The sequence below is a fragment of the Lucilia sericata genome, unplaced genomic scaffold, assembly GCF_015586225.1.
Source record: "Lucilia sericata isolate MDLA Ls3-8-SP2 unplaced genomic scaffold, ASM1558622v1 Contig000010F_arrow, whole genome shotgun sequence".
Classification (NCBI taxonomy): Eukaryota; Metazoa; Arthropoda; class Insecta; order Diptera; family Calliphoridae; genus Lucilia; species Lucilia sericata.
The window spans coordinates 1,533,865-1,605,953 of record NW_023994050.1 but is presented as its reverse complement, the minus strand read 5'-3'; the positions used below and the strand labels follow the sequence as shown (position 1 = coordinate 1,605,953).

The 72,089-nt window shown below is 29.1% G+C and overlaps 2 protein-coding genes and 1 long non-coding RNA gene across 6 annotated transcripts in view; 2 read left to right on the top strand and 1 right to left on the bottom strand.

Moving 5' to 3' along the window:
• Nucleotides 1-3,334, bottom strand: part of LOC119603532 (RNA-binding protein 39) — a 15,697-nt gene extending 12,363 nt beyond the window's left edge. The window contains exons 1-2 of the mRNA XM_037955577.1: nucleotides 3,146-3,334; nucleotides 3,023-3,085 (exon numbers count right to left, since the gene is read on the bottom strand). Of these exons, the coding sequence (XP_037811505.1) occupies nucleotides 3,023-3,076 (54 nt within the window). The 5' untranslated portion in view covers nucleotides 3,077-3,085; nucleotides 3,146-3,334. The remainder of the gene's footprint in view (nucleotides 1-3,022; nucleotides 3,086-3,145) is intronic.
• A 44,963-nt stretch (nucleotides 3,335-48,297) lies between these two features.
• LOC119603833 (guanine nucleotide-binding protein subunit alpha homolog) lies at nucleotides 48,298-71,614 on the top strand. 3 transcript variants are annotated; one of them, XM_037956061.1, is made up of 7 exons: nucleotides 48,298-48,369; nucleotides 48,490-49,000; nucleotides 49,087-49,225; nucleotides 57,390-57,595; nucleotides 57,654-57,785; nucleotides 68,186-68,325; nucleotides 70,537-71,614. In XM_037956061.1, the coding sequence occupies exons 2-7, from the start codon at nucleotides 48,698-48,700 to the stop codon at nucleotides 70,892-70,894; spliced, it is 1,278 nt and encodes a 425-aa protein (XP_037811989.1). In that variant the 5' UTR covers nucleotides 48,298-48,369; nucleotides 48,490-48,697; the 3' UTR covers nucleotides 70,895-71,614. The 3 variants fall into 3 exon arrangements, with proteins under 3 accessions (XP_037811989.1, XP_037811979.1, XP_037811997.1); XM_037956069.1 differs by having other exon boundaries at nucleotides 48,332-48,346; XM_037956051.1 differs by having other exon boundaries at nucleotides 48,312-49,000.
• On the top strand, nucleotides 52,341-53,378 carry LOC119603850. Of its 2 annotated transcripts, XR_005231439.1 has the most exons (3): nucleotides 52,341-52,723; nucleotides 52,913-53,107; nucleotides 53,244-53,378. It is a non-coding gene; the product is annotated as an uncharacterized LOC119603850 (long non-coding RNA). The 2 variants fall into 2 exon arrangements; XR_005231440.1 differs by lacking the exon at nucleotides 52,913-53,107 and having other exon boundaries at nucleotides 53,244-53,287.
• Nucleotides 71,615-72,089: the final 475 nt, after the last annotated feature.

The following is a 72,089-nucleotide window of genomic DNA, read 5'->3' as shown; positions in this document are numbered from 1 at the left end:
AGAAAATTTGGTACAGATATTTTGGCTCATATAAAACTTACTTCTGTGAAATTTCATCGCTATATTCGTATTTGGTCGCTATACTCGTATTTTTACGCCAATAATGACGTTAGTCATTTTCTGAAGGGGACCTTATATGGGGGGTAGGGTCAATTATGGACCAATGCACATATAGTTTGGTGGAGAGATATTGGCTAGCATGAAACCTATTTGTGTCAAATTTCATCGCTATATTCGTATGTTTAAGCCACTGATCAGAATTATAGTAATTTTCAAAAGGGGACCTTATATGAGGGGTAGGGCCAATTGTGGTCCTATGTCCGACATAATTCAGAATTTTATTTCGGAGGTCAAAAACTGACCTATGCGAAATTTTGTGCGATTTGCTTCGTAAACAACGAATTTGTAAATGTTTGAAGCTTTTTACACAATATTCCGGGGGGTACATTTGTATGGGGGCTATGTGAAATCGTTGACCGATTTTGCCCATTTTCAATACCAAACATTTTCAATACCAAAACATATCGTGCCAACAACAGACAGACGGACAGACATAGCTAGATCGTCTTAGAATCTTATGAGGTCCCAGAATATATATACTTTATGGGGTCTGTGAACAATATTTCGATGTGTTACACACGGAATGACAAAATCAATAAAAAAGAGAAAAAAATCGTTGGACACCAACCAAAACTATAAATTTAATGGAGAAATACTTCGTTTTTGGTTTTTCATTTCGTGATCCTGTGTCCCTTTTAAAGGACTTCAAAATTTTAAAAAGTAATACATATTTTCAAAAAATATTTTAAAATACTTCTACTCACTAAACAATTTCAAATTTGGTGTCAAGCGAACAAGAAGATTTGGGAAATATTCTGTATTATTTTTATTTTATATAATTTCATTGCAATTAAATTGAAATCACATTGAACATCCCTGTCTCAGTGTAAAAATACCTATTTTAAAAAATAATCAAAAATAATAAAAATTTCAAAACAATATAAAAACAATCTAATTTAGTTTAAATTGTTTAAGAACACAATAAAATTGGTCATTAAAATATGTAATAATTAAAAAAGTTCAATTTTACGCGGAGCAATGGTTTTTGCTTGCAAGCGAAATCGGTTCAAGTGTCAATTACACCGGTCTGAACAGGTAAGATTTCATTTATAATTTAAAGCTCAAATTACTTGATTTCGACTCGGCCTGAATGGGCTATTACAGAATAAAATAAAAATAACACAAAATATTTTTCAACTCTTGTTCGTTTGACATTAAATTTGTCGTTGTTTGATTAGAAGTATTTTAAAATATTTTTTTTAAAAATTTACTTTTTAAAACCTTGAAGCCCTTTAAATAGGACACAGGATCACGAAATGAAAAACTAAAGACGTACATCATCCGGTTCGTGTCTAATTTTGATTGTCGTACGGTGTTATTATCAATGGGAGCTTGAATATAATCATATTTTCGACTTGAATTCTAATATTTGTAATTCAATCCTTGAATTAAACTGTAATAACATTGTAATGTTCGACTTTAATTCAAGTTTTCTTTTTACAGAAGAATGCTATTGAATTTAAGTGTATTTAAAATTTGAATGTTTGACTGGAAACAATTTGTTTTACACTTGAATTCCATCAAAAATGAGTTTTAAATATTTTATTGCCATTTTTGAATTTACTAATTCAGTAAAAACACTATGGTGGACATACATTAATATTGGAAACAAATTATAGCCGGTTGTCTAGATTAGAGTTAGTTGATGACGTAGTCTGATTTTAATAAACTTTAGTGGAAATAGTCACCTGGCTTTGACCAACAATTTTTTTCAAAATACATTCATATTTATGACCTGTGACTCAATTGAAAATCGGATAGAAGGTCTATGGGACAGAGAGTGATGATATGGTATGTAAGATTAAAATGAAAAATTGTTATATAATCTGTATCGGCGTTAAAAATATTAATATTTGCAAATATTATTGCAATAAAAAACTAATGCACAATAGCGCGAAAACAAAAAATTTTATGCAAAAATTCTTCAGGCTAAATATGTGGGAAATTAAATTTTCTATAGAATTGGTAATATAATCAGAATGCGTACTAGGCAATATATTCGTATAAAACTGATTTTTGGGACCTTTAAGGCCAATAATCAGCTTAGCTCATACATTATTTTTGGTGACCCTTAACCCCGTATTAACACTGTGTAAAAATTCTCATTTAGCTATCTAAAATTCCGCAGAAAAAGGTGTTATTCTAATTAAATAAAGTAAAATAATTAAAACATAACTTTTGCCCAAGATATAAAAAGCTGTTCAGCTCATGAATATTAATGCTCAATTCAGACACTTCTTTCGCATAAAGTGCTCACTAATTTGAGGGTTTTAGATATGGACAAAAGGATTCACAATTACCAAACAGCAAAAATCCAGTTTAAATTTTTTTAATTTTTCTTCATTCAAAAATTTTAATTTAGTCTTTCACTAAAAGATAATTAGAATCTTGTAATAAGTCTAATGTTAGCCGTATCGAATACGTAACTTTTACGAACACAAATACATACATATACCGATGTTTTAAAGGCATAATAGGGCCAACTTTAATTTCTTTAAATCGATGCACAACTATATACATATGTTGTATGTAAATTACTTTAACTAGTAAGGATGGAACATACAGAGATTAAATTATTCAAAAAATAAATGATGTTAGCAAAACGAATAACATTGGTTATAAAGGGTTTAAAGTTGTCGTCTTATAAATTTAGTTAAATGCATGCGTAAAATCTTCATAAATGCTTCGTAAAATTTTCGAACAGAAAGAATGAATTTTTTGCAAGGCAAGTCCGGTTTACCACAAAAATTATTTGAAACATATTAATACATATTGATAAAATTATTACATACATACGTATACGTTTGTTTTTCAATAATTCATACATACGAGCCTATGTATGTGATAATATGTATCTACATACATACATATAGGATTGCATCGTTTTCTAATATGTACTTACACTTTTAATGTATGGTGCTTCCAGCATGGCTTCCACATCAAAGTCCTCAGCCATTTTGTTCCTCTATAATTTGAAAAATTTATACCAGGCAACAATATGAAAATATCTTCAACAAATATTTACCTATATATGTAGTATATCAAGTTTATTTAAATTGAATTATTTTTACTATGATAAAGAATATTTTCAGCGTGACTCCGATTTTTTTGGGATAGAAAAAATTATAAATCTTACGGCGTTGCCAACTTACTTGTAATGAAAATCATATACAAATCTATAATGAATGGCAAACAAACAACATTTAACACAGAGTTGCAAATAAAAGTAATACATCATTATATGTAAAAATGTATTTTTTAAGTCCCATAACACGAAAATATAGGAGAGCTGAAAGATTTTTTCACACATTCATACTCAGAATAGAAAAATCTTCCCGACTGTTATCAATGGATTAAGTGATATTGCTTTATTTCAAAAAATTTTCTACGGTTCATAGATTCGGAGTTCTGGAATTCCAAATATTGGAAAAGTGCATAAAAAATGATAACCCCAAATCTTTTCTACAAAAACTATTTTAACGAAGTCGGTGTTGAATAAACAACAGAGAATATAATATGATGATATTAACCAGGACCAAAGCTTTAAAAGAATTCATTCCTTAATTCTTTTTTTGAAATTGAGTTATATTTTAAAGAATTAACAATTCTTCAAACTCATTCCATTTGATTTAATTCCTAGAATTAATTCATAAGGCTTTCGATGTAGTTGAATTAATTCTCTAATGAATTAATTCCTATAGAATGTTAAATTCCTTCTGAATGAATTAATTTTGTTTGCATTCAATCTGTTACAAATTGAATTAAAATAAATTTCAACAATTCCTATTGATTTTTAAATTCCCTCTGAATGATATAAATTTTGTTTGAATTCAATCTATTACAAATTGAATTTAAAAATTTTTAAACCATTCAATTTGAAATAGATTGAATGAAAGTTTTGTTTTACAATTCAAAAGAATTCTGTATATTAAAAATTGAATAAAATTTTTTTCTTTCATTCAATTTGTAATAGACGGAATTAAACAAATATGAATGATCATTCAATTGAATTCATTCCTATAAAGAATGAATACTCTTAGGAATTAATTCAATGGAATATAAAGCCAATAAATTCAGCTTTAGAATTTAAATTCAAAGAATGATTTTAAAGAATGGCACATTCAAAAATTTAAAGCCGAATTAAAAATATGAGGGAATTAATTCCAAATAGAATTCATTCTTTCCAAGCTTTGACCAGGACGTTATACTATGTTTCAAATGGCTTGAAATCTACTAGATTTGCTTAAACAACTTCAAGGTGTTTCCACTGAGCTTACTCGTTTTTGATATTCGAATGTTCAAACAAATCCCGTCATTTTATTTTGATATAACGACAGTAATGTTAATTTCTTTCAAATTTAAACATTAAAAACACAAAATTACAGTTGTAAAAGTTTAAATTTGTTTATTAAATGCCACTAATTTTAAAATTATAACTTGTTTTCTTTTTATTTCGAAATGAAAAGTCACTTTATCGATGAAAACATTCAACTTGAATTGATAGCATATAGTTATATTTGCATATCCTAGACACAACGCAGTGTTGTATAAGCAAAGCTTGTTCGAAAAAATACATTTTCGACATGTTTTAATACCCCATTTACACATACACGAAATCTAGTAGATTTCATTTAAAATCTTTTTCCAAATCTATTCCGTTTACACTTACTATTCTTGACATTTAGGAAGATTTCATTTTTTCTAATATTTCTTGAAAAAGTGTGTGATATGAAAAATAAGAAGGAAAAATGGGATATTTATCAAAATTCCATTTAAAATAAAAAATAGATATTTAAATATAACATTACCTTTTATTTTAGATTAACTTTTCATTCATGTTTTCCAATTTAGAGAAATTTTGTCGACATATTAATTTTTTTGTTTGTTTTGTTTTCCTCTTTTTTTCTTGTGTAGTGTCGTATTTTTTAGTATTATTTAGGAAAAAACAGAGTTGCATCACCAAAAACTATTAGATTTTGAGTAGATTTTAACGAAATCTAGTTACGAAGTAGATTTAGTTTTGTATGGGAAATCTAGTTAAAATCAAGTAGATTTGGCTCGAAATCTCATAAGTACTAGATTTCGTGTATGTGTAAATGGGGTAAAAATCAAATCTATAAGATTAAGTAGATTTGGATTTTTCAAAACTGTATGGCAAATCTACATGATTTCAACTAGTTTTGGCCAAATCCACTAGATTTGCTAAAAACGCCTCAGTGGAAACATGGTATTACACGAAATCCATCAATGTACTACATTGGAGTAATCCCAAAACTAGTCCCTTGCTGAAATTATGGGAGTACATGATCCGCAACATGGTCCTATGTAATGCTAGCTAAGGACCATGTTGCTTTCAAAAATTAGAAACATGATCCATGCCTGCATTACATAGGACTATTAAACGGATCATGCACTCCAATAATGTTCACAGGCGAGTAGTTTTTGGATTACCTAAATGGATTATGCACTCCATTAAGTCCTCTTTTACATGGAGCCTTTTTCACCCTGGGCTTTTCTCAATTATCTTTTAAATGTCCTTCGTAAAATCTTGAATGTTTACATTGAGACTTTTAAGGCATACCTGCTATTTGAAATTATGAGTGTAAGAGTTGCCATTTTTATAATTCTTAATTTATTGTTTTAAATATTTTATAAATGAATAAATATTTTTTTATATTTGTTAAATTAAATATTGTTTTAATTATTTAAGTAAATATTTATATAAAAAATTTATGAAAAAACTAAAATACTTTAAAATACATAATTTTGCTACTATTACTGCCGTTCCACACTAGGAAACTTTTTTTGGGAAACTTTTGATTTTGCGTGAGAGAGAAAGAGAAAGAATATAATTCATCTCCCTCGCGGTACGGAGTTTCTCGTACTCGGAAACTTGTTTTGTTATTCTTCTCATTCGTACAACAACAAATCAATGCAATTAATACGCAGTATCTGAAACAAAAGTTTCTATGTGTGGACATTAAGGAAACTTCAAAAGAGAATTAAGAAAAAGTTTCTCAACAAAAGTTTGCTAGTGTGGACCAGGTCTTAGCTGTATGTTTTACTTCTACTTATAGTTATTTATTTTTTTATTAAAGATATAATAACATTTTAATGCTCATAACATTTGAAAAAAAATTATTTTTAAATTAATTGAAATATGTAAAAAATTAAATTATTGCAAATGGCAACACTAATTCAAGTGTGAGACTAGTCGCACACGATCTTTACGCTGTGAGAGCAGAATAGAAATTAAGCAACTTGCTGCCGGTCCACACTAGAAAACTTTTTTTGGGAAACTTTTGATTTTGCGTGAGAGAGAAAGAATATCATTCATCTCTCTCGGGGAACGGAGTTTTTTCGTACTCGGAAACTTGTTTTGTTATTCTTCTCATTCGTACAACAACAAATCAATGCAATTAATACGTAGTTTCTGAAACAAAAGTTTCTATCTGTGGACATTAAGGAAACTTCAAAAGAGTATTAAGAAAAAGTTTCTCAACAAAAGTTTCCTAGTGTGAACCGGCACTAGCAAAATCACGAACATGAAGGAAAAGCAATGTAGAAAAAACCCCTCAAATTAGACCTGGTCCACACTAGAAAACTTTTGTTGAGAAACTGTTTCTTAATTCTCTTTTGAAGTTTCCTTAATGTCCACACATAGAAACTTTTGTTTCAGAAACTACGTATTAATTGCATTGATTTGTTGTTGTACGAATGAGAAGAATAACAAAACAAAACAAGTTTCCGAGTACGGGAAACTCCGTACCGCGAGAGAGATGAATGATATTCTTTCTCTTTCTCTCTCAAGCAAAATCAAAAGTTTCCAAAAAAAAGTTTCCTAGTGTGGACTGGCAGTTACGATTCGTGCCTTGTTACTTCCTTTTCTTCTTTCCCTCCTTTGCCAACAAACTCGACACGCTTGCGTGCTCACCCTTAAGAAAGTCTCCATCTAAACCGGCACTAATTTTTGCAGGGTACTTTCTTATTAAGGTGGTATTAGACGACATGTATTTTACATATGTACTGTCAAAATTTCCATCTGTAAAAGTTGTACATATCGTCTGATACATATGAAACATTGCATATGTAAAATACATGTGGAAATACATATGTAATTTTTTCGGCTAGAGCGTGCTCTATTTTCGTATGGCATACATAAACAAATCAGCTGTTTTGCTTTGAAATACAATTTTTTGAAAAAAGTAAATTAAAGAAAATGAATAAAGAACATGAAAAAGTGAGTACTAATTTATAATTTTAACAATTTTTACACATTAAAAAGACAGCTTTGATTACATTATAGGTTATGTCATACGGAAAAACACAGGCAGGTGTGATAGCAAAAATTGTGAATCGTATGTAAAATAACAATTTTGACACACTTCTCGATGTGAGAACTTCTCACTAAAAGTTACAGAAACGGGGTACTGTATTACCTACATTTGTGTCAGAATTCTTTAATATTTATGTATTTCTTATGCGTTTTTCATGTATTTTTATGTAAATCTGAAATAACGAAATACTGAACAAATACAGAACACTAAATAAAATACAGAACATTTTCAAGTTTTTTAGTAAAGAATAATTTATACAGAACAGTACCCCGTTTTTGTAACTTTTAGTGAGAAGTTCTCACATCGAGAAGTGTGAAACAAAAAATTCCATCGTTTCTCGATTTGTGAGTAAAAAGTGTTTATGTAACTTAAAGTGAGAAGAGGCTACACGAATTACGTTTTTATTGGAAATTTCCAATAAAACAGCTGTCAAAAACATAAAAATTAAAAGAAGAAAACCAAAAATTGACGAACAAATTTATAAACGAAGAATAAATAAAGAAAAAATATAGAAATTAAATGAAAATTGTTCGAAAAATTATCCCACTAAATTTGCCTTTGCCAAATTCTAAGTTTACGCCCACGTACTTTTTTAGCATTTGCTTCTGTATATCCGAAATTCCTCCTATTTTCTAAAAATTAGTGAACAATATTTATTTTAATCTTAATTAATGATAAATATAATATTACTTTTTCATTATTTCATAGAAATCATGTTTAAATTAAATTTTTTTTACTTAAAATTTTACTTTCCGCACCGTTTTAAAATGTGAGTTTTTTTGAAAGTTCATGTGAGAAACTTCTCACAAATTTTTCTTAGAGAAACACTTTTAGTCACAAATTTCCAATAACTTACGTCAAAAAACATAAATGACATATAGTTCTCACAAAATTTTCTTAGATCTGGTCCACACTAGAAAACTATTGTTGAGAAACATTTTCATAATTCTCTTTTGAAGTTTCCTTAATGTCCACACATAGAAACTTTTGTTTCAGATACTACGTATTTATTGCATTGATTTGTTAATTGCATTGATTTGTTGTTGTATACGTGTAGTACAAGAAACTCCGTACCGCGAGAGAGATGAATGATATTCTTTCTCTTTCTCTCTCACGCAAAATCAAAAGTTTCCCAAAAAAAGTTTCCTAGTGTGGACCGGCAGTAACAAAACAAAACAAGTTTCCGAGTACGAGAAACTCCGTACCGCGAGAGAGATGAATGATATTCTTTCTCTTTCTCTCTCACGCAAAATCAAAAGTTTCCCAAAAAAAGTTTCCTAGTGTGGACCGGCAGTTACAGAAACTCATGCATGTGAGACCTGGTCCACACGAGGAAACTTTTGTTGAGAAACTTTTTCTTAATTCTCTTTCGAAGTTTCCTTAATGTCCACACATAGAAACTTTTGTTTCAGAAACTACGTATTAATTGCATTGATTTGTTGTTGTACGAATGAGACGAATAAGACCTGGTCCACACTAGGAAACTTTTGTTAAGAAACTTTTTCTTAATTCTCTTTTGAAGTTTTCTTAATGTCCACACATGAAAACTTTTGTTTCAGAAACTACGTATTAATTGCATTGATTTGTTGTTGTACGAATGAGAAGAATAACAAAACAAAACAAGTTTCCGAGTACGGGAAACTCCGTACCGCGAGAGAGATGAATGATATTCTTTCTCTTTCTCTCTCAAGCAAAATCAAAAGTTTCCCAAAAAAAGTTTCCTAGTGTGGACCGGCAGTGAGAAATGAAATTTTGTTTCAATTCACATTGTTTTTTCTTCAATTTCACTGTTTCATGCGAGAAACTTCTCGATGCGAGAGTTACAGAAACGAGGCACAGGGCTCTAAAATACAGTACTGTTCTGTATAAACAAAACCTCTGTACCTCGTTTCTGTAATTTTCTCGAATCGAGAAAAACTTAAAATATAATAGTCTTCCAGTTTTTAACAGTGTGACTCAGATTTTTTTATACCCTCCACCACCATCAGTGGTGATAGAGGGTATATATAACTTTGTCATTCCGTGTGTAACACCAAGAAATATTCATCTGAGACCCAACAAAGTATATATATTCTGGGTCCTTATCAAATTCTGAATCGGTTTAGCTATGTCTGTCTGCCTAAAACACGCTCACGTTAAAACTAAGCAAAGGAAGTACACCAAATTCACCGAAAATATTCATTGTTATCCTAAGCAGTTTGGTATTGAAAATGAGCAAAATCGGTTCATACCGGCAAAAGTTATGAATCAAAATTTAAAACAACCTCGAAAAAAATAAGCATTTTTTACACATTCGGATGTAATTTTCTCGAAAACTATGCAAGATAAATTCATGAAAATTACCATACATAAGTTTCTTGTTTCTTTCACGAGAACTTGATCCCTGCTGAAAATTGTTAGAATCGGTCTACAATTTCATATACCTCCGTCGCAATGTCGATATCTTCACAAAATTTTACAAATTAAAATTTTAGGTCCATAGAATTCATTCAGAGAAAAAAATTTCAGAGAAAAATATTTGGCATAAATATTATTTTTGTACACTTAAATGTTATTTAAAAATTTTTTCATGATCGGTCCATCCTTGGTCATAGCTCTCATACAAGGTTCCCTCCCGAAAATCACTTAAACGCACATAACTCATTACCAAATATACATTTAGCAAAAATATACATAAATTAAACTATAAAATGGTTTTACGATCGGTCCATATTTGGTCATAGCTCTCATACTAGGTCCCCTCCAGAAAATCACTTAAATGCACAATATTCATTACCAAATAATGATATAGATACAGAATTTTGAAATTTTGTCTTTATATACATAATTGGTCATAGCTCCCATACAAGGTCCTTTTACGAAAATCTCTTAAACGCACATTACTCATTACCAAATAAAGCTATTGATACAAAATTTGGCACAAATATTAGTTTTGTATACAAAAATTCTATTTCAAAATTTTTTCACGATCGGTTCATAACATGGGTGCTGTCGGTCCTATAAAAGTTTCCCTTCAGAAAATCAAATAAACACTCATAACTTATTACAAAATTTCGATATAGATACAAAATTTGACTGAAATATAGCTTTTATGTACAGAAATTTAGCTTAAAGAATCTTTTACGATCGGTCTATTATTGATCATATCTCCAATACTAGGTCCTGCTCTTAAAAGCGCTTTAACCGTATTTAACTAGTTGCATTATCAATTTGTGTAGAACAAAATTATATGTATGTATTTTGAAAATCCTTAAATCTTTCACACACATGCATACATGCAAATTACTAAATATCACTAAGCGCTATTAAAATATAAAGAAAATGGCGTTTGTAATGTTCAATAAATCTTGGAATTGTAATAGATTTAAGTTGTTTAAATCTTGGGATTTTTTCTATTTAAGACATGAGAAAACTTATTTCTACAAATATTTGATCAATTAGAGAAGTATTAACATACAAGTAGCAAGTGGAGGGTATTTAAGATTCGGCTCAGCCGAATATAGCACTCTAACTTGTTTAAACTGTACTCATTAAAATTTAATAAGAAATTTTTAAATTTCTTGTATTCACCCTGTTTTACACAAGATGATCATGAATTTTTCGACAGATTTTCTCGATGCGAGAATTACAGAAACGGGGCACTGGTCACCGTATTTATACCCCATTTACACTACAGAAAAATCTAGTACTTACGAGATTTCGAGCAAATCTAGTTGATTTTAACTACATTTCTCATACAAAACAAAATCTGCTTCATTAGTAGATTTAGGCAAAATCTACTCAAAATCTAGTAAAAATAGAAATACAACTATATTTTTTCCTAAATAATACTAAAAAATACGACGCTGCATAAGAAAAAAACAAAACGAACAAAGAAAAATCAAAATGTCGATAAAATTTTAATAAATTGGAAAACAAGAATGAAACGTTAATTTAAAATAGAAGGTAATGTAATATTTAAATATCTATTTTTTTATTCTAAATGTAATTCTAGTAAATTTTCCATATTTCCTTCTAATTTTTCATATCAAACACAATTTGGAGAAATATTAGAAAAAATTAAATCTACCTAAATGTCAAAAATACGAAGTGTAAACGGTCTGGATTTGAAGAAAGATTTCGGTGCGGTGTAAATGGGGTATTAGTCTATGAGACTTTATGTACAACTTTACCTATGGAAAATCAAATGAAAATTCATCCGTATTTTTAAAAAGAGAATAAAAGTCGTATGATTTGTACTTTTGCCGTTTACATTATTGGTACAAAACAATAAAAAAGTAGAATAGAAACGGCTGTTTCTTTTTTGTATGTTTATTTTCACATAAAAATACATACCCGATCTAATGCGGCAAGCTTTTTTTTTTGAATCATTTCAAAATATGAAGAGAATCAATCATACGACTGTCAAAATTTTCACTCGTATTCTCTCTCATGTGTAATGGCTTCCATGGTATATTAATTATAAGATAGTGTTAACAGAGCAGCTGATTGTTTTTTGTCAATACTCTTTTGATTTTTTTACATGTATTTTGACAGTGTGCTGGTACTTTTAAGTGTATGCCTACTGTCAACTCTATATATAAAAAATAAAATGAATTAGCTCTGTATTTTTGAATTCGCCGGCGACACTACCTTATAATTAATATATCTTGATGGCTTCATTGCATATCCTCTGCTTTCTATCTGGGTTTTCTTGTAGTGTTTTTGTTTCTTTATTTTTGAATCTTCACTCTTTGAAAGGAATCACAATGGACCTTATATCTATTGATGCATAACCTTTCGTTCTCTTCTACACAAAATTTTGACAGATGGTATTAAGGTGCTATTAGATGATACGTATTTTACATATGTACTGTCAAAATTTCCATCTATAAAAGTTGAACATATCGTCTGATACATATGAAACATTGCATGTGTAAAATACATGTGGAAATACATATGTAATGTTTTCGATTAGAGCGTGCTCTATTTTCGCGTGACAAACATAAAGAAAATAAAATAGTTTGAAAAAAATAAATTAATGAAAATGAATAAAGAACATAAAAAAGTATTTTTTAATTTTTAATAAACTAATTTATAATTTAAAAATTTTTTACACAGCTTTGATTACATTTATAGGTTATATCATACGGAAAAATACAGGTGTGATAGCAAAAATTATGAATCGTATGAAAAATAACAATTTTGACATACATTCAGAATTACATATGGATAAAAAAGTGACAGTACATATGTAAAATACATGTCGTCTAATACCACCTTTACTTGTGATATAATGTTAAAGGGGCTTTACCCTATGTCTATATTAGACAAATATTTATCATAACATTTAAAAAACGTCCGCAGAACAATTGTAAATTTTTTGTTTATGTTAATGCATAATGATAACGAAATGATGAGTTTTTCACGACAACACACTGATAATTTTACTGAAATAATGCTATATTTTATAAAAACAATTGAAATTAAATGCAAATTCAAAAATAAACAATAATTTCACTAGAACTTACGTTAAAATCAATTTTAATTAAACAAGAACAAAATTCTATACAAATTTTACAATACAATGACGCTTGTTATCAAGACAACATTTTCTAAACAATTGTTTAGACAACATTAAATATATCGATGCTATAACGCTAATAAATGCCGCTTGTGCCTGCTAATTTTTTTAATGTTAATAATTTGACGATTAGCATAATAAAAATTTATCGTATCTAGACATGGTTTATAAGATGGTGTCGTCCAAGGCGAATTTACATAAGGTGGTGTTATTTTTTTCTTAATTCGCCTGGTTTACGTAGTTGTTAAAGTTTGTTATTGTTTACATTTTTATATTTAAAAATTTCCATTAAAACAGAGAAAAACTTCCTTAGTATTTTCAATTATTGATGTAGAAAATCTGAAAATACCAAGCATTTCGTAAACAAATATTTTTTTAATAAATGCCTAATTAGTATGTATACAAAAAAGTTATTTAAGGACAATATTTTTTTCTATTAAATGTTAACATATTAAACAATATTGTTTTATATTAATACTGTGTAGTTAACGTAATTAACTAACAAAAATCTGTTCCGGAATACTTTATATAAAGAAACACGTATGTAGACGGGTCTGGCGGCAGCTTACTTTTGTTATGGCTTAATTTTTAAATATATTAAATATTAACAGGCATTCTACGCTTTTTTACTTGTAACTTCATCCAACTTTATGTTATTTAAGCTACTTTTACATTATACCACAAGTAATATGATTTGTCAAAATATTGTGTAGAAGAGAACGGATGTGATAGTCTAAACGCAAAATGTAATGAAACCATCACACATTGAGAGAAAATACGGATGGAAAATTTTACAGTCGTATTGCTCTCTTCATTTTTTGAAGTGATTAAAAAAACAAGCTTGTCCCATCAGATCAGGGATGTATTTTTATGTAACAGATGCAAAAAAAAAAGAAACAGCTGTTTTCATTCTACTTTGTTATTGTCTTATACCAATAGTGTAAAAGCAAAAAATATAAATCACACGACTTTTATTCTCCTTACTAAAATACGGATGGAATTTCATTTGATTTTTCATATGTAAAGTAGTACGCAAAGTCTAATAAAAAATTAAAATGAAATTCCATCCGTATGACAAAAAAGAGAATAAAAGTCGTGTGATGGTTTCATTGCATATTGCGTTTAGACGATCCCATCCGTTCTCTTTACACAAAATTTTGACAGATCATATTACTTGTGTGCTCGTGTGAAGGCGGCTTTACCAATCTTTGGGGGTATAGTGATGGTTTTTTGTTATTACACACATGCATTGCATCCGTTACAAAAACACACTACACACCATCATTTGACTACATATTAGTTTAAAACAACGATGTCCAAACATACCCCTGTGGGCTTTGTGTTCTCATTTATACACACGCAATATGAATTTCTCAGCAACAAAACAAACTAAACACAAAACAAAAACAATTTAGTTTAGTTTCTCTATCTATGAAATTAGACACAGAGAACATTTTCAAAAGCAGTTAAAAATAAATGTTTATATGTATGTATGTATATTTTTGATAGATTTATTAGACAAATAGTCCTATATATATATATATATATATGTATATATATATATATATATATATATATATATATATATATATATATATATATATATATATATATATATATATATATATATATATATATATATATATATATATATATATATATATATATATATATATAAAACAGACTGTTTGTTTGTGTGTTTGTTTGTTACGCTTTCACGGCAAAAGTACTGAACCGATTTACATGAAATTTGGACCGCTAATAGATCTAACCCTTGATCGGATGCCACGCCATTTTTTACGCCCACTTTTTGTAAAACTATTATTACACCAATTTTGCAATCAAAATATGCAAAAACTACTAAACCGATTAACCTGAAAATTTGGAAAGAACTATAGGCTATATATAAGAACTTGATCCGATGCCACGCCTCTTTCTATGCCCCTTTTCATAAAACTATCCTTACCTATATCCTATCCTATAATTATATAAAAAAAGTCTGTTTGTTACGCTTTCACGGACAAACTACTGAACCGATTTACATGAAATTTAGAACACTAATAGTTCTATTCTAAAGTAGAACAATAGGCTATATAAAATCATAATTTGACGTCACGATTCTTCTCATGCTCACTTTTTTCTATATAATTGCTATACAAAATTTTCATTCGAGACTTACAGAAAACTACTGAACCGATAGGTCTGATCTCAAGATTATTAAACTAAATTTACGTTCAGGAATACAAAAAACTACTGATTCGATTTTCATCTGTTATAATGAATGTTGTGGAATGAACAGTACGACACATTATAGCTTCAAAACCTATAATATATAATAATAAGTATATATGAAACTCTTTTTTTACTCTTTTACTACATAACTAATAAACTTATTTACATAAAATTTGACATTTAATAGGTCTAACCTCAGAAGTTAACAAGTTAGAGTGCTATATTCGGCTATGCCGAATCTTAAATACCCTCCACCAGCAAGCTACTTTTTATTAAAACCCATTTAACTATCTAATTTAAAGATAACTTGACTTCATATAGGACCAATTACGGCCTCTCCAGAAAAATTTCGTAGAGAGAAAAATTTCGTAGAGTGATGTATGTACACAGAACATATTTGTGTCGAATTTCATCAAGATAGCTTTATTTAACAATGAAATATGTGAGTTTAAATGATTTTCGGAAGAGAGCCTTATATGGGAGCCATGACCAATAATGGACCGATCCGGGGAAAATCGTTAGAATGATTTATACGTATACAAAACATATTCAAGTTGAATTTTATACCGATAGCTTTATTTATCAATGAAACATATGCGTTTAAATGATTTTCGGAAGTGGACCCTATATGAGAGCTATGACCAATTATGGTCTTATCCGAAAAAAATTTCGTAGAGCGATTCATATATAGACGAAACATATTTGTGTCGAATTTTATCAAGATACCTTTATTTGACAATTAAATATGTGCGTTTAAGTGATTTCCGGAAGTGGGCCTTATATGGGAGCTACGATAAATAATGGACCGATCCGAAAAGAAATTTGGTAGAATGATTTGTATCTACACAAAACATATTCAGCTCGAATTTTATAACAAAAGTTTTATTTGTCAATGAAATATGTGTGTTTAGGTGATTTTTGGAAGTGGACCTTACATGGGGGCTATGACCAATTGTGGACCGACTGAGATCTATGTTGGTAGTATGATTTATATTTATATTATATTTGTATGTACAAAATTTTGTGTTGATACCGATATATTTGAGGGAGTTATTAACGATAAACTTATATCCGGGAATATACACCTTTGAACGTACAATCCCTGGCACAAAAAAATAAAGTGTGACAAAATTCATAGAAATATCTTTGGTAATTTCTGAGAAAACTACTTAAGAATTGGGGAAAAACGTTATTTTTTTCCTGGTAGTCTGAAATTTTTAATCATAACTTTTTACGTCGTGAACCGGTTTTACTGATTTTCAATACCAAACTGGACCGGATAATAAGGAATGTTTAGGGTGAATTTCGTGAATAGCACTAATTTCGGGCCTGTTATGATCTTAATTAAATCAATAACCTTTTTCCGTCCACTTTTTGTTACATTTATAATGCTAAAGATCATAGTATATGAGAATTGTTATTTAGTTAAATTTTACCCCCTTATTCAGAAACAAAATTTTTATTTTATAAACAGTTTATAAATTAGATTTTGTATGGAAATTTTGTTTTATAAACCTTTTATAAAATAAAAATGTTGTTTGTGAATAAGAGGGTTAATCAAAAATTTATTTTTATATGAAAACTCTAAAATGTTTGTAGATCCTTAACTAACTTTACGATTAGGTAAAATAAAAATCTGTATTCAATTTAATTTATTATCAAAAATCGATTTTCATCTAAAGCGTTTTCCACCGGAAAACTGTTTTTATTTAAAAACCTGTAATTTGCTGTATATTCTCAGAAAATAACTATTTTAAAACAGAATCTTTATTAGATCTTAAATGAATGTCTACGATGCCACATTTGTATGCAGAATAAAAACTACTGAACAAAAACCGCTTCTAAAATAGGGAAAATAATATATTCATATAACATTTTTACTTAAATTCAAATTTTAAATCGGCTGTGGTTCCTTCCTTTAACACCTAAATCTATCTAGAAAATCATTCAAATCTCCCCTTAAAATTTCTATTTATATAACTCTTTAAAAAATCACTTTAAATAACACTCAATTTGAGAAAACAATAAAGATCCGTAATCACTCACATTTTCCATACATCATTCACTCATTCATCATCATTGGACGCCAAAAGTAAATCGTCCACATACACAGAGGGAAAAAGAAATATACACGCTTGGTACCAAATTGGCACCAAAGAGTTTGTAATTTTTCAATAACAACCGTTGTCAAAGTATATACATACGTACGACAACACTATGTCGCAACGTTGTCAACATTGCAACAATTCGTTGTCGAAATCTAAATTTTTTACACATACGTTGTCTAAATGTTAACAAACGTGGTAAGTTCACTATTGCAAACAATCCGTTGCCAATAGTGAGCTTACCACGTTTGTTAACATTTAGACAACGGATGTGTATAAAATTTAGATTTTGACAACGAATTGTTGCAATGTTGACAAGGTTGCGACATAGTGTTGTCGTACGTATGTATATACTTTGACAACGGTTGTTATTGAAAAATTACAAACTCTTTGGTGCCAATTTGGTACCAAGCGTGTATATTTCTTTTTCCCTCTGTGTAGACTGCCACAATTAATATCTTGTCCGCTCTACGCGCTGTAAAAAGGCAGGGATCACGTTCAGAAGCCACAAGTGAGGCCTCATTTAATTTAGTTGTTAGCTTTCTATACCATTCCAACCCCGACTGTTTTAAACCGTACAACGCATTCCTTAGGTTACAGACGGGCTTTCTGCACTTTCGTATATTCCGTAACCATTCTAAGGCGGTTTTCCCAGCCTTGTCAACTTTCACTTAGCAAATAATCAGGAATTTCCATAAAAACGTCGTGGCTAAGTTCCCCGTTGAGATACACGGTGACAACATCAACTTGATGTATCTTCAGATTCATTTCCGCTGATACAGCCGATAAAAGTCGAATTGATGAGGATTTTACCACAGGGGAATAAGTCGACTCGAAATCTTCTCCTGGACGTTGTAACGATTACCTATCACTTTCTTCTCATCTGGACACTCGACTATCTCCCAAGTTTTATCTGTAATTTTGGAAACCGACAGCAAGTTTGTTCTTAAATCTGAGAAATACATTACCTCATCAAGGCTTTTTTTCGTTCCAAAGCCTTTTTCACGTACTTCGATGTTCACGCAGCCTACACCTGTTATTTTCGTTTCGTTGTGATTCGCTAAACTTAACGTCTTGTGTATGGGTTTAAATTCCATAAAATGTTCTTTATTCGCACTCATGTGAGTTGTGCAGCCTCTATCTAAACACCAATAATTTTTGTCGCTTTTGCCACAAAAAAAATGCAGCCTCTATTGTGTTGAACATTGATTGCTGTTCGATGATGCCATTGCCCTGCCTCTCAGTTGTCCTTGTTTTGCAGTTTCTAGCAAAGTGGCCTGGCTTGCCACACTTGAAGCAATTCATCGACTGTTTCTTGTTGCTGCTGCGTTTGTTGTCCACTTTGTTCGCCTTTGAAAAATTCCTGCCACCCTTGTTTGTTTTTACATACATTGCATTTAGCTCTGTTCTCTCCTCTGTTGCCTTGCTTGACTGACTTTCAAAATTTTCACTCTCAAAATTTCTGGAGCCGGCAGCTCATCTCTTGTCTCTAGGGCACAACGGAATGTCTCGTACGAAGTGGGGAGACTATACAATAACAATATAGCGAGTAAATCATCGCCCACTGCAACGTTGATCTCTCTCAATTTCTTAACGGCATCAAAGAAACTATTCAGATGATCCCTTACATTTTGGGCTTCAGACATACGCGCTAAGGCAATCTGTTTTAAAAGTGTAGACTTTCTTGCTGGCCCTTTCGACTCGAACGTATCCCTTAATTTCAACCACATCGCATGTGAAGACTGGCATTCCGCAATTTGATTTAACTCTGACGGGGCTATGGATAACGTGATATCCGCGCACGCCTTTTGATCAATAAGGCTCCATTTAAGCCCCCTTCACACGAGCACACAAGTAATATGATCTGTCAAAATTTTGTGTAGAAGAGAATGGATGGGATCGTCTAAACGCAATATGTAATAAAACCATCACACATTGAGAGAAAATACGGATGGAAAATTTGACAGTCGTATGGCTCTCTTCATTTTTTGAAATGATTCAAAAAACAAGCAAGTTGCATTAGATCAGGGATGTATTTTTTTTTGTAAACACGTACAAAAAAAAGTGAAACAGCTGTTCCATCTTACTTTGTTATTGTTTTATACCAATCGTGTAAACACAAAAAATATAAATCATACGACTTTTATTCTCTTTTTTGTCATACGGATGGAATTTCATTTTACTTTTTCATTAGACTTGTCGTACGTAAAGTGTGACCGTGTGAAGGGTCCTTTATCAGCATCAGCCACTACTGTTGGGCAGGGGACTGATCCATCGACATATGACCACAGATCATTTTTAATCAGAACTGCCTTCATTTGAAGTTTCCATGTGTCGTAGTTTTCAGCATTCAACGGTTCTATGCGTACCACAGAACCTGCCATGATTCCAATAATTTATCTGTGACTAAAAATAGATATCACGTACTTTTCAAGCTGGGCCCATAACCTCTTAGAGAAATAAAATACGTTGAGTTTCAAAATTGCGAATGAACAAAACGGAATAAGAAAAGTGATGCCATATACATGCACACATACAGGAAAATGTAAACAAAAAGTGGTATAAAATAAACAATAAATAAGTAGAGTTGCATTCGCAACACTTCGCCTTCTAAGACGGTGTCGATAAAGCCATGGCCACTGTCTGTCTGTTGAAATCAGTTTTCTGAACACCCCAGATATCTTCGGGGTCAAAATCTTCAATAATTCTATCAGACATGCTTTCGAGAAGTTTCCTATTTAAAATCAGCAAAATCCGTCCATAAACAACGGAGATATAAGCAAAAATCCGAGACAACCTCTGAAAATTTCATAAAATAAGCAAGAAGAACACTGCTTATTCATTGCGTTGTGTATTTTGTTTTCGTTTTTTTTTGAGTATTTCGTTTCAAATGTTTGGATGGCTGTGAGTTTGATTGCCTTGTGTATGTTGTTTTTGTTTCTTGGTGTATTCAGTTTCGTATGTTTGGATGGTTGTGTGTTTCATTGCCTTATGTACATTGTTTTTGTTTCTTGGTGCATTCAATTACGGTTGTTTGCAAGGTATATTAATTATAAGGTAGTGTTAACAGAGCAGCTGATTATTTTTTGCTAATACACTTTTGATTTTTTTTATATGTAGTTTGCTGGCACTTTGAAGTGTAGGCATGCTGTCAAACTCCATATATAAAAAATAAAATGAATTCGCTCCGTATTTCTGAATTTGCCGACGACACTACCTTATAATTAATATATCTTGGTTGTTTGGATGTCTGTTGGGTTCATTGCGTTGTGTACTTTGTTTTTGTTTTTTATACCCTACACCACTTTAGTGGGGAGGGTATATTGGGTTTGTGCTGATGTTTGTAACGCACAATAATATTGGTCCTATACCCACCTTAAAGTATACCAATCGGCTCAGAATCATTTTCTGAGTCGATTTAGCTATGTCCGTCCGTCTGTCCGTCCGTCCATGTAAACCTTGTAATCAAACTACAGGTCGCAATTTTGAAGATAATTCAATGAAATTTGGTACATGATCTTCTATTATCCCAGTGACGAAGCCTATTGAAAATGGTTAAGATCGGTCCATTATTTCACCTAGCCCCCATACAACTGAACCCCTCGAATAGGGCTTTTAAAACTTGTAATCAAACTACAGGTCGCAATTTTGGAGATAATTCAATGAAATTTGGCATATGATCTTTTATGGTACCGTAGATGAAGCCTGTTGAAAATGGTTTACATCGGTCCATTATTTCACCTAGCCCCTATACAACTGAACCCCTCGAATAGGGCTTTTAAATTTTGTAATCACACTACAGGTCGCAATTTTGGAGATAATTCAATGAAATTTGACACATGCTCGTTTATGGTACCGTAGACAAAGTCTATTGAAAATGGTTAACATCGGTCCATTATTTCACCTAGCCTCCATACGACTGAACCCCCCGAATAGGGCTTTTAAACTTTGTAATCAAACTACAGGTGCAAATTTTGGAGATAATTCAATGAAATTTGGCACATGATCTTTTATGGTATCGTAGACGAAGCTTATTGAAAATGGTTAACATCGGTCCATTATTTCACCTAGCCCCCATACAACTGAACCCCCGAATAGGGCTTTTAAAACTTTTAATCAAACTACAGGTCGCAATTTTGGAGATAATTCAATGAAATTTGGCACATGATCTTTTATGGTACCGTAGACGAAGCCTATTGAAAATGGTTACCATCGGTCCATTATTTCACCTAGCCCCCATACAACTGAACCCCCGAATAGGGCTTTTAAAACTTGTAATCAAACTACAGGTCGCAATTTTGGAGATAATTCAATGAAATTTGGCACAAATGGCACGACAAAAAGCTGCAATAACCAAGTTGTATACAAGACTTGATGACCCCCACGAATTCCATAATAATAGGTTCTCATATGACCCTAGCCCCTATGAAAAGCCCCCATCAAAATTTCACTTAAATGTCCACAATTTTATTCAACAATAAACGGCTTAAGTATGTATATCTAAGGCAAGGTACAATTCAACTTAAATGCTTTATTATGGCGACTAAATCATATTATATTTTTATCAAAGGTGTAGGGTATTATATGGTCGGCCTCGCCCGACTATAATTTCTTACTTGTTTTTTTTTTGTGTATTTCGTTTCGTATGATAGGATGTCTGTTGATTTTACTGCCTTGTGTATTTTGTTTTTTGTGTGTTTATTTCGTTTAGCGTTGTTGTTGTTCATTATGTTTTGCTATTGCTATAATAAAGATATAGTCGGGAAAATTAATTTTTAAATACTCTATGGTGAAGGGTATATAAGATTTGGCACAGCCGAATATAGCACTTTACTTGTTATACCCTACACCACTTTAGTGGGGAGGGTATATTGGATTTGTGCTGATGTTTGTAACATACAAAAATATTCGTCCTAGACCCACCTTAAAGTATACCAATCGGCTTAGAATCGTTTTCTGAGTCGATTAAGCTATGTCCGTCCGTCCGTCTGGCTGGCTGTCCATGTAAACCTTGTGCGCAAGGTACAGGTCGCAATTTTCAAGATAATTGGATGAAATTTGGCACGCACGTTTTATTTGACCTAAGGACGAAGCCTATTGAAAATGGTTAACATCGGTCCATTATTTCACCTAGCCCCCATAGAACAGAACCCCCCGAAAAGGGCTTCTCAGCTCATAATTATGTTAAATATACAGATATATCGGTAAAATACGGCACAACTAAGTTTTATAGAAGTCTTGATGACCCTGCCAAATTTCATAAAGATCGGGCCACATTTGACCCTAGCTCCCATACAAAGTCCCCTTCAGAAAATTACTTGAATGTCCCAAATTGGCTTATAAACACAAATATCGCGATGAAATTCAGCACAATAAAATATTATGTCAATATAAATATATTCACAAAATTTTATCGGGCTTGGTCCATATTTGCCCCTAGCCCCCATATAAAGCCTCTTTCAGAAAATTAGTTTTTCATCCATAAATTGCTTAAATGTATCGGAACAAGGGAATATTGAAGATAAATGCTTTATTATGAAAAATAAATCACATTTAATATTCATAACTGGTGTAGGGTATCATATGGTCGGCCCCGCCCGACTATAATTTCTTACTTGTTTTTCTTTTGTATACTACATGAAAAGAAAAATCTTTTTGTTTCAGTTTAAAGTTGATTTTTTGATAATAGTAACAATAACAACATAGAATCCACAGATGTTTATCAAAACAAAAATAAAAAAATCACCTCCGCTATATATATTTGATGTGGATCCCAACTCTCTTATAGAATTCGTAAAGAATGGTCTTAATATAAATGAGTTTAAGATAAGAGAATATAGATGACTACTCTAAAATAAGAGCATATCACAAACAAACAAAAACAAAATTTTTTTCTTTCACATCCAAAAATTAAAAAACAAAAACTTTTTTACTAAAGGGATTATCTGCCAATATGGATACAAACGTAATACTGAATGAACTAAAAAAGTTTGAGAATGAAAATCTGAAGTTTATAAAAGTAAGTCTCTTCACAACTAAAGATCTGATGCAAATGGCTTTAATTTGTCAATCTAGATGGTTCAAATAAATGCTGATAGTAAAACTAATAAACTCAAAGAAATTAGAGGGCTGTTATATCGTTGTATCCACTGGGAAGGTCTTAGGAAACCCGAAATAACACAATGTAGAAACTGTCAAAGTTTTCTACACAGTGCATCAAATTGTTACCTTCCATGAAGATGTGTTTAATGTAAAGACCATCATGAAATTGGAAAATGTTCGCTTCAAAAGGTTCCGTAAACTAAAAGGAAAAACTTTTCTGCGTCTTATGCAATAGCTATAGACATCCAGCATCATATAAAGGCTGCTCTAACTATAAAGAACTACAGCAAAAACTACGGGCTAAAAAACATTTATCAGATATAAGAACTAAAAATTGTCCTATTATAGTTAATGATAATTTAAGTTATGCTAATATGGTAAAGAATAATTTCACAACCCAAAGTGCCAATACAAATAGTACAATTTATAGTATATTAGAACAACTAAATAATTCTATACAGGCCTTATCTAATCAAATTATTAATTTGAACAAATAATTACAGTTACAATCGTCTAGAAAAGACACATTATATTCTATGCTAAATTAGTTATTAATGATGGCTGAAACAATTGAAAAAGTATTAAATATTATACACAATAATGTTAACTCCTTAATTAAGTTAAGTAGAAGATACAATCTTAGTATATTCTTAAATAAACATAATCCAGACTTAGTTTCAATTAACGAGACGAAACTGAACTCGAAACATATGCTAAATATTGAAAATTATGATGCTATTCTAAGTAGGAAAGGTATAAAATATAGTTACTACAACAATAGGAAAACTCTTTCATTTAGACATTTAGATACATCGGTTGTAAAAATACCACTATTTCCGAATAAAACTCTGTTCATCATAGTCGCCTATTACCCTTCGGGAAACAACTGTAGTTCTTTCAAATTAGAACTCTTGAAACTTTTTCAATCACTAAATCTTGAAAATACGGAAAATTATTACATTTTGGCTGGGACCTAAACTGTAAAAACACTGTCTGGAATAATCCCATATCGAACACTAAAGGAATTATTTAAAGGAGTGGATTGAGGACTATGAAATAAGATATAGGTGTAAACTATATGCTACATGTAATCCATCATACCCTCGATGTAATTCATATTTAGACTTGTGTATAGTTGATTCTAGACTTACCATTTATAAGGTTAATGATTCAATAAATTATTTTGAGACCTTTGACTATGACAGCGATCATGAAGCAGTTAAAATTAAATTGTTAGGCGTCGAGAATTATCACCCACTTTGTTTTTTCAATGAATCCACAGAATTCAAATTCAATTACAGGAAAACAAATTGGAAAAAATTTCAAAATATTTTGATGAATAATAATTTGATGAATTTAATACCAGCTGATAGAAATTTGAATAATAATGAAATAGACTATCATTTGCTTCAACTGAATAATCATATTACAAGAGCCATAGATACGACAGTTCCAAAATTTAAACCACAGGATTCTATTAGAAGATACACCAATTCGATAATTAGAAAACTTCAAGGTGGATTATCACGTTGATAAAATGATTCAATAGATTAGAAATTTCCCTAACACAATCCGAATTTAACATACTTAAAGCGAAACTGAAGCTAATTAGGAAACTTAAAATGATAATTTTACAATTTCAGAGAATAAAAATATTCAAGACAGATTTTCGAAAATGTGTCCAAAGGACTCTGTTAATATGTTTGGTGAAGTTAGGAAACACTTTAGGACGTTATAAACTTATGACTTGGGTATTATGAAAATTCCTTTTAATGATGAAAGACTGATAAGGAACGCAGGTATTGACCCTATAGATTTGGAGAAGGAAAATGGTAACGAAGATGTGCAAAAATTAGATAAATTTGGTCCTTTTCTGGAATCTATTCACTCTTTTAAGGAGATTGATCCCGATAATCCTTTTCATCTAGAAGTAAATCATTGTTTCACTGAATTTTTGGAAGAGAAAAATCGCTATGAATACAATGACAAGACTATGACGACGTTTTCAACGTCGAAAAAGGAATCGCAACTAAATATTTTTTTATTTCTAAAGATAAAGTTTTGTCAATTTTTGGAAAATATTCTTCGGGGGTTGATAATATACCCAACGTGGTATTGCGTAATTTACCTGATAATCTAATATCCAACTACGGAATACTTTTTAATAACATGTTATATAAACAATGCTAACTTTCCTCGTGTTTGGAAACAAGCCAAAGTGATTATTGTATCCAAAAAATCTTCGTGCAATAAGCTTGCGTCCTAACATCAGTAAGGTATTTGAAGTTTGTATTAAACTTCATGCAATTAATGTGCTTGTTTTAAATATACCCAGCAAAAATAAAACGAAGTGCTTCCAAAAGAATAACATTTATCATCTCCTCAAAAGTAGCACTAAGTAAATTTTTATCCCTTCTGAGGAAGTGATGTGATAAATCTAATTGTTTAAAAAATTATGCTATTATAAGAGATCATATATGATATGAGCAGGGTAGGTAAAAATATCGCTCGCGATCGCTATTTTATTTATATCGCTCGTTTTAAAATTCAAAATCGCGAGTTTTATTTTTCGACACGCGAGCACAATTTTAATTAGAGTTTTATGTGTTTTGTATTCGCTTCGTAAGCGATATTTACATGTTTTTGTTTTTTCAACTCGCTTACGAGCGAGTGGAAAACGAGTTAAATTCGAGCCGAAAATCAGCAAATTGTGTGTGCAAGAAACAGGTTCTGTTGTTGTATTAAAAAAGAACCATTAATATGGGAAATAATTATGTATGTGTGATTGTGTAGCCGTAGGTTTTATGACGGTCTGACAAAGCAAAAGTGGGAAAGTATAAGAAATATATTGTCTACCTTTTTATTTAAATGTGTATGTTTTTTATCTGTAGTAATGTATGTACATATGTATATTGATGGACATGCAAGTGATCTTCATCATTTTCTTTCTTACAAATATATTGAAAACAACAAATAAATTAAAAATTTTGTTTTCAATATATTTATAAGAAAGAAAATGTTGTCGATATTGTGAAACAGGCAGTAGTAGTATGTATGTATGTATGTATGTATGTATGTATGTATGTATGTATGTATGTATGTAGTATGTATGTATGTATGTATGTATGTATGTATGTATGTATGTATGTATGTATGTATGTATGTATGTATGTATGTATGTATGTATGTATGTATGTATGTATGTATGTATGTATGTATGTATGTATGTATGTATGTATGTATGTATGTATGTATGTATGTATGTATGTATGTATGTATGTATGTATGTATGTATGTATGTATGTATGTATGTATGTATGTATGTATGTATGTATGTATGTATGTATGTATGTATGTATGTATGTATGTATGTATAGTATGTATGTATGTAGTATGTATGTCTGTATGTATGTATGTATGTATGTATGTATGTATGTATGTATGTCTGTATGTATGTATGTATGTATGTATGTATGTATGTATGTATGTATGTATGTATGTATGTATGTATGTATGTATGTATATGTATGTATGTATGTATGTATGTATGTATGTATGTATGTGTATGTATGTATGTATGTATGTATGTATGTATGAGTATGTATGTATGTATGTATGTATGTATGTATGTATGTATGTATGTATGTATGTAAACTTATTTCGTTATGTCATTTAATATAAATTGATTATGCCTTATAAATTTAAATTTATTCCATTTACAAAATTATAAAACTCGCGATCAACTTTTTGACTCGAATCGCGAGCGAGTTCTATTTTACGCTCTTTAAATTTTCAACTCTTATCGCGAGTTTAAAAATTAAACTCGCGAGTCGAATAGATTTATTCGCCGGAAAATTAATTAATCGCTCGAATTAAACGAACACGTGTTGAATGATGTATGTATGTATGTATGTATGTATGTATGTATGTATGTATGTATGTATGTATGTATGTATGTATGTATGTATGTATGTATGTATGTATGTATGTATGTATGTATGTATGTATGTATGTATGTATGTATGTATGTAAACTTATTTCGTTATGTCATATTTATATATAAATTGATTATGCCTTATAAATTTAAATTTATTCCATTTACAAAATTATAAAACTCGCGATCAACTCTTTTTGACTCGAATCGCGAGCGAGTTCTATTTTACGCTCTTTAAATTTTCAACTCTTATCGCGAGTTTAAAAATTAAACTCGCGAGTCGAATAGATTTATTCGCCGGAAAATTAATTATTTAAATCGCTCGAATTAAACTCGCTCGCGAGCGAGCCGCCCGGCTGCAGGGCGGCTATTAAGGAAATCTTGTTCCATAATTTGTTATTTTTAAATGGGAACTTATTTCATCCCAAAAATTTTTATTTATTTAATTTTAATTTAGGAATTTATTTCATTTCGTTGGGGCTTTTTTCATTTTTAAATTGGGGAATTATTTCATAATGAAACAAGTCCCCAAATTTGAGAACTTATTTCATTTTTGTTTTGGGAAGTTATTTCGTGGGGAGTTACTTCATGACGATAATTTCTTTATATCGTGTGATAAAAGTAATATAATGAAATAACTCCCCAAAAATACTTTTTGGGATTTATTTCATTTTTGAATTTTGAGGAATTATTTCATAATGAAATAACTCCCCATTTTAAATGTGAAATAATGCCCCAAAAAACGAATTAAATCTCCAAAATTCGTTGTTTTTGCTTTCTGAAAAAATTTTAGGGAGTTATTACATTTTTTTTTTTGGAGTTATTTCATGACGCTTGTGGTGGTAGGGCCGGAGAATCGAAGGGCAGGCAAACAGATGCAAGGTATATGTTGCCACGAGCGTTGCATCCTGTAGAAAAGTTGGAAATTTACTTGATTTTATCCAGAAACCTTGTTGCGAATCGTACAAGGTTCCTGGATAAAAGCTATATGTATTTTTACCTGTGTTAATGTTAGCCATCAGAGCGTTGGTAGCCGTCTCACTCCGATGGAGGTTTATTTATATAACCTCAATCATGGTCATCCATTAAACTGTCTTTCAGCGAGTTGGTGATCACCTCCTCGCTCTTTTGATTTGACTCCTCCGGGTAGCCTGAAGTGGCTATTAATGCGGTGTGTACTATTGATGGCTCTGCGGGGTCCTTATCAGACATAATCGACACCTTTCCAATTTTGGAAAGCACTGCTGTTCTGACTTCTGGTGTGTGAGTCATTTCCTGGACTTTAAGAGCACCGGAAGCTCGATCTTTTTTGTCAGGGAGGAGGCGATTGCGTGGTCCACTATCTTATTGTTGACCAAGTCTTATATTTTACACTATTGGTCTATTGGAATTTTGCCTGTCGGATTGCAGGCATCGTAAACTGCATAGCAGAGATCGTCCCGGTGCCTTCTTCTGGCAACTTTGGCGTAAGATGGCGGCTTTTTGCCTTTTCCACTGTCCACCGGCTTCTTTTGAAATACCCTTACCTTAGAGGTTGATTTCGCCGACGTGGTCGTCTTCCGAATATCTGGCTTGGCTTTGTCACCTTTACTCGCAGGATTCTGACTTGAGGTAACTTTGAGTGAAGTATGGCTTGGCTTCGACTGTGTATTAGAAGACGGGGAGCTTTTTTTCTTCTTAGGTTTATTCTCAGTTGTCAACTCCTCGGGAGACCTCAGATCTTGTGAGATAGTCCGATTTTTCCTTCTAAGTGTCGTGGGATTGACTACCTATGATTTTCTGAAGCATTTTTTTCAACTTCCTCCTCTGTGCTCCAGAAAGTCTTTTCTTTGTAATAGGTAGTTTAGCTATGCTATCACTCACCTCTTTCACCATTTGCTCTACGTTTACGGAAAAGGCGTTACTTTTGTTAATAATGTCCGAAAAAAAGCAAATGTTTATGTTAAGACTTTTTTTACATATATCGTCGTCCCAAAATTATCTTCACGTATGTATATCACAAAATAAAAAAAACGAGTTAGGGTAATTTTTTGGAGTAAAATTTTAAGATCTATCGATCTGTTTAATCCACAGGTTTCTATCTTGTATGGTTTACCAGATATTCAGTAGCTATTTTATTGTATATAAACTTTTCTTAAAAATTTAATGTGTTATCTTACCGTATATGCAATTTTAGTGGATATACAACAAAAGTGTATGAAATTATTGAAATAAAAAAAAGTTGTGTTATCTTCACGTTTGTGTAAAAGATAAAAAACTAAAAATAGTCTACATATAACACCATCTGACAATCAAAATTAGACACGAACTAGATGATATAAGTCTGAAACTAGAGAAAAAATTATCCTAAACTGCGTTCACAGTTTTTTATTTCGTGATCCTGTTTCCTTGTAAAGAGAGCAAATTTAAAAAAAATTATAAATACTTCAGCTTACCAACAAGAAGAGTTGAAAATATTTTGTGCTATTTTTGTTTTATTCTGCCAGGATCAAAATATGTCAAAAATTCCCTTTTTTCTGAAAAAATAATACTGAAAACCGAAATAAATATTAAAGGATAAAAATTTTAAGACATTTTGTTTGGGCAGTAGAAGTATTTTTAATTATTTTTTGAAAAATGTAGTGTCCTTTAAAAAGGACACAGGATCACGAAATGAAAAACTTAAACCCACTTCTTCTCCATTAAATTTATGTTTTCAGATGTATATCATCCGGTTCTGTTGCAAATACCGATAATTTCAATTTTTCTTAAAGAAGGATTTCATTGATGACCAGTGTAATTGAAAATAGTTGTGTTCCCCATATATTATGTTATAGTAACCGAAATACACAGTAATTACAATCGAATTAGGTGATAGTTGTAAGAACCACCTGAACTCAATTGGAAACAAATTGAATCTGAATTCTCTGTACAATTAAAATGCATAAAATAAAAGGGGGAGGTGATTGTATTAAAATTTTGTAAACAATAGCAGTTACAAAATGCGAATACAAATTTCGTATATAAACCCAGCAAAAATCTGGTAATGATTTATACTTACTCAACAACATACTTTTCAATGACAACTACCTACCGTCTGTTAGAAGTAATCTAGTATTGACTTTCTTTTAATCCGATATAGAAGTACTTTATTTTCAGCTTTGTCATTTTGTTTTCACATTTTATTTAATTGAGTGTTAAGAATTGTGTTTTTCAAAACGGAAAACAAAATTAAAATTTTTATGTAAAAACCATTATTTGATGCGCAATAAAATAGCTATGCAGTAAGTAGAATATTTGACTAATAAACCGAAACAACTTTTTAAGCGAAATTGCAAGAACTTCTGTAACTCCCTATTTGTAAGCGAGCGCGGTAAGTACTTGCCTCCAATGACATCACCGTGTTAAAATAATTAATTAAAATGCTAATGAAGAAGTAGTTAAAATAAGTTAGTTTTATTACTTTTCAATGTATGTTTTTCTTGGGAAGTTAGCTAAGCATCTGCGTTTGAAAGAAAATTAACTTAAAAAAATTATGCATATTGTATGAGAATTTATAAAAATAAACATAAACAAAATTATTGTATATTAACTATACTAATAAATACCAGCTAAAGACAGCTAAACGGCTGAACCGATTTTTCTGAAATTTTCACAGTGTCTTCCTGTATGTCTAAAAGGAATTATAGGCAACTTTTTACTTCAAAATTTCAAGTGGGCGACGTGCCACCCCCACATTCAAAATAAGTGTTAAAAGTCGCATATCTCAGAAACTGCAAGAGTTGGAGATCTCAAATTTGAACAACTTTGACATCCATAAGAATATTTTTGGATAAAATGGGCGGAATGGCTATAGTGGACGTGGCACCTTCCATATGAAGAAAATCTTATATCAGTATATCTGAGAAATTTTGTCGGAACCACTTTAGTGTCAATATAATTATTTAAGGAAAAACGGGGCATACTGTCAGTAGGGGGCGTGGCACCCCCCATATGAATTAAATACACAAATTCGCTTATCTGGGAAACTATTAGAGTTAGATGCTTCAAATTTTGCACGAAGAACTTTAGCATCCATGTAAACATTTTGTGTAATAAATTGGCGGGCTACCATTGGGGGGGACATAGCTCCTCCCATATAAATAAAATATACAAAAATTCGATTAGAACCTTCAACCTTTGTACCTCCCATATGAAATAAGTAGAAAAAATCGTATGTCTGGAGCAAAAATCCCTTGACACCAATGTGAAAATGTTAGTAATAAATTGGTGGACTAGCAAATTGGAACCTCCCATATGAATTAAATAATAAATTAATATATATGAGAAACTATTAGAGCTAGAAAATTTTACATAAAAAACTTTAACATTTATGTATTTAGTGAAAATGGGCGGACTTTCAATGGGACCTTGGCATCTCCCATATGAATTAAATACAAAATTTCGTACATCTGGGAAACTATTATATTATTCAAATTATTCATAGGTTACATTAAAATCTAAATTAACGTTTGGAAAAATTGGCGAACTTGCAATAATTTGCGTGTTTTTTTATATACATTGTTTTTAGGGTAGCAAAGCACACTGGGTATAGCTAGTATATGCCATCAGTGTGACCATTTTGGCATTTTTGCAGCTAGATTTAGCATTTTTTATTTTGATTTAGCTGCAAAATTTTAATTTAGCATTTGGCATTTTATTTAGCATTTTTATAAAATATTTTTAGAATTTTTAGCTTTTTTTGTAATTTTAGTATATAAACAAAAAAAGACAAATTTTTGCAAAAAAGATTTATATTGGAAATAGGTTTAACCGGAAAAAATCAGAATTAAATGTCTACCCAAACACAAGCAACAAGAAATATGAGAAATGTAATAATTTTCCCTGTAATTCAAAATAATGCAAAAAGATTCATGAAGATAAATAACTTAAAATTACGACAATACAAGTGAATACTTTAAAATGTTGTATTCTAAAATATTTTTCTGGAACCCAATGCTTTTTTAAATTCGAGGTGATAGAAATAATTCAAGAGATTTCATATATTTTTACAAATACGTTCAGTACGCTATTTTACAAACTAATACTTTTTGTTTGCTCATGGAATGAAACATATAATTTTGGAAAATGCTATGTTTGACGGTTAATTAACAAATTTTATTTTTTCCTATACGAAATAAAGAGGTTTTAATTTTTATCATCCTTCAGGAGTTCTTGTTAATTTATTGAAAATAAGTATTGAAAAAAATCAATACTATATAATTAAGACTTTCTCATCCTACTTTCTGTTCTTTTTATTTTTACCAAATTTTTAGTAATTTTGTTGTCACGTTTTTTTTAATTAAAAAAAAAATACATAAATTTCGAAAATATTATTGACAATTTATTCCAGAATTACAAACTTACGGATTTGAATATATCACTCAATTCATTTCATACATTCTCATATATATTTTTCCGAAAAAATCTTGGAAGTATGAGTTATAAACCTGACATCTATACACCGAGATTTAAAATTATTTCAACGAAATTTTCAATATTTTTGTGACATGAAAACCATTTTAAAGTGTTTTGAGGAAGACAAATAAAATGTTTATATAAAAAAAAGTAGAACTAGAAATATACTTTTCCTCCCGAAACACATATAGGTTTTATACCATGAGCAACTAGTGTAATTAATAGAGTTTTAATGTAATTTTTGCATTCAGAAATATTTTAAAGTTAGAGACATTACATATTGCTAAATTTACAAAAATTTTGAAATAATTTTTATCTTAATACCACGGAACTCCACTATACTACGTTTGAGTATACTAATCGGTTAAGAATCATTTTCTGAATCGATTAAGCCATGTAAGTCTGACCGTCTGGTAGAGGTTGAAATTTTCAAAACAATAAGCACGTATGCTTTTTGATCCAATGACAAAACCTTTTAAAAATGGTTAAAGTCCGTCCTTTATTTTACCTAGCCCCCATACATATACAAATGTATAAAGCCTTTCTCAGAAAATTAGTTTAAATATATCGGAACCAAGGTTCAATTCAACATAAATGCTTTATTACGAAAAATAAATCAAATTTTATACTCATATGAATATACTTTCTTACTTGTTATAAATTACAATGAATTTCAGTTACAAATTAATATGAATTGTTCATAAAAACACTAAAAAAATTTTAGCATTTTTTTTGGCATTTTAAAATCAATTTAGCATTTTTTCTAGCATTATTTTGGATGGGATTTAGCCGCAACATTTTTTGAGACCTGGTCACACTGTATGCCATAAATTAAAAAATAGTTCTCAAAAAGTAGTTCATACAACAAATTTGAAAAATTCTTTTTGAGCTAAAAATGACCATATCTTGAAAAATTTACTCCATGACTTTAGATATTTTTACAGTAATCAATGTAGAAAAATCAAGCACTACAATTTTTCAAGGCTCAATTTTTGTATATAAATTAATGAAAAAAACATTTTCTGGAGATACGTGAAGATAATTTAGGGCGACGATATGTATATGTAAGTATACACATACGTATGTATGTATATCAAAGCTCTAAAATAATTCATTCTCAAATTATTTTTTTGAAATTGAGTTATATTTTAAAGAACTAATAATTCTTCAAATTCATTTCATTAAATTTCTATAATTAATTATTAAAGCCTTGGATGAATGAATTATCACTAATACCCCATTTACACGTACACGAAATCTAGTACTTATGAGATTTCGAGCCAAATCTAGTTGATTTTAGCTAGATTTCCCATACAAAACAAAATCTACTTCGTAACTAGATTTCGTTAAAATCTACTCAAAATCTAATAGTTTTTAGTGATGCAACTCTGTTTTTTTTCTAAATAATACTAAAAAATACGACGCTACACAAGAAAAACGAAAAAAACAAAACAAACCAAAAAATTACAATAAATTGAAAAACATGAATGAAAAGTTTATTTAAAATAGATGGCAATTTTATTTTTAAATATCTATTTTTTTATTATAAATAAAATGTTAATAAATATCCCATTTTCCCTTCTTATTTTCCATATCAAGAAATATTAAAAAAAATTAAATCTTCCTAAATGCCAAAAATAGTAAGTGTAAACGGTCTACTTAATCTACTAGATTTGATTTAAAACATGTCGAAAATGTATTTTTTCGAACAGGATTTGCTTATACAACACTGCGTTGTGTCTAGGATAAAGGCCCAGTTAGTCTCTACGTTCCGTTCCGTGATAAATCAGCTAATTCCTTTTTGGCTTACGAAAACCTGTGTAAGTGGTTAGTTTTGCCGTAACGTTGAAGTTACGTTGCGGATGAACCTGTAGAAAATAGATTTCAATCCGCAACGTTAAGTGACAGCTACAAACAGCTGACATAAAATACAAAAAAATTTAAACAATAAAAAAACAGTGATGTTAATGTTTTAAAAATAATGTACATCCGAAAAATGTTATTTATTACTATTAATTGAAAACTTAATAATTAAACAATAAAATTAATAATAATAATAAAATAGTAATTATTTATTAAAAAGGATATACTAAATGTTATGAATTTTAAAATTAAAAAAAAAACGCGAAAAAAAAAAAACGTGAAATATGTCAAAGAAAATATAAGAGTTGACATTAGTTTCAACATAAATGACATAAGAAAAAAAAAAGTCCAAGAAAGAAATTAAAAAAAATCGAGTTTCGTGTTTTTACTTTTTATAATTAACTTAATTATTAAAATTCGTTATAAATGTGTCCACTGATAATCATTGGTCAAGAAGTTTGTATATCGTGTTTTTAAAATAGACGACGAGAAATTAATTTTTTTAGTTGAACAAAATGATATTTTGTTTAATAAATTTAACAAGGAATATAGATTTCTAAGGAAATGGGAATTCCTGGTAAGAATCATAAAAGTCTATAATACAATTGATTAATAAATCTGTTTCATTTTTATTTATTTAATTGCAGAGAACAGAAAAATACAAATGTCTTTTCAATAGAGGCGCTAAATCTATATAAAATTGTAAATATATGGAAAAAACAACTCTAGCAAAGAAAGAAAATCAACTCTGGTTTTTGACACAAGAAGTCAGAGTTGCTTTTTTGGCTGTTATTCTTAAAAACAGCTGCTACGTTCTTACATAGAAACTAACTACACATAAACAGTTAACGGAACGTTACAGAACGGAAACGATACGGAACGTAGAGACTGAGCCTTAAGCAAATACAACTATAGGCTATCCATTCAAGTTGAATGTTTTCATCGAAAAAGTGACTTTTCTTTTCAAAATTAAAACAAATCATATTAAAATTTTAAAATTGGTGGCATTTAATAAACAAATTTATACTTTTACAACTGTAGTTTTTAATTGTATCAAAATAAATTGTCATTGTATCAAAATAAAATGACGGGATTTGTTCGAAAATTCGAATATCAAAAACGAGTAAGCTCAGTGGAAACGCCTTGAAGAGGTTTACGCAAATCTAGTAGATTTCAAGTCAGTGGAAACATAGTATAAGATACATATATGAAATAATTTGGTGGTTATTGCTCTCCGCATAATTGTTACTCAAATCCTAACTCATTTGATGACTCACCCCTGAGTCCCAACAATGTTAAATATCACGAAAATTCGTCAATAGGGTCATCAACCAAACCCATTCATCAAAAATAGAATCATCAAAAAATAGGAACCTATCGTTCTCACATGGGATTTTCACCGATTAATATTGAAAAAAATGCAAAAAAATAATCGTAACGATGAACCGCTCAGAACTAACAATTAAAGTCCGGAAGTTGACGGAAGTAAATATTATTATAACGGTATTTTCAAAAACCAAATTTCATTGCAATTAACTGAAGACAGTTCTAAAAATATACTAAAGAAGAAAAATTTAAATTTCGACAGTATTTGGCCAAATTAACCACCAAATTTAAACGAATTTACTCGTGTCAAGTGACCCAACTCAAAAATCGGAGAAAAACAGGAGAAAATAAAATACACTAACCACCATTTTCTAAATCAGGTTATTTTTAACCGTCAAAATTTCAATTGTCAATAAAGTTTTTAAACATTATTATACTAATTGTTAGAAAAATAAAATTTTATTAATTAACTAGCTATACCCAGTGTGCTTCGCTACCCTCATCGTAATGAAATTAAATAAATATTATTGTAAATTTTCAGTCGGTCCAATATACATTTATGTATATCTGCAATATCAAAAAGTCCCCTTTAATAGATTTTCATACAGGTTCCTAGGTTCAATATTTCATAGATTTTCAATCAATAATGATTGATTATAGTTTCAATATTACAGAAAACTCAAAAAATATCAGTTGGAGAATGAAAATATAACACAAAGTCCCTTTTTAGATTTTAGTTGAATAAGGATGGTGCATGTTAAATTTTCAACTAGAAGTTCCTCTCATACAGATTTTTATACACTTAGGAAGCTGCGTGTCCAATCTTATGTTTTTAGGTTCAATATAATAGAAAATTTAAAAAGTATTATTAAAAAAGTAGCAGAAAGTCTCTTTTTTCAATATTTTAGAAATCTCAAAATGTATTAGTTGAAGGACGAAAACATACCAAAAGATATCTTTTATTTAATTTCATGTCTCTATGTTCAATATTATCGAAAATTCAAAAAGTACCAGTTAAAGAACGAAAAAGTACCAGAAATACTCCATTATAGATTTGCATCACATAAGTCCCTGAATGCTTAGTTTTGAGTTTTTATGTTTAATATAATTGAAAACTCAAAAAGTACCAGTTAATGAACGAAAAAGTACCAAAGGGTTCTCTTTTATAGGTTCTTATTTACTCCGGGATCTAAATCCCTAATTTTATGCCTCTAGGTTCAATATTATAGAAAATTCAAAATGTACTCATTGATTATTTTCATGTTTCTTGGTTCAATATTATAGAAAACTCAAAGAACTAAAAAGTACCAAAAAGTCCTTTTTATACGTTCTCATTTACTTTGGGCTCTACATGCTTAATTTCATGTTTCTAGGTTCAATATTATAGAAAATTCAAAAAGTACATTTTGGAGAACGAAAAAGTACCAAAAAGTCCTCTTTTATAGGTTCTCATTTACTCCGGGCTCTACATGATTAATTTCATGTTTCTAGGTTCAATATTATAAAAAATTCAAAAAATACCTTTTGAAGAACGAAAAAGTACCAAAAAGTCCCTTTTCTCCGTTCTCAGTGAGAACATATAAAAAGAAATTCTCACTTACTTCGGGCTCTACATGTTTAATTTTATGTTTCTAGGTTCAATATTATAGAAAACTCAAAAATTACCAGTTAAAGTATGAAAAAGTACCAAAAAGTCCCCTTTATGGGTTCTCATTTACTTCGGTCTCTACATGATTAATTTCATGTTTCTAGGTTCAATATTATAGATAATTCTAAAATTATCTTTTGAAGAACGAAAAGTTCCATTTTATAGATTCTCATTTTCTCTGGGCTCTACATTCTTAATTTCATGTTTCTAGGTTCAATATCATAGAAAATTCAAGGTCCCAAACTGCCGGACCACACTAGGAAACTTTTTTTGGGAGACTTTTGATTTTGCGTGAGAGAGAAAGAATATCATTCATCTCTCTAGCGGTACGGAGTTTCTCGTACTCGGAAACTTGTTAGGCGCAATTTACATGAAGACTTTTCAGACGTCTGTTTTTTCCAATTCTCTTTTGAGAATCTTCCAAAAAATCATGAACATTTATACGGTGATTTTTTACATGCAACTATGCATGTCTTTTTTTGATGTTTAATTGTATAATCCTTTTTAATTACTTATTCGTAATAAAACTAAAATGAAATTTTTAACATAAAAACCATTTAGTTTGATTTAAAAAAAATTAATAACACGCTATAGTATTTTTTTAATGCAAATTTTAATGTTTTCATGTAAAAAAAGACATAATTATTTTTTTACATGAGCATAATATCAACAGTACGAATGAGTTTAAAGAGGAATGTCAAAAACAATCATGAAAATCCCAAATCATGTTTGTTTTCTTACCCCCCATTCTTCTCTACCCCGCTCACCACCAATCATCGACAAACATGAAAACAGACGTCTGGGCAAACTTGAAAAAAAATCATCGTGTAAATTGGGTGTTAGGCGCAATTTACATGAAGACTTTTCAGACGTCTGTTTTTTCCAATTCTCTTTTGAGAATCTTCCAAAAAATCATGAACATTTATACGGTGATTTTTTACATGCAACTATGCATGTCTTTTTTTGATGTTTAATTGTATAATCCTTTTTAATTACTTATTCGTAATAAAAATAAAATGAAATTTTTAACATAAAAACCATTTAATTTGATTTAAAAAAATTTAATTACACGCTTTAGTATTTTTTTAATGCAAATTTTAATGTTTTCATGTAAAAAAAAGACATAATTATTTTTTACATGAGCATAATATCAACAGTACGAATGAGTTTAAAGAGGAATGTCAAAAACAATCATGAAAATCCCAAATCATGTTTGTTTTCTTACCCCCCATTCTTCTCTACCCCGCTCACCGCCAATCATCGACAAACATGAAAACAGACGTCTGGGCAAACATGAAAAAAATCATCGTGTAAATTGGGTGTTATTCTTCTCATTCGTACAACAATAAAACAATGCAATTAATACGTAGTTTCTGAAACAAAAGTTTCTATGTGTGGACATTAAGGAAACTTCAAAAGATAATTAAGAAAAAGTTTCTCAACAAAAGTTTCCTAGTGTGGACCAGGTCAAAAGGTAACCTTTTATTGGTTCTCACTTACTTGCTTAATTTCATGTTTTATATAAATAATAATATAAATTAAAATAAATTTTATAGATTTTCATTAACTCCAGGCTCCACATGTTTAATATCATGTTTCTAGGATCACATTATAAAAAACACAAAAGTACCAGTTAAAAAACGAAAAATTCCTTTGTACCGGAGATCCAAGGAACTCCCCATTGGTATATATAGTGTTACTAAATCTATCAAATCTCCAATTTTATTAAAATTGGGTCAGTGAGTTTGAATAAAATCAAATTTCCCGTTTTTCCCCTTTTGCTACTTTTTTCTCCCTATTGAACAAAAAAACATTTTATTATAAAAAGTTCCAATATCGTAGTAGGAGCCCATCATTAAGTATTCATTCACACTTTAATACAAATCAATACATAGGAAACAATGTTTTATGCAAAAAGTACCAAAAATAGGTACAATTTTCACCCCTTAAACGTCCGAATATTCAAAAAGTACAAAATTAGTATTTTTATTTGTTCGTTAGGTTAGACCTGGTCCACATAGGAAACTTTTGTTGAGAAACTTTTTCTTAAATCTCTTTTGAAGTTTCCTTAATGTCCACACATAGAAACTTTTGCTTCAGAAACTACGTAGTAATTGCATTGATTTGTTGTTGTACGAATGAGAAGAATAACAAAACAAAACAAGTTTCCGAGTACGGGAAACTCCGTACCGCGAGATGAAAGATATTCTTTCTCTTTCTCTCTCACGCAGAATCAAAAGTTTCCCAAAAAAAGTTTCCTAGTGTGGACCGGCAGTTATGAAGGAGTCAAATATATTTTGTATGTTCATTGGTTTAAAAGATATATGGCGTGCAAAAAAAGTACCAAAATACAGTTTTTATCCGTTTATTTCCTAAAGGGGCCGAAATTGAAAAAAGTACCAGACACAAGGAACGGTAGAAGTAGAGAGAGATAGAGATATAGAGATATAGAGTATAGAGATAGAGAGAGAGATAGATGATAGATATAGAGATAGATAGAGATAGAGCTAGATATATATAGATATAGATAGATATATATATAGATATATATAGATATATATATATATATATATATATATATATATATATATATATATATATAGATATATACTATATATATATATATATATATATATATATATATATATGATATATATATGATGTGAGCAAGTAACGTTAGAATTGTATATACAGTGTCTCACATAAATATACGAATTTATTATTTTTTATGAATTAATGTGTTATTTTATGATGCTACTTTAAAATAATAATATTATTTAAAATTTTTATAATGAAATTTTATTAATTTATATTATTTTTACGAAATACAAGAAAAAAGTAATAAAAACTCATTCATGGTTTCCAAGAAAATGGAAAAAACCCAAAAAGGTTCATTTCAGGTACTGCGCAAAAATATTCGAATTTTCTAAGAAGTATTTTTTTAGAATCCTTGAACACGTGTTTTATTGCCCATTAATTAACCCATTATGCAGGTAGTGGTTATATGGAATATTTAACATTATATTTTTTGGAAATTTGCATAATTATGTTGTAAATCCTTCCTGTGTAAGCCCTTAAAATGTTCAAAGAAACAGAGTTGATCAATTCAAATTAAAAAATTAAAATATATCTGTATAATTAAGGCCGATAAATTAAATACATAAAGGAAATGCTTGATAGATTCCCATCGACAATATATTTTGTCATTACACGCATGGAACAAAGAATTCCATCGAGTATTTACCATTATCAAGTCGTCCAAAACTGCTGTGAATACAGGACGACAGAGAAATACTGAGGAAATACCGAAGGAACCTTCATCCATCAGCTCCAAAAATTAACAACGAACTCAGGACAGTCCTGTGAATAAAAATTAGTGTCGAAATTGTGGCCAAAATACTAGGGAGCAATAATTTGTATGGTCAAGTACAAAGGTGGAAACCGCTCATATCGAAGTTAATCGATGTTAAGTGTCTTGACTCCGCAAATAGACTCATAAGTAAGGACAGTCCTGTGAATAAAAATTAGTGTCCAAATTGTGGCCAAAATACTAGGGAGCAATAATTTGTATGGTCAAGTACAAAGGTGGAAACCGCTCATATCGAAGTTAATCGATGTTAAGTGTCTTGACTCCGCAAATAGACTCATAAGTAAGAATATTGGATTCTGGAAGGAGGTTATCTTCGACGATTAGAACAAATATAATATTTTTGGCTCAGATGGTCGTCAAATGATATGGCGAAAGCTTGGAGATGCCTTTGAATTATCTAACTTAAAACCAACTGTAAAGGACCCAAGTTACTCTGCCATATTTTGGGGTTCTGTGTCTGTCCACGGTGTTGGACTCCTAAAATTTATTATTGTAATTATAGACTAGAAGGTCCACTTGTCAATTTTAGAGCAGAATTTGCATGCTAGTACCACCAAAATGGGGCTACAACCCATTCAATTTATTTTTCAAAAAATATTTTTCCCAAAATACACGACCTGGTACGTGAAAATGTTGATCATTTACAACACTAAGTATCTTCTTTCACCAAATTTTCAATGGAGTTAATGTCTGGACTTAAACTCCATTGAAAATTTTTGGTTATATTTACAAGAACAACTTTTAAATCACTCATTATCCTCCAAAACCACCATACGGTGGCTATGCATGAAGAATGGGACATAATAACGCCAGAACTATTCCATAAATTGGTAGAAACGGTCCCACGACGCTTGGAAGTTGTTTTTAAAAACAAAGGCTACTATACAAAACATTAATTTCATTTTAATTATTTATTTTTACTTCATAATGCTAATCTAAATATGATTTATACAAAAAATGCGAATATTTTTGTGAAGCTATTTTTTGCACTTTTTTTAAAAAAAGTTAAATTAGTTCAAGTAAATTATTTTTTTTTAAATTTTTAAAATGTGATATAAAATTTAAGGACTGTCTGGACAACATAATAAATTTATTTATTTATTTTTCCCACAAAATCTATTATAAAGTGATGTCCGTTTTCATAATACATTAAATTCGAATACTTATGAGAGATACTGTATATACAGTGAATCAACTAAGTTTTCTGCCTACCTTTTTTAAAAAGAAAATTGTTTTTTGTTCATAAATAAAATTCAAAAAAACAGGTAAAAAGTAAATTTATGTTTTCCAATTGAAAATAGAGATTGTGTAGAATGGGAAAACCAAGAAAAAAATATTAAAATAAAAATTTTGGTGCATTTGTTGTTGCATTTTATTATTTTTCACCAGAATTTGCACGTCAATAAAGTATTTTGCATATTGAAAATTCCAGTTAATTTCGTTGGGTTTTTCAAATTATTTTTTAATTGCTTTTTGGAATTTATTGTTTTATTGTTAAAAGGACACGTGTTAAGTATTTTTCAATTGTAATTTTCAAAAATCATATCCTCATTGTGTGAAACTGTGTAGTTATTTGCGTCAAAAATGTTTAAAGGGAAATAATGAGGCAATTCCAATATAAAAAATTAGTTTAGATTTTTAGAACAAGTGTAAATCAATGAAATTCAATTATGAGATGTTTAATCAATCATTAAAAAATATAAAATATAGAAATTGATGAAATAACACAAAGAATTATTAAAAAAACGCACTGAGTTGTCTTTCAAAATCTTTAACTGCCAAAGGAGAGCGAAAGCAAAAACCATTGAAGTCCTCATTTTTCTTCTCCAAAGTCCATATACGAACTTAAAAGAACACTATGTTTAAATTTAGACCTCTAAACAGACCTTAAGTTGCTTGGAAACAATATAAAGTGAACTATCGTGTGGTACGGGAAAAATACTTAATTTAGATATTTACAAATAGAGGCGGTTCTCATCACCTAAGATCCACAAAAGCAATATTTTTCAGCTAATACATACATTTATATATAGTTAGAACCCAAATCAAGAATAACTATCCAAATCCAACTACGCCTACTGTATTTTATTCATAAAATAATGCATTCAAAATATGAGGTAGAATATCAAGATTCTAGCATGTAATAGTTCTATAGTGGTATACGGTGATATCCCCATACTTAGATTGGCTAGGATGGTACTTAGTGTTTGCTATATTGAATAAGAATCAATATTATACAATTCTAAATGAAATTCACACAGTACTCCCCAAATAGATGGGGTTTCCGTAATGTAGTTTTTGTTTATCAATACAAAATGACCAAAAACCCAGATTATTTTTGTTATAATCTATAGATTTTTCTAGGTCCAAATCCATTGATTTCCTAATATATCATGTATCCAATTCAAAATTACTTATTATTTTCGAAATTAAATCAAAGAAACGATAGATTTCATGTTAAGTCAAATATTGAAAAATTCTTATAGGTATATAGGATAATAAATCGGTTAAGAAATGTCCAAACTTGGTCGTTCCACTACTAAAATATCTAAAAAATGTTATTCGAATACATAGGAGTAATAAAAATATTAAATTTTATAAAACAATGCAGCAATATGAAAAAATGAACAAAAAACCTAAAAAAGCAAAATACTTTATTGACCTTAAAAATTAACAATACGTTCACATTTTATCAAAAATCTTGTTAATTAATATCACGATTTTACTTTTTATGGTAGAAAATTAAAATATAAGATATTCTTTAAAAAGTGCAACAAACAAATTGCTTTATTTTGCTAAAAATAATTGTTCAGATAAAGTTTTTTCTTAAAATTTATAAAATTTTACATAGGCAAATTACTGAATTGATTCTATATATATATATATATATATATATATATATATATATATACAAAAAGAAAGCAAATACTTTCTACTTATCAGTGTTGGTAAATGTTTATAGTTAAAACAAGTAAGAGTGCTATATTCGGCTGTGCCGAATCTTATATACCCTTCACCTTAGTGTATTTAAAAATTAATTTTCCCGACTATATAATTATTATAGTAAGAGCAAAACATAATGAACAACAACAACGCCAAACGATATAAACACACAAAAAACAAAATACACAAGGCAGTACAACCAACACATATCCAAACATACGAAACGAAATACAGAAAAAACAAAATACACAACGCAATGAAACCAACAAACATTCAAGCATACGACAATTAATACACCAAGAACACAAAAACAATATACACAAGGCAATGAAACACACAGCCATCCAAACATACGAAATTGAATGCACCAAGAAACAAAAACAATATACACAAGGCTATGAAACACACTGCCATCCAAACATACAAAACGAAATACTCATATACTATATATACAGTGTCTCACATAAATATTCGAATTTATTATTTTTTATGAATTACTGTGTTATTTTATGATGCTACTTTAAAAATAATAATAGTATTTAAAATTTTTTAGTGAAATTTAATTCATTTATATTATTTTTACGAAATACAAGAAAAAAATAATAAAAACTCATTAATGGTTTCCAAGAAAATGGAAAAAACCCAAAAAGGGTCATTTCAGGTACTGCGAAAAAATATTCGAATTTTTTCTAAGAACTTTTTTAGAATCCTTGAACACGTGTTTTATTGCCCATTAATTAACCCATTATGCAGGTAGTGGTTATATGGAATATTTAACATTATATTTTTTGGAAATTTGCATAATTATGTTGTAAATCCTTCCTGTGTAAGCGATTAAAATGTTCAAAGAAAAAGAGTTGATCAATTCAAATTAAAAAATTAATTTATATCTGTATAATCAAAGCCGATCAATTAAATACATATAGGAATTGTTTGATAGATTCCCATCGACAATATATTTTGTCATTACACGCATGGAACAAAGAATTCCATTGAGTATTTACCATTATCAAGTCGTTTAAAACTGCTGTCAATACAGGACGACAGAGAAATACTGAGGAAATACCGAAGGAACCTTCATCTATCAGCTCCAAAAATTAACAACGAACTCAGGACAGTCCTGTGAATAAAAATTAGTGTCTAAATTGTGCGCAAAGTACTAGGGAGTAATAATTTGCATGGTCAAGTACCAAGGTGGAAACCGCTCATATCGAAGTTATTCGATGTTAAGTGTCTTGACTCCGCAAATAGACTCATAAGTAAGAATATTGGATTCTGGAAGGAGGTTATCTTCGACGATTAGAACAAATATAATATTTTTGGCTCAGATGGTCGTCAAATGATATGGCTAAAGGTTGGAGATGCCTTGGAATTATCTAAATTAAAACCAACTGTAAAGGACCCAAGTTGCTCTGCCATATTTTGGGGTTCTATGTCCGTCCACGGTGTTGGACTGCTAAAATTTATTATTATAATTATAGACTAGAAGGTCTACTTTGTCAATTTTAGAGCAGAATTTGCATGCTAGTACCACCAAAATGGGGCTACAACAAATTCAATTTATTTTTCAACAGAAAAACGATCCAAAATACACGACCTGGTACGTAAAAATGTTGATCATTTACAACACTAAGTATCTTCTTTCACCAAATTTTCAATGGAGTTGATGTCTGGACTTAAATTCCATTGAAAATTTGTGGTTATATTTACAAGAACAACTTTTAAATCACTCATTATCCTCTAAAACCACCATACGGTTGCTTTGCATGAATAATGGGACATAATAACGCCAGAACTATTCCATAAATTGGTAGAAACGGTCCCACGACGCTTGGAAGTTGTTTTTAAAAACAAAGGCAACTATACAAAACATTAATTTCATTTTAATTATTTATTTTTACTTCATAATGCTAATCTAAATATGATTTATACAAAAAATTCGAATACTTTTGTGAAGCTATTTTTTGCACTTTTTTTAAAAAAAGTTAAATTAGTTCAAGTAAATTATTTTTTTTTTAAATTTTTAAAATGTGATATAAAATTTAAGGACTGTCTGGACAACATAATAAATTTATTTATTTATTTTTCCCACAAAATCTATTATAAAATGGTGTCTGTTTTCATAATACATTAAATTCGAATACTTATGAGAGACACTGTATATAGATAAAGTACAAAAAGAAAGCAAATACTTTCTACTTATCAGTGTTGGTAAATGTTTATAGTTAAAACAAGTAAGAGTGCTATATTCGGCTGTGCCGAATCTTATATACCCTTCACCTTAGTGTATTTAAAAATTAATTTTCCCGACTATATAATTATTATAGTAAGAGCAAAACATAATAAACAACAACAACGCCAAACGATATAAACACACAAAAAACAAAATACACAAGGCAGTAAAACCAACACACATCCAAACATACGAAACGAAGTACAGAAAAAACAAAATACACAACGCAATGAAACCAATAGACATCCAAGCATACGAAAATTAATACACCAAGAACACAAAAACAATATACACAAGGCAATGAAACACACAGCCATCCAAACATACGAAATTGAATGCACCAAGAAACAAAAACAATATACACAAGGCAATGAAACACACAGCCATCCAAACATACAAAACGAAATACTCAAAAAAACAAAAACAAAATACAAAGGCAATGAATAAGCAGTGTTGTTGTTGTTTAGTTTTTATGAAATTTTCAGAGGTTGTCTCGGATTTTTGCTTATATCTCCGTTGTTTATGAACGGATTTTGCTGATTTTAAATAGAAAACTTCTCGAAAGCATGTCTGATAGAATTATTGAAGATTTGGATCCCGAAGATATCTGGGGTTTTCAGAAAACTGATTTCAACAGACAGACAGACAGACAGACGGACATGGCTTAATCGACTCCGCTATCTATAAGGATTCAGAATATATATACTTTATGGGGTCGGAAAATTATATTTTGGAAATTACAAACGGAATGACAAACTTATATATACCCTTCTCACGAAGGTGAAGGGTATAAAAACTGTATTACCTACATTTGTGCCAGAATTTTTTAATATTTTTATATTTCTTATGCGTTATTATGTAAAACTGAAAAAATAACGAAATACTGAACAGATACAGAACACTAAATAAAATACAGAACATTTTCACTTTTTTAGCAAAGAATAATTTATACAGAACAGGTATAAACAGAACAGAATGTCTGGTCACCGTAATTATAAAGGACATATAAATTTCAAAAAATTCAAAAAAGTTCTGAAATAGACTAAACCAAATGCCAAACTATTTTTTAAATATTTTTCTGTACGAGCTAAAAATTACGACAATTTTGACACCCATTTCGCTAAAAAGCCTCTTCAACCCACTAAAAATCATTTTGTGGACCAAAAATATTCTACAAAAAAAATTATTTTTTCAGTAATCAGCTTAAAATTACGGAGTTTTTGAGCCCAATTTTTAAAAAATTTTATTTTTAAAAAATTACACTGAGGTCAGGTTTTTCTGTCGCTGGTAGGGAACTGAGGACCATTCTAAATTTTTTTCTCGTATTCAGTATATTAATACGTATCGATTGAGCGATATTTCTACGTGAAATTCTTAAAAAGGCTGTTCCTCGGGACACTCTATTGTCTATATGTAAATAGTGCCAGATAATGTAGAAAAAAATTGGTGCCAAAGCTAGGGTTAGTGGAATAGCAAAATTTTTTTTTAAAATATTGCAGTGTCAGTCAATAATTAAATATGTATGTATACACTATATCACTAAAGTACTCCTTTCGTATGACAAAACCAGAGCGAAGGAAATCGTGTCAAATTACTTACTATTCCCAAGTAATATTTAAAAATCTGACTAGTACGGAAACATACATATTATCTATCTATTTAGGTTAGGTTAACTGAAATAAATATTAATTAAGTTTTATAATTCAAATTTGTTTAAAATTAAGATTTTTATAGCGAAAAAAGATTTTTTGTGTTTAATTTGAAGATTTTTGCAGAAATTTATATGGCAACGCTGATGAAGGTTATAAATATGAAGAGTTGAAATAAAAATAGTTCTCGTGAGTTAAAAAACAAATCTCCTGAAAATTAGTCGTATAACGATAGAAATAAAAAAAGAATTACGAATACAAAAATTTCCTACTCTGGTAGACAATTCCGATTTTTAAAATATTAGCTTTCAAAATCCAACTTTTTAACCTCTCGTTTTCCGTTTGTATTTAATATCGTTGAAAATTTAAAAATAACTGAAGGCTTAGCCGGCTTATAGTTGATTTTAAACCGTCTCTGACACATTTAGTGTCAGACGCCGCCGCTGTTAATATTTGTCGGCACAGGGCTCTGGGTGAAAATAAAAGTGAAACTTGAACAAATATAAGAGTGATTGTTTTGATTTGCGAATTTTTTTAATAATTTAGTTTATTGCTTTCTGTTTCATAAACTATAATCAAATAATTTCCTACCATCACCAAGTTTAATAAATTTGTCTATTTTTAAAAGGTACAAAAATATCCACAAATTTACCCATAGTTGGAACAAACAAATATTTTTTGTATTATTGAAAAGAGGAGGGGCATCTGCAAAACATGCTAATAAATAACACTTGACACAAAGATTGCTTAATAAATATTCGTGGAAAAGGATTTTTTGCAAAAAGAAGAGTGGCTGATGCTGTTGTTGTGGCATTTTGGCTTTTAGACTTCGGAGGATGACCAGTGCCAATAGTAGCATTGTCCATGGTGAGGTTTTGAGGGCAGCTTGTAGTGATTCTGGAACAACAACACAATTAATGGAAGAACATCGGAGCTGTTTGACTGCCACAAATGAAGTTATCAATCGTGGTCCTTCAAGTAGGTTGCAGTCATCAAGATTTGCTTGTTTGAGATGTTGTGGCAACCTGATCAACTATTTGATACGTTTAAGAAATACTCCTGAAGAATTGGAGCAACGTTATAAATCAAAAGAAATTGATAAGTTTTTAGAAAAAGAAAAACAAACTTTTCGTAGACAGGCACGTAATAATTTGATTAATTTATAATGAAAATCAAATACCTATTTACCATAATCTAATTAATGCTTTTTTATAAAATATTATAGGTGAAACTTTTACTTTTGGGAGCTGGCGAATCGGGAAAATCAACATTTTTAAAACAGATGCGTATTATACATGGAGTAAATTTTGAACCGGAACTAATAAAAGAGTACCAACGTGTAATATATCAGAACGTAATTCGTGGTATGTTTTAATGTTCTATATCTGTTATGTTATTAATTCTGATAATAGAAGCATAATACTGGATATACCTTTATACACTGCTCATAATTGTCAATGACAATTTGTCATATTCCAAAAAATTAAAATTGTTAGGTTTTTCATTAATATGTATAAATAAAATGTATGTTCAATTTTGCATATTTTGCACATCGCTAGACGTAGCTTCAAAAAAGCTTTCAAATGATACACCATATTGTATATTTTGTATAAGGAAAAACTAAAATTAAAAAAAATAAAAACGGAATTTTGTAGTCGGTCCAGCTCACGAACGGTCTTTGATAGACAAAAATATTTTGGGAACCATCATAAAATAAAACAGATTTTTTGAAGCTGGGTAAAATATTAAATTGAACACAGAAAATCGTGTCCCCTATAGGATATTTTCTTGAAAACTGTCCAGCTCACGAACGGACCAAAGCCAACATATTTTGGGTAAAATCATATTACATAACAGTGAATATTTTTAATGCTCGTTTTAAATGAAACAAATTAAGATCAGAGTCATATTTAGGAATTTATTTTTCTGTTAATATCCTGGATGTTTTTTTCTATAACTTTTATTGTTTGCTATATGGTAACAGTTTTTCAATAAACCAAGTGTTAATATTTCCATTCCATTAAAAAAAAGAGCAACCTGAACTTTCAAAGTTTCTCTCGACTAAAAATTTCTCCTACAAAGAATTGAGTTGGAATACCCAAATAAAATTTTATATTGATCTTTTATTAATACCGTTATTTTTTTTTTTAATAATTTACGCATCGCTACTCGTAATTTTAATGTAAATTTAAATGAAGCCATGATGTAATAAGTACTTAGTGCATTCTGAATGAAGCTTTATAAAAAAGTTTGACATTAGAGTCAGTTCCCAAAAATATCAAAATTTAAGAATTTGAAGAAATCTATCCAAATAATAAGTCCAACGCTTTTTATTATAATAAATTTATATAATTTCATTAAAAAAATTATAATTTTGAGTTCAAAAAGGGCAGATGCAAACATTACAGCCGAGGCCACAGAAAAACGATAAAAACACTCTATTATCAAGGCAAAAGCTATAGAAATTTTTTGAAAATGATAGGAAACGCTGTAAAATATAAGTTTGAGCAAGAAAATAGCAGGAAAAATAAAAACTTTTTTGGAGGGAAAAATATTGACACATACAGAAGATGACTCTCTTGTGAGCTCCATTTACCCTTAAAAAGGAATACATTTAACTTAGATTTTGCAAGCTCAATAATAAGATCTCTCATGTGTAAAAATAATTTATTTATTTATTTATTCGAACAAAGTAATATAAAAGCCTTAATAGGCCAATTAAACTATATTACAGAGGCAAATCCTGAATAGCATACATATGAAAAAAAAGAAGTTTAATAATACATCCCAATAAACATCGATTCAAACCTGTGAATATTTTTGAAAATTTTCTTAACTAAATAATGTATTTTCCAAATTCACAGAAAAAAATAATTCATATCTGGAATGAATTTGGTAATAAATTTTATGAATCGAACATGACTTTTTTTCCCAAACCATTTTCATTCAGAATATTAAAAGTTCATAAAATGTATGAATTTGAACATGACGGAAATTTTTTGAATTTTTTCCTTTTTTCTACGATATTCATGAAAAAATGGCAAAAAGACCCTTATCTACTAAACTGTTTCCATATTCAGTAGATATTAAGACTTTATTAGCGAATTGTGTATAATTAAAAGCCAGAAATTGAAATGTTGAAAACCCAAATCTAAAACAAGAAAACATCAGCAAACATTGTTAAACACCTATTCTTGATAAAATCCCGCCAATACGCGAACATTTCATCGGTTTTAATCTTAAAATCATAAAGAAATACAAAATTTTCCTAAGAAAATTTCAAACATTTTTTAACAAATAGAAAAATAAAAATAAATTTGAAATATTTTAAGTCAAGGCTTCTAGATTATGTTCGAAAAGTTAGAAATTAAAAAATTCATACAATTTAGGAACTTATTCATAAATAACTTAACTTTTAACAATGAAAGCAGTTCATAATATTTATGCTGAAACTTTTTTCTGTGTTGTTTTCAAATTTTAAAGTTTAGCCTTTGAAATAAACATGATAATTTCAAAAAACGTTTAAAAAAATATAATGTGTGATATTTATAAAATTTTCAAAGTTTTGTTTTAATTGAACTTAGAAAAGTTTCTTTCAAAAAATAAAATATTTTAGAAAAATAAAAACAGAACATTTTTTCTACAGCAAGGGAGCGAAAAAACGTTAAATATAGGAAAAAAAATCGGAGATATAAAAGAAAAATATGCTAAAATAAATGTATGAATGTTTTATTTTCAGGTGATGTAAAAAATATATATGAATTTTGCAATAGTTAGCATTATAATTAGGGTTTGAAATATGTATGAAAATAATAATAAAGAATACTTGAAATACGTTTGAAAATTTTTTAAGTTTCAAGCTTACCTCTAGTCTTTTTTTAAATTTCAAATACATTTGAAAAATACGTTTGATTTCTAACTGCCTTTTTGTTTGAGAAGGCCATAATTTTCCATTTGAAAACAAAAAATTTCAAATTTGTTCTCAAAGGCTATGTATGAAATTTGAATAGGTTTTCAAATACATATTTACATCATTTCAAAGGTTTTTGCTTATTGGGATACTATATATAAATATGTACATATGAATTATGTTCTGATTAAATGCTAATGATTAAGTTAATGTTTTTTATACAGTGTACTAATACCGTCCCTGAAATTGAATGATTAGCCATCCCAGTTTTGAAAATACTTATACGTACATATGTCCTCATAAAAGAGTTATACTACTGCACCTACAAAAATAACAAAACACAGGTCGCCATATTCAATTATAATACTTCCAGTTTATTATAAAAAAATAAAACCTGACCACCATATTTAAATAGTTCAACCCGCGTGTTAAGTGAATAAAAAAAGAATTTTTAAAGAAGAAAAATAATTATAGTGCCAAAATAAATAAAAAATAAAAAAAATCTATATAAAATTAAACAAAAAATTACTATAGAAAAGGAATCAGCAAAAGAAGAAAAAAAGTACTGAAAAATAAAACAAAATTAAAAAAAGAGAAAAAAAAATTGTATAACCAATAAAAAAACTAAATTATTAAAAAGTGTAAAAAAAAGAAGAAACAAGTTTATTTAAAAAGTGGCTTTTAAGGAAAGCTTTAAAGTATTATATAATTTGCTAATTGTTTCAGTTTTGGCTAAGATTGAGCACAAACCAAGAAAAATTAAACGATTTGAAAGAAATTTAATATTGTTGTCAGATATCGACATATACTCCAAATTTCAACATATTTCAGTTACAGGAAGTGGTTTAAAAACTCAGAAATAATTTACGACAACATACTAACATAACTCCGAATTTCCGAACTTAATTCCTACTTAATTTAAAGGATAAAATTAGTAGAAAATTCTTATATGGTACTAAAAAGATGCTGAAGAAAAAATAAAATTAGGATTATAATAAACTATTTGTATCGATTTTAATTTGAAAATCATCTACAAATTGTTAAATTTTGATTTTTTTTCAAAGTGGCTCTATTTATGTCGTACATTACATTAAAATTACGAATAGCGACTCGATTGTTTTTTTTTTTATATTCATAACAGATTAGTTCTCCCAACACAATACTTCATAGGAGAAATTTTAAGTGAAAAGAAACTTTGAAAGAGCAGGTGGCTCTAATTTTTTTGTAAGACAGCAATTGATGTGTGATTATTTTGATGATCATCTTGATCAGTATTTGCTTTTTTAATATATTGGTGAAGATATGGAAGTGTAAATGATAATTGAATGTCAAATTGGTAGTGAATTTTATTTATGATGATTCAGTTAAGATAAATTAACGCTGTAGTACTACATTGTTAAATAACTTATTAATATATTAATAAAGCATCAAAATATAATTAAATTTTTGTAAAATTTATACTCGTAATGAAGATCACAAATTGTGTAACGAGCATAACAAACATTTCTTGTAAAAATAAAATATTGAGAATAATACATTCATACAAAATGAAGTACTATCCAGCTCTCTACTTATAATCTAAATTTCTGACAAAAACATCTCAAATAGATAAACTTTGAAGATTTGTTAACAAGGTAGAATATTTTGTAAAAGTACCCGTAACGATACAGGGCTTATATTTGTTTATTAAAGAGTGTCAGTACTATTTGGAATGTGCTCAAAATATATTAATATCGTTGCCCTATATTCAAAAAGTGATAACCCAATCTTGGGACAATGTGAGTTTTTGATCGTAAAGTATTCCTCAATGTATGATCCACGTCTGGTATAAATTTGAAACAAAAGGAGTAATTTTTCCGCTTTTAACAACAATTTTTGTTAATATGTTATCTCAAAGTTAAATTTTTATTGAAGTGCTAACATACATACAAATTTTTTAAAACAAAAAATTTATTTCAAATTCATTTTCTATATTAACAAGATAGACATGCTGAACAAACAACTGGTAAAGATTTAGAATATTGGGGCATTTAAAAAATTTTGATTTTGATAAAACTCGGTACACACATTCTTTGTGCAAATACGAAGTTTAAAGTTCTACAAAGTTTCCAAATCTATTACGGTTTAGATTTTATCAAGGTTCAAAGTTCACATTTTTAAGATTTTTTCAACAAGCATTAAATTTGACATCGTATATATTCTAAACTATTTATCCGATTTTAATCGTTTTAGTTCCATGCGTTAAAACTAATGTTTTAAATAAAATATTGTCGAACTACAAGTCATAGGCTTTAATTGGGGACTAATACGATTAAAATCGGATAAATATCTTAGAAAATATACGTTGTCAAATTTAATGCTTCTTGAAAAAATTCTAAAAAATATGAACTTTGAACCTCGATAAAATCTGAACCATAACGAAGAATGTGTGTTCGAATTTCATCGAAATCGGAGAGGGTTCAGAATCCTACTTTTTTGTTCGAAATTTTTTAAAATTACCCTATTCATTATAAACGTTATTTAAATGTGCAAAATAGTTTTTGTCATAAGAAGGGAATTATTGGTACAATCTGCAAATAATTTGGTATCATTTGCTTTGCTATCATTTCGTTTTGAGATTTTCAATATTTTAGAAACTATAGACTTAAAATTCTCTTTTTGGACCCCTTGCGGTAATACCAACAATCTTATTTATACAAATTCTACCTGTTGAAAATAAATATACGATGAAATACAAGTTTACAGTCTCTTTACTAAAAATAAGTACAATAACCCATACATTTTTCCAAAAAAACTTAATTTTTTCAACGATTTTAACAATATCTTACTTCTGGTCTTTTAATTATTTCGTTTAAATATAAACTTTAAGTACCGTTATTTTTAATGTGGAATAACGGAAAATAATTTTTCATAACACACAAATGTACATTAGTATAACAAATATCATTTCCAAATTATTCGATAATTCCACCAATAACTCCCGACTTACGATAAAAATCGTTATTGTCTTATTAATATTTCGGGGAGTGTATTAATACTTTTTTATATTCAGAAACATTTCATAATTTAGAATATTTGTATTGAGAATAAGAAATAGTAAATGAGCAGATATGTCATGAGTTTTCCTATTTGAATAGTATAAATGGCTCTTAATGGATTTACTGGATTAATTTATATCGCCTTTAAACAAACTATTTCATAAAATTATAAAATAACGCATTTTTTTTAATTCTATTTTTTAAACAAAACATGCTAACTCAGAACAAATATTTGTTATTTTGTCGACCAAAAAGTGATATCTTATAAAAATCGTTAAATGTTCATAAGTAGGAATTAATAAGGTTGTTTTGTTTTTATTAAACTTTTAGTTTACATAAATAAAAACAGAACATTTCTCCACAGCAAAAACGAAAAACGATATATAAGAAGTTGTCGGAAATACGATTGAAAAACATGTATAATTTAATAATAACGTTTTATTTTTAGGTGATGTAAAAAAATATATGAATTTTGCAATAGTTAGCATTTTAGTTAGGGTTTGAAAATTGTTTGAAAACAATAATAAATAATACTTGAAATACATTTGGAAAATATTTAAATTTCAAGCTTATTTCTGCCCTTTTTTCATATTTGAAATACAAAAATATCTCCATTTGAAAACAAAAATTTCCAAATTTGTTTTCAAAGACCAAAATGTCCAACTATGACCCCCTCTATGTCCGGCAGTTCTTGACCGATGAAGCTGAAAATTTGTGTTTGACCAACTATCCGAATCGATGTTTTAAGTTGGATCACTTAACACGAAATTTCCCCTGTCCAAAATGTCGAACGCGTCAATCGAACACATTTAAAGTTTATAAAAATGTCAAAATAAAACTTTTATTTTGTTTTTCCCATCCAACCTACATTTAGAGTCGGGAAAAAGCCAACCAATACGCATAGAATGAAAGAAAAGAATAAAAATAGAAATGTATTATTATGTTAAAACTTTAATAATTTGTACTATATATTTTCAATAATGATGGATTTTATAAAAAGAACAAGTAAGAAGTCTATATTCGCCTTTGCCGAATCTTATATACCCTTCACCATAATGTGTTTAAAAAATATTAATATTATAAAATGTCAATTTATTTCATCTTCCCGACCCTGTCATAACTTAAGCAAAACAAGAGAAACAACAACAATGCTAAACGAAATAAAAAACAGAAAAAACAAAATACACAACGTAATGAAACCACAGCCATCCAAACATTAGAAACAATATACACAAAAAAACAAAAACAAAATACACAAGGCGATGAAGCCACACACAGTGGTATAGGAAAAAAAAAGAGGGAAATAATTCGGTAACTTCTAAACGGTTAATCCGATTTTAATGAAATTTGGTATGCACAAAGAGGAGGTGTTGTCGAGTTTAGGGGATTTTTTAAAACTTTTTTGGGAATTCCGGGATTTCTAATAAGCGAATAAAAAAATGGCGAAAATCGGGAATATTTGGACCCGCTATTATCAAAAAACTAAAGTAAGGACGGTAAAAATTTTAAAATTTTAACTATAAGAGATAATTTACTGCTACGACGACATTTTTTATAGTGCTCGATGAGGAGATTCTATATACGATTTTTTTTTAAATCGGAACTCAAATGAAGAAATAGGATCGTTTTAAAAATTTAACATAGCCGAGGTGTCCTAATTTGAGGACCCCCCGCCGGGCCCCTGGTTGGCCTATAAGTTCCAAATTCAAAACCTAAACTCGACAACACCTCTCTTTGTGCATACCAAATTTCATTAAAATCGGATTAACCGTTTAGAAGTTACGAATTATTTCCCTCTTTTTTTTCCTATACCACTGTGCCACAGCCATCCAAACATATGAAACGAAATACATACACAAAAAAACAAAAACAAAACACACATCGCAATGAAACCAACCTTTTATACAATAAGCAGTGTTGTTGTTGCTTTTTTGATGAAATTTTCAGAGGTTGTCTCGGATTTTTGCTCATATCTCCGTTATTTATGGACCGATTTTGCTGATTTTCAATAGGAAACTTCTCGAAAGTATGTCCAACAGAATTATTGAAGATTTGGATCCCGAAGATATCTAGGGTCTTCAGAAAATTGATTTCAACAAACACACAGACAGACGGACAGACAGACAGACGGACATAGCTTAATCGACTCCGCTATCTATAAGGACTCGGAATATATACTTTATAGGGTCGGAAAATTATATTGTAGAAATTACAAACGGAATGACAAACTTATATATACCCTTCTCACGAAGGTGAAGGGTATAATAACTATAAACATTTCTAGTTTTTCTAAAAAGTTGGGAAAGGATCCTGATGAGCTGGTTTAAGCAACCGGCCTAATGTGCATAGGAACTAGCTTATCCCCAATAACACATTTGATTTTATTCAAAATTTAACTTTAATTAAATTAAAGGCTTGGGAATATTTAGCACATTAATTTTTTTGTATTTCAAAATATCAGGATAATTCATTTTGTTTCGAAATCTTTTGAATCTATTTATGTAGTATATTTTTTATAGTTTTCGTTTCATAACTCTTATATTCTATGCTAAAAATAATCTTGGTTTTTATTAATTGTAGGTATGCAAGTTCTAATAGATGCCAGAGAAAAACTTGATATTCCTTGGGGAAATAACGATCGAGATAAAGATGCAAACGAAACAAAATTAATGGAGTGTAGCACGTTAGAAGCTGAAAAATTTGTTCAGTATGCTGCAATTATAAGGCGACTTTGGCAAGATCGTGGAATAAGACGGGCTTACGAACGAAGAAGAGAATTTCAAATAGTAAATATATCTGAAGATCTGCTTTTACATTAATATATTATACTTACTTTATTTTTAGAGCGATTCAGTAAATTATTTCTTAGATGAAATTGACCGCTTGGCTATGAATGATTACACTCCAACACATAAGGATATTTTGCATTGTCGGAAAGCTACAAAGGGTGTTTATGAATTTTCCGTAAAAATTCAAGTAAGTAAACATTATACAAAGGCAAATCTAGTATATTATTTTTGATTTATTAAGTTAAGATATTTTCAATGTTTAGTATTTAATAACTATATAGAAAATTTTATATATATGTGCTCCAAAAAAACGAAGATGCGAATTTTGCCCGCTCCCCTCTAGAATTGTTCTTTGGGTTGTAAAACTATGTCATACAAAAAATTAGGCTGATTGGATAACGTTAACAGGTGCCGCAACGGCTCTGAAGTTTTCAAGAGGAAATATCGATTTATTTATTTTATTTATTCATAGTAATATAGAAAGCCACTCTTGGCCAATATAATATATATTACAAAGCAGTAATCCTTTTATTTTTTTAGGTTTTTTTAGGTTTTGCTCACAATTGCCCATTTAGTAATAAATTTTTAACTTTATTGTAAAGGAGTTGTAATGTGCTCAGAGTAAGCATTTCGGAAAGATATAAAACACAAAAAATGATTAAAAACTTTAAAAGTTATTGCAAATTCCCCAGGCCATTAACGTGTCTCAGAGCACATAAATTCGAAATGTGATAAAAAAATTTACTTTATTTGCGATATATTCTAAAAACCCATTTTGTTACTTAAAATATATCTATAATTACTCGAATATTAGTTTTTTTTTTAAACGGTAAAAAAATTAGATTAATAATTTTTACAGTTTAGCTGTACCTGCGATTTGAACTCGGCGGATTTCGGGAAAATCGCATTTTTTTGTAATATTTTAGAGAATACGTATTAATTCTTTACTGTTGCTCATTTTACATAAAGTATTATCAGAATATTATAGTCCAGATAATATAAAATATATATCGGGAGTTTTATTAAAATCGGTCATTTTTAACCCGTAAACTGTAGAGTTCAAAGGTCAAATTTTGCAATATTTAGGAATTTTTAGTGTACCATATTGAAATAATATTTATTTGTCGGCATATTTTCCGAAAATAACTGGAATTTATCGTATATAGTCCGATATTTAAAATATAGTGAAAAAAGTAGATTAACCCTTTAAGGCACTTACCGAAATGCTTACTCTTTGCACATTACAATTCCTTCACAATAAAGTTCAAAATTTATTACTGAATGGGCAATTGTGAGCAAAAACTGAAAAAAATGATATTTTCCCCTTGTAAATGCACTTGGAAACTTCAGAGCCGTTGCAGCACCTGTTAACGTTATCCAGTCAGCCTAATTTTTTCTATGACATAGTTTTAAAACCCATAGAACAATTCTAGAGGGGGGACCTGTCAGACAATCTTTTTTCCTTCATACAAGCTTGAATCACTCTAACATACATATACACTTATGTATATAACGTGACTAGACACTTCCAAAAACGGTATTATTCCATTTCTTAAATTTCTTTTTAATAAAATTTCCCGTTTTTGCTACTTCTTTTAGTATTACAAAAGGAAAGATAACATTAAAAAAATCCAATAAAATTTATATAAAATATTCTAGTATATTCTATATCAATTTCCTATTGAGAATAATGTGCATTCAATGCAGTTTTACTCATTGGAAGCACAGAAATCCTCTTTTCAACTATCTGTTTCGCTTTTTAAGTCAAAACGTAGGTTCTTCTTTATAATAGACTTAATTTTGGAGAACATAAGTAATGATAACACAAGCCGAAAAAGTTTTAACCCAGAGACCAAAGTATATCTTTCCAATGAGCTGAATCCGAATCTGACCTCAGAATTTCTCCATCACATCTGAGATTCGAGATATTGTGTCCTGAAATTTGAAATCATCAAATTTGAATCAATCAATTTTTGGCCATTTTTGAGACGTTAAAACAGCGCCAAGACAACTTTATTTATAAAATGTATGCCAACTGAAAGTCCATTCTGTCAGCTTTAAAAAAGTATAAAATATTCTAGTATATCCTATATCAATTTCCTATTGAGAAGAATGTGCATTCAATGCAGTTTTACTCATTGGTTTCGACTTTTTTCAAATTTTGTCGGCCTGGGTAATCTTTTAATTTTTTAAAAATATACGAAATATTAAAAAAAATCGCTAGTTTTTTAATATTTTGAAAACAATTTTTTTTAATTTTTACTTTTTGAGTAAAATATAAGATTTTAGGTACGACTTTACGTATGGAAAATCAAATGAAATTCTATCCGTATTTTAAACAAGTTAGAGTGCCATATTCGAATGTGCCGAATCTTAAATACCCTTCATATACACTGCGAATTTCTTAAATAAGGAATTTTTTAAGGATTTTTTATGCATTATTTGAATAAGGAATTTTTATATTTTAAAGAATCTAGACGGAATCGTGCAATTTAAATCGATTAATGTTATAATGCCATAACAATTGAACAGCTGTATTTTATATTTCAAAAAATGGGACGAGAGAACGCCTTTAAAAGTTCCGAAAAACTGAGCGGTAAAGCTGTCCAATAAAATCTAGTGATTTTAAGCTCCTGACAATCCTATTCCGATTTTTAAAGACTGATTTGCATAAATTTGCTTACCTTTGTCGTATACATTTCTAACAAGCCTCCGCTAACCATTTTCCATCATATAAACCTCGAATAATATGAAAGATAATTTAAGATTTATACAGTTTGTTCACGTAATCACTGTTTTACAACTCTGCAGTGTAAATTGGAAAATTTTCTTGTTACCCAGCAAAAAAAGACGTGCAAAAAAAGTAGTAAACGCATGGGTTGAACTGATAATGAACTGGTTCATATTTAGGGGAAACATGCATGATTTTAACATTAGCGTGTCATTGGCATGCATGTGTTCGTATTTTGAAAAATAGTTCGCCATTTAAATGAGTTCTTATAACCAATGAATATTCGATGATTCTCAAGCGAATTTTCATTGGTGCACTATATTTATTTAAAAATGCATTAATAATGGTATTTCGATTTAATTATCAATATTTAAATAATTTTTTTGTGTGATATTGATAAAAATAAAATAAGATAAAACATAACTAACTGATTTTTATTGGATTTAAATTCATGCAGAGGAAAAATACCCATTGTGTTTTAAAATCCGTTAAACAGTCTTGGTTTTTTCCTTCTCTTATTAATGTTAAAATGGACTTAATATTACTAGGTAGGTAGGTACCTACAAAAACAAAAATCTAATAAAAAAATTAATGTAATTTTTAATATTTATTGTATGAAATGCACGTTTTCGTTAAATCTCCTAAGAGAATACCAAATTATAGTAAAATATTACAATTCCTATAGTGGAGTTACATGAGTGAATTTGGGTGCATTTTTCATGCCTTCACTGATGACAAATTTATTAGAATTTAGGCATGTATTTAAAACGCATTAAATAGAATACGTACAAAAGAAATCATGAAAATATCCCTTCTTCTTTAACAACTTCAAATTTTTTTTGCTGGGTAGTAGATCCACAGTATGTGTCCAAATAAGTTTTCAAATTGTGAAAACGCGTCTCTTAATATCCTCTTGTACGATGCTCCAATCGTTTTTTCCGTCTCAAATGCAAATGAGACAGTGTCATATTAGGTTATGGCACCCCACACAAAAACTCCACCTTCTCTGGTGTACTTACGATGAAAATGAATTTCTTCGTTCTTATTAATATAGATTAAAGACGTGCAGTAGTACACCACAAAGTATTTGTAAAACAAATACACCATGGTGAGTACCTAATACCATAAGTATAAATGAGAGAATGAGTGTAACTGATATTGTATGCTTTTGCTTGTGCTCATCCACTCTATCCACAAAAACAATACCAGTTGCTTATGGTTTTGAGTTGAATACTGTATTGTATTTGTTTCTTGCTCTCAAATAACTGTTGTACTACAAATATTTTTGACTATTTGTTGTTACTTATAGTAATACAAAGAATCTATATTGATGCAGTATGTTTATTTATATTAAATAAGATTATTTCAAAACAAAAGAAAAATATGTAATAAATGAATAATAAATTAGTGAATATTTTTATATTTATTTTTAATTTTTTATTTATTTATATTTTTATTTAATATTCTAGTTCAGTTCTAGTTAGTTCCAGTTCAGTTTTCAGTTTTTTTATTTAATATTTATTTAAACTGAAATACGATTTCAATTACCAAAACCTCGTTTTCAATTATTTTATTTATTGAAGTTTCATTTTTGATTGATTTCACACAAAATTTTAATTATTTCTAATTTTGTTGTTGTTAAATACGTATTTGATTATACATTTTTATGATTCAAACACAAAATGAATTGAACCATTTTAAAATTTTCGATTAATCGTTTAACTGAATTATTTTTAAAATCTGTTTTTTCTGTGATATTTTCTGATAGTAATTCAACATTTTCTGAAAATAATTCTAGTGAACTATTGAGGATATTGAAATTAAATTTTACATAAATATTCTTAGGTGGTCTCCAGAGTTATATTTTTTAATCGACATAAAATCAATAATAAATGAAAAGAAAATAAATATATATTCCTTATCATCATTTATTTGATAAAAAAATTAAAATACAACATTTAAAAGAACATTTTTTTTTTAATTTTGAAAAATGTCTCAAAAAATCTCAAAAAAAGTCTAAGCCTAATATCTGATCTAAAGAAAAGTGTAACGAGAAACAGCTTTTTGTGATTTAAAGTGGGCACAAGTCTCAAATGATGTGTATTGTCGTAGTGAACTCGAAAAAAAATAAAAAATAATTTTCCCACCTATTGAAAATAATGATCTCAGTACAAATTATAAAAAAAGTTTTCTACATTTTTTAGAAAAAATAATCATAAAATTGTTTGAAGTACTTTTATTCCACAGAATTACTTTTAGTGCTTCAGAATTCCTACATAAATTAAAAAAGTCATTAAGTAAAAAGCTAAATATTTTTGTAAACTTTTCTTAAAATTACGATAATTTTTACATATTTCGAAAAAATTCAAAATCTTTGTGTCCTTTGTAATGCGCTAAATAAAAGTCTTTTTGTGGACCAAAAATGTTCCTAAAAATTTTACAATTTAGGGAATATTTGAGATGAATTTCGACAAAATTTAAAAACTTATTTTTTGGCAAATTGTACTGAGATCAGGATTTTCAATTAGGAAACTAAGGACCCTTTCAAAAGTTTTGTTTTGTATTTTTTCATTAAAATGTTTTTTTTTTAATTCGGATCATAAATGCATTTTTATTGATTTTAAAAAAATTGAGTCGAGGTGACCAATTTTAAGGGCCTTACCACTGGACTCCATTGGACCTACGGAGTCTACAGATTGTAAGTAGATACGCAAACACCTCAGCTCTAACTATGTTAAATTTTGCTACGATATCTCCTATAGATCACGAGATACCGAATATACATTATAAAATAATAAAAAAATGTTTGTAAACAACTGTGTTTTTATACGCTTGTAGCATACAATAAGTTATTTGTTGTACAACCATCATTATCTATTTTATTTGTTTGGCAAAAGTATAGCAAAACAAGTATGTTACTCTTATTCTCTTTGTACTCACTCACACAACCTATGTTTGAGAAAATAACAATATCAACTTGTACCAAAACTACTCAACTACTCATCAACACGCACTCACAGTAGTAGACACTACAAAACTTGTGCAAACAGTTGTAACTGTGCACGTCTTTAATATAAGGTGTGTTTCAGAATTATAAGAACACTTTTTATTATAATATTTTTCTTAAAAATGTTTAATAAATTTTATAAATTATTTTGGAAACATGATCATCTTTGAACGTGCTTTTCATGGATGTGCAATTTGTCTCCATTTCTTTCGTAATTTCTAATATTTTTCAAATAACAAGTTTGTCTGTGTTTCAAAATTATAAAAACACTTCATTATTTTTTAAAAATTAAACACAATTTTAAAAAATTATTTGGTAATTCGGCCTCCCTTATATTTTGTAAGATTAAATATTCCAGAATTCACACTTTTTACTAAAGTTTTTATTATATTTTGATAAATATTTGATGATTCCTGTGAAATTCCATTTTTTCGTAAATTAAGGCTTTCGTACGTTGATTTCCCAAGTAAACTCGATTGGGTTGTATCCCCTATAGACTTTCCATGGGCTTTACATCTAGTTAGCACTGCTGACCACTCTAAAGCAGGTGTATTTTTGGTGTTAAACCAGTTTTTGAAAAATCTTATGTTGGGTATAAAGCATTTTCTTGCTGAAAATTTAGTTTTTTGTTGGACTTTGTGTCATGAAAAGCACAAAATTAATTTTTAGAGTTCTGGCGAAGGACGTGCTGTTAACTTTACATAAATGAAATTGGAATTGGAGGCAGACGTCGGAGCAAAAAGCTGCACTAACCATCAGCAACCCATCACCAATATTTTTCTTGGGAAAGTGTAGAGAATCCTTGCTCATATCTCCCCAATATCCTTATTTTCTATCTGGATTCCACTTTTTTCCTTCGAAAATATAAACAGATGTAAAATTTATAGTTATTTTCCCATTTACAAAAAAATAGATAAAATCATACTTGGATGTAATTTACTTGCATGTTTTCTTTCGCGAACTGGAGCTTTGCAGTAACATGATGGGGTAGTAACCGCGGAACTTGCATCATTTTTAATTATTTTGAATTATTTATTTCTGAAATTGTCCTCCACACTGTTATTTTAGGCACTGAAACGCCAATCTGAGCTTTTGTATATTTTAAACTCAAAGTTGAATTGTTCTTTTTACGAATAATATGGGGTATTTCTCGCTGGGAAAGAGTTTTCTGTCATGCTGATCACTTGGTTTGTGCTCAATTATCACGATAAATAAAAAAAATAACAACTTTCTCAATCCTATCCAATTTCTGAGCAATTTGCCTAAATTTCAAAAGTTGGTCTTTTATGGCCGAAATTTTACCTTTTGCAGGGTCAGAATTAAAAAAATCTACATGGTACATCAAAGACACAATTTTTTTCTTTATTTTAGGAACAATTATATCCAAGATTTTTGGCCTACTAAGTTGCATAATAGGTTTTTATTGATTTGGTTTTATAATTATGCAACATTAAAATAACGGAAAACTTCCAGAAATGCAACAACAATAATCTCAAAATTATTTTTTTGTATATGTATAAATAGTAAATGCAAAAATGTATTATTTGTACAAATTTTTTGTAGATCCATTCAATACTTGAAGAGAAATTCGAAAAATATATTTGTTCTTATAATTTTGAAACACACCTTAGATATAAAATCTGTATTCATCTAACCCATTGATATTTGGCGTTTTAATCAAGAAAAAACAACTTTGAACAACTTATTCCTTCAAGTCATTGCATTCGTTGCATATTGAACGCCCTAAGCTTTAAGATTCTAATTCAATAGTGGTTTCTTTCGAAAGTTTCGACAAAATGTGACATGACTTTAACATACGACAAACTATGCAAACACTTTCATTCACTCCGCTTTCTTTGCAAAATTTTCCGAGGACATGAACGGATTTGAAATATGTCTTCAAATTATTTTGACTAAACTAACAAAATCCGCTAATTTTTTCATATAACTAATAGTAAGAGTATGAATTTTGTCCATAATTTTGTAATATTCCAATATTTAGTTTACAAGGTATTTTCGATTAAAGTTGACAAAACTGAATTCCTTCCCAGCAAAAAAAGTAGTAAATGCATGGGTTTAACTGATAATGAACTGGTTCATATTTAGGTGAAACATGCATGATTTTAACATTAGCGTGTCATTGGCGAGCATGGGTTCGTATTTGGAAAAATAATTCGTCATTAAAATGAGTGCTTATAACCAATGAACATTCGATGTTTTTAATACGAATTTTCATTGGTGCACTATATTTATTTTAAAATGCATTATTGAAGGTACTGTGAATTAATTTTTATGATTTAAATTAATTTTTTATTGTGATATTGATAGAAATTATGTATGATAACAAAATAAAACATTAATGACTGATTTTAAAATGCATTAAAATACCTATTATATTTTCAAATCCGTTAAATAGTCAGTCAACTTGTTTTTTTCCTTTTCGTATTAAGATTTAAAAATGAACTTGATATTACTAATTTTAACAAATATTATATACAAAAACCTAATAGAATTAATGTTATTTTTAATATTTATTAGTTTAAAATTCACGTTTCCTTTAAATCCTAAGAGAATACCAAATTACAGTGAAATGTTACAATTCCTATATTACAGTTACATGAGTGAATTGGATGCATTTTTTCATGCGTTCACTTATGACAAATTTATTAGAATATAGGAATGTATTTAAAACGCATTATATTGAATACGTACAAAAGAAATCGTGAAAGTATCCCTTCTTCTTGAATAGCTTCAAAATTTTTTTGCTGGGTTATTTAAGCGATTCGCAGTGTATAAGCTAGTTTTTTTTAACACGTGGAATCTTTATTGAAATTTATACTTTATAAATGTTGAAAGCTTAAATAATAAACAAATAATGGACCGATGCATATATATATACAATACAAAATATATTTCCATAGAGTTGTATTATTACTTCATTATTTATTTACGATAACGATACGGAAGTGGGCTATATGGGAGCTATGGTTATTTATGGACCGATCCGGTCCATAATATATAACATATCGTCACCTGAAACGCAAACGGCCCTAACTAACCAAAAATTCAAAATCGATTTTAATGTTGATTCTAATGTATTGCATCAAAACAAATGTCCACACCAAAAATTGGATTCCCTTAACAAAAATTATCGATTTTATTGACCAAAAACAAAAGGCCCTATCTACAAAAATATTTCAATATTAAAGGTAAAAAGTCCAATTTATCGATTTTTATATACGCCATTGTCAACTATCATAACAAATGATAGGTTTCACTATTAAACAATTTGTTTATTTACTACAAATAAATCGCGTTGATTGAAACAAACTTTTCAATATAAATAGTTTTTTGCTTCTCCCGTAAAATTTTAAAAATGTTAGATAGGGCCGTTTGCGTTTTAGGTGACGATATATTCCTCTAGATTTGATCATGATATCATAACTAAATAATGAGCTATTTACGATTAAATACTTTTCAGAAAAGGGTTTTATATGAGAGCTATGATTAATTTTGGTCCGATCTGAAAAAAATTTCGTCTGCGTAAACAATATATTAGTGTCAAATTTTGTCCCCATATGGTTATTGGTTAATGAATTTTGTTCGTGATGATTTTATTGCATATTACGTTTAGACTATTCCGCCATTCTCCTCTACACAAAATTTTGACAGATTATATTACTTGTGGGATTTTTGACGAACTTCCAATTTCAGACTAGTAATCTTTAGCCACACTAAAAAACTATCATAACAATATCATAAAAGATAGAGAAACAAAACACTAGAAGAACCAAAAAGAAGAGAGGAGAGAGGAATAAAAACAGTTTATTTCCCAATTTCAACGTGTAAGTTTTTATTGAATAGATTCCCTAACAAAGAATTTTGAAAGAATATGAGCCGCCCTATAAAACCCAGTCGAAGAAATGACTTATTCGAATGGCTGTTATGCCATTCTACTATTACTGAACTGGTTGGTGATGTCACGGATTCTCTAGAAAATCAACCTATAATAGTGAAAGATGGATGGTTTCAATCTTCTATCCCTATCATCAATGTCACTTCATTATCATGCACATCGCAGTGCCCTGGCACTCAGCACAGTCTAATCGTAAACAGTCTCATAATGTTCCTAAGGGTATTTCTACAATCTACAACCAGGCTCGAATTTATTGATTATTTGAGGTAGCAAAGTACGATGGGTATAGCTAGAAATAAACAAAAAATTATATTTCAATAAATTTATATTGTTTTTAAAATTTAAAAGTCGTTAGTAATATTTTTTGCGGAAAGCCGAACAGCTTTCATTGGCCCTTAGGTATTATTAGCCAATTGAATAAAAAATACCAGAAAAAGTGCTATAGTGTGGTGATAGAGTCAAAATTTTAAGTTACCCCTAATATATGTAGTTACCCCTATATGGCCTGTTGTGGCTTCTTATATTGTTTGAATACAAAAATAAATAAATAGGCAGTGAATAAAAGTATTTTTTCTCAAAAAATTTTGGATTTTAAATTTAAATATTTTTATATTCTACACTTACATGAATGTCTTTAATAATATATTTCACGGTTTTATTCTATAAAATGGATAATAACTTTTTTAAATGATTATACATATATGTCAATATGAAAACTCCAAGGGCCGGCTTTATAGTTCACTTTACTACCCTTAATAAGAACTGTAAAAGCCAGCCTTAAACTATTATGTGATATTAATATGAACCTTTAGAATTATAAATTCAATAATAATGAATTAAAAAATTCACCCTTTTTCAGACAATAAACGAGTTAAAATTCTTATGCGAGATAAGGGCTTTTTAAATAATAAAAAATAATATTTTTCTTTTTAGAATATCCCTTTTGTTTTTGTTGATGTTGGAGGGCAACGTACACAAAGACAAAAATGGACTCGATGCTTTGATACTTCGGTAACATCGATTATATTTTTAGTTTCTACTTCTGAGTTTGATCAAGTTCTAGCTGAAGATAGGTAAGTATCGGTTTAAAAAAAATTGTAAAATTAGAGTACAAAGGCATTTGTAGCTTTATAAACGTTTTGCAAAAGAAAAAAGATTTTAGCTAAATTTCATAATTATTTGTATATATGAAATAGGATTTGAATTTGGGAAAGTTTATAGCAGACTATAAAAAATCATAAAATTTTACTTTATCGACATACATTTAATGGTTTCTAACTCCATACTTAACTCATTTTCAGCAAAAAGTGGGCCAATACTATTTTAAACATTAAACAATATTAAAAAAAATAGAAAAAATTCTAAACAAATGGAAAAGCATTTTCTATTTATTAATTTTTCAAAAAATGAACTAAAAAAAACGTTTAATCTGAAACAAAATATGCAGTTAAATGGAAAAAAACTATCTCACGACTCGAACAAAATATGTATGTTATTTATGTATTACATCGTGCGACCGTAATTAATGGACTTGAACGAGACCATATACACATAAAGAGTAAAACTGTTTACATTTTCTTTTAAGGATGTAAAATTTTTAAATTCATTGTTATATTCTTAAAAAATCTGTGATCACAGTTTTAGTCTTTATGTGTATGTATAAAGAAATATTAAGAAGCACAGTCTTACTTTTGCAATGCAATCAAAAAAGTTTTCGCGTCAATGAAGTTAAAAATTCTTTAGTTTATTTGAAATATTTCTTATGTTGATTTTCGATTTAAATTTTTGGATTAAAAGGCAACACTTGTATCTTCAAAACAAAATATAAGATCTGAAAATCTGTTAAAACTATAAAACTTATGATTTTCAAAAAATTCTCTTTCACAAACTTAACTATAATACCAGAGATAGGTTAGTGCACGAAATTATTAGTTAAATCAATATTTAACTAGCACTAAATATTATTTCAAAAAAAATTTTTTCACTAATTTTCAGCAGCTTAGTGGTACTGAAGCTTATATTTTTAGCACTAATATTTTTTAGTGATAATGTTATATTTTTAACTATAACTCAATTGAGTGGTAGTGTAGAAAAAAGCATTACACTCAAATAGATAAAAATTTTAACAAAAGGCTTCATTAATTTTTTTGTAAGACAATAAATGATTCAATTTTTCAAAAGATACATCTATTAAAATGGAAAATAGGGTAGAAGGGGGACCATACGCCACTTTTTTTTTGAGGCGGCCTCAAATTAAAACCACAATACATATTCTTAATTTTTGTCTTGGTTCAGATACTTAGATATGTTGGCTTTAGTTTTATCCCTTTCAATCTTTCCTAAGTCATCCTCATGCACATATTTTTTTAACTTTTCCGCACTGACCAAAAACGGCGATACCGCCCCATCCATGGGGTAAATGCGCCAAGGGGATGGGGCAGATTTGTCATTAGTAAAATAAAAGAAAAAATTACAAAAATAAAAACTTATTTTGCTGTTTTATACTTTAATTCATTAAACAAAGTATAATAAACCAGATATTTATTGTTTATTTCACAAAACTTAACAAAAAAAATTAAAACAAATTATTACTGATTTTTTCTATATTTTAACCAAATTTTGTTCTACATCACAAACATTACATATATTTGGCGAATGTGCCCCACGGGCAGTTCTGTGGTTTAGTTTCAATTTTTTTCGGGCTTCAAATTATATTATCGAAGATATTATGTCTTATTATTCACTATTATTGACGTTCTATTACTGACCAATATATTTTTTCTATCACAAAAACTAAAAAAGTTAGCACAAAAAATTCACACAGTGAAATATTTTCACAGCCCTTTGAAAAACAATTAATCACGTCTGCCTCCCATCATATGTAAAGTTAATCTTTCAACCTTTCAGGGATGATAGATAATCGATAAACGCAAACAAAATTTGGTAATGCGATAAAATCGATTACTCGGTTTTCAAGTAATTCGCTTTGGCAGATGTGCCCCTATGGCGAATGATCCCCCTTCTACCCTACAGATTTTGTTAGAGATGACACTAGGATGAACCCTACATATGGTTAAAAATTTTAAATATCACTATCACTATTATTGAGTGAGGTTTATATTTTTTAATTCATCGCTAAACATAAATAAAAGTAGTGAATAATTTTGAACTACCACAAATTATTAGTGATAGTTAAAAATTAGTGGACTACCCCCATCTCTGATACATACATATAATAAAAAAAAAATTAAATAGTAAATTATATTTATGATTTTTTTTTTCAGAATGACAAATCGTCTAGAAGAATCTAGAAATATTTTCGATACTATTGTAAATAATAATACATTTAAAGGTATTTCAATAATTCTGTTTTTGAATAAAATGGATTTGTTGGAGCAAAAGGTTAAAAATCCAGAGACTGATATCCGTTGGTTTTATCCACAATTCAATGGTAATCCTCATTCGCTTTTGGATGTCCAAAATTTTATATTGCAAATGTTTATGAGCGTTCGCAAAAGTCAACAAAGTCGCACATATCATCATTTTACAACTGCCATAGACACACGCAACATAAATGTTGTATTTAATTCTGTCAAAGATACAATTTTACAACGAAATTTAAATGCATTAATGTTGCAGTAATAATTTAATGTATCTCTTACCAAAAAAAAGTAATAAATTAAAATAACAGTTATTTTTCTTCCACTAACTGATAAACGAAAAATCTCGGCAATATTACGTTAAAATTTATATAAATGGTTCAAACATAATAATAATATTTGTTTAATTTTAATAATGTATTTGAAGTTATCTTTTAATCATTTCTAACTATTGAACATGAATAATGCAGTGCCAAATGCTTTTAACAAATGTTTATATTGTATTATGTAAACAAATAACACGTGCATAAGTAACATTAATAATGCCGATGATCAACAATTATGTATTTGTAATGTATATATTTTTAATATCCAATTGAATTATTTTATATTTTATATCATGTTTACACGCATTTAAGTGTATAAGTATTTAAAAACTAGGCTCACACGTATTTCTATATAAGCTGTCAATTACAAATATTATATTTAATTATTTAATATACACCAAAAAAACTACATATACATATATTAACAATCATATTCCGCACTGTAAACTTACATTTTATTCGAGTATATGATGATGTTTTACTTATTTATATATTATTAATAGTCGTGGTAACATTTCAAATTTACAATGTATATTATTATATATCTTAAATATATATTTTTTGTATGTCTTAAAGATGTTCATTTTCTCATAGAGAAATATGCACATGTGCTAAAAAAATAAATTTAATAAAAACCCCGTATTATTTTAGTTCAATGTGTTTTATTTTATTAGTATGAATTCATATAGGCCAATAAATATCGTACATATTACAAAGTACCAATCTATGCATATAAATATACATCCACCGTAGATGTCAAACATGACAGAAACAAAGAAATATTTCCCTCCATTAGAATTTGATGGCTGATATCTAAAATAAAAAGTATCTAAGCAGTATTTAAAGTATTTGCCTACTATTTCAAGTTTAAGGTTGAACTAACCAAAATCCATACATGGGAGTAGTTAATTATATCGACTATTTAATTGACGATTTCATTAGCATTAAATTGAAAAAAATATAATTATTATTTTTTTTTTTTTCATTAGCATTATTTTGTCTAATGGTAATGCTTTTTAATGAAACGATTTCATTAGTAATTATTTAAAAAGAAATTTTCATTACCAGTATTAAATGAATTTTAAAAATTTTCGAACATTAGTTCGAATTTAGAAATTAATTTCGAATGTC

Coding starts and splice junctions, on each gene's coding strand:
- LOC119603833 (XM_037956061.1), top strand. CDS start 48,698: ATGACCAGTGCCAATAGTAGCATTGTCCATGGTGAGGTTTTGAGGGCA. Junction 49,001..49,086: donor AACAAACTTTTCGTAGACAG/GCACGTAATAAT, acceptor AAAATATTATAG/GTGAAACTTTTACTTTTGGG. Junction 57,786..68,185: donor AATTTTCCGTAAAAATTCAA/GTAAGTAAACAT, acceptor TTTTCTTTTTAG/AATATCCCTTTTGTTTTTGT.